The sequence below is a fragment of the Xiphophorus maculatus genome, chromosome 20 (genome assembly GCF_002775205.1).
Source record: "Xiphophorus maculatus strain JP 163 A chromosome 20, X_maculatus-5.0-male, whole genome shotgun sequence".
Lineage (NCBI taxonomy): Eukaryota > Metazoa > Chordata > Actinopteri > Cyprinodontiformes > Poeciliidae > Xiphophorus > Xiphophorus maculatus.
Window position 1 is genome coordinate 15,236,766 of NC_036462.1, and position 72,089 is coordinate 15,308,854.

Genomic DNA, 72,089 nt, shown 5'->3' on the forward strand with positions numbered 1-72,089 from the left:
AGCTCAATCAAGTCTGACCAGTTTCTGCAGAACAGAAACATTCACGCAGCATGATGCAGCCACCACTTACACTTGTTAAAATACCATATTGTTTTATAAAATGGCTATAGTTTATTGCAGGTGATCAGAGCATGTTTGATGCTCCTCTGATTAATGCTTTCCTTGGAGAAGATGGATTAAAATGTCTCAAGATGTTGAAGGTTTGGTAAAATGTTTATTAAATTCATCCTGCTGAAATCTTCTCCACCTTCATCTACGACCTCTCTGCTGTTTCCTCTGACGTTTCACACAACAGCTGGATTTACACCGGCAGATGTAATTTAATCTAAAGGAAATTGCTCTGGATTTTATTTTGAAACTTTGTGATTTATTTATTTCAAATTAAAGGCTCTGAATAAGTGAGCGTTTTATTTCAATGAGTAAAAAACAGCTTAAAGTAGAAGCTTTATTTCTGTTAACTTTGATGTTTTTATGCTTGCGGCGAATTAAACATTTAATTTCTATAAGAATATTACATCAGCCCACTTTTAATACAGTAAAATTAAGTTTAATACCTGCTGAAATATTATTTTAAATCTGAAAATGTTTTGATATTGACTGTATATGGTCTCCAATGTTGGCATATTTATAAATTTTTCACTATCTTATAATTTCTTTGTATGAAAAAATCCCCCTGATAATCTACAGCTTAAACCAGAAGTTTACATACACTGAGTAAAAAAAATACAGCTTTTTGTCTTAAGTTATTAATTAAATACGCCAATTCTTGAGGAAACACTAAAATTAACAGAAAAAGAAACCACCAAGTAATGGAGAAAGTTATTGTCCAAGACTATTTGCAGACTTTTTGTTTTTAATATGGAAATAAATGTCATATTTCTGCCAATTAATTTGTTATATCCTGACAAACGACGTCAATTAAATATTTTCACTTCTCTGTAATTTCTTATTCTTATGCTGACGGTAGTCCCCTGCAACACAAATCAAGATTTTCCAGGTTAGTAATAATAATAAAGTGTTTAATTTGCGTTACATTTGCCGACTCAACTTCATTTCCAGGAGCTCCACCCTCGCCTGGGTTTGGTTTTTTCTGTGTGCAGCTGCCATGAAGCGGAGGGAGGAACAGCTGGCTGAGGGAAGAGCCAGCCCGGGGAGTCAGTCACATTCCTGGCTGGGATTCAATGACTGAACCAGACACAAACAAACAGAGAGAGGGAGAGACTCGCACACACTGACTGGCTGAGTGGGGAGACAGGCTGAGAGTACGCCAGACTGAGCAGACGAGCCTTATTTCGGAGTGCGTAAAACCGCAGGATCTCCGTCGCAGAGAATACCCGCTGATTGAAAGACTTCTCTCGCCTCGGCTTCACCACTTTTTATTCGTGAGTTTGGTTTACAGGAACTGGCCTGTGATCCCGGCAGCTTTCAGTTTTCTGAATGGACGCGCTTGGGAAGCTTCTCCGCCGACATGGAAATGCGCCTTAGCGAGCTTGTTGCCGGATGCTGAGGAAGAACGATCCAGAGAGTTTCCCCCCAGCTTTCATTTTTGAGTTTCCAGCCACAGACAACATGGAGGGCTCCGGCTTCCAGCCCCATCCCGGACTTCAGCAAACTCTGAAGCAGTTCCACATCAGCTCCATGCGCTCCCTCGGCGGACCGGCGGCGTTCTCCGCCCGGTGGCACCAGGACTCGCTCTTCGCCAAGGATGGCAAATCCGCGGAGATCGTGCTCTCCCTGCCGGCCCAGACGCCCCCGGTGATGTCCGGCCCGCTCTTCATCCCGTCCGACCGCTCCACCGAGAGGTGCGAGACGGTGCTGGAGCGGGAGCCCATCTCCTGCTTCGTGGTCGGCGGGGAGAAGCGGCTGTGCCTGCCGCAGATCCTCAACAGCGTCCTGAGAGACTTCTCCCTGCAGCAGATCAACTCGGTGTGCGACGACCTGCACATCTACTGCTCCCGGTGCACGGCGGACCAGCTGGAGATCCTCAAAGTGGTGGGGATCCTGCCCTTCTCCGCGCCGTCCTGCGGGCTCATCACCCAGACGGACGCCGAGCGCCTGTGCAACGCGCTCATCTACGGCGGGACGTACCCGCCTCACTGCAACAAGGAGCTGGGCTCCCTGGAGCTGGAGCGAACCGAGCGCAGCTTCAAGGTCTACCACGAGTGTTTCGGTCGGTGCAAGGGCCTGTTCGTCCCGGAGCTGTACACGGGTCCGGCCGCCGCCTGCATCCAGTGCATGGACTGCAGACTCATGTTCCCTCCTCACAAGTTTGTGGTGCACAGCCACAAGCGGCTGGAGAACCGGACGGTGCACTGGGGCTTCGACTCGGCCAACTGGCGGGCTTACGTGCTCTTGGACCCGGACTATAGCGACAAGGAGGAGAAAAGTCACCTGGAGCAGCTGCTGAAAGAGCTGAAAGGGAGATATGATCTGACGAGGAAGCTGTCCAGTAAATCCTGCAGAGTAAGTCATTTTCTTAATTACTGGATTGTTTGAAACATTTGATTTTTGGACATTTCAAGAGCCTCATCTTTCTCCTGCATTATGTACATCGATTAGCTTGAATTCTGACTTTCCCCCCAGACTATCTTTGAGTTTACTTCTGCACCATTACGCTCTTTCTTTACTTGACCCTTTTTCAAACATTATGACCACAGAAGTTATTATTATTGAGTTTTATGTTGATTTTAAAAAGTGCCACTTGATTGTGAGGTGAAAACATTTCAGGTTTGCCAGAATTGAACTTTTTGTCCATCCAAACCGCTGTGTGTGATAGAAAACTACGGTACTCTGGTACATCGTCATGGCCTAATTAACCACACAATGAAACATGGTGGTGGCAGCATCATGCTGTGGTAATGTTATTCTTTGTAAGGGACAGGGAAGCTGGTCAGAGTTGATGGGTTAATTGAGCGCCAAATGCAAAGGAAAAGAAAAAAAACTTGAACCTGTGGTGAAGGTTCAACTTTTACACAATGTGAGGTTTAGAGCCAGTGGCCTAGTCAAAGTCCAGGCTTAAAGGGGCAGTATTACGTAAAATCAACCTTTTTTCAAGCCTTACATCATGTTATGTTATTCCCTCATTAAAACAAACCTGGTGAGTTATTTTTGATTCTTTTATGCATGTTTGAGAAATCCTTTAGTCTCCCATGGCAACCGTTCAGCCCCTCCAGACTAGCGGCAGCAGCAATTAGGGAACAGCTGGTGAAACTGTGAGTCTGCTGCGCTTCATATAGGAGCTGCATCTCAGTGAAATGCTGGTAAAAATGTTACTATATGCTTAATAGAGGAACGAATAGGAGCTTCTTAAAGAGACAGAGACCCAATTTCAAGGTTAAATTACAAAGTCAAATTTATTTGCCATATTTAATATAAACAGCATTTTCACAATAACTGAACGTAACAGAGTTACTTGATTGTGCTATAAAATGGAAAATACCTGATAACGCCTCTTTAAATCTAATTGGGAATCTGTGGAAAGAGTTGATGTTTGCAGATTTTCTCCATCGGTCCGGCTGATCTGGACCCACTGAACACCATTTATACTTATTTGTTACTTGGAGTTGATATTTTACATTAAACCCAATTAAAATACAGAAAGATTTGGGGAACTTGACGTGACAAAATGTGAAAATCGAGCATCCATTCTGCCACCTCCTCCCCTCCCACTCTTCAGGGTTATCGAAGGTCATCTGCGTCCTGATGAATGACCTCTCAATGACATGTTTTATGAGTTTGAGGGAGGCGGGGCAGCGTCAGAAGGTTTGGAGAACAGAGTTTAATGAGGTTTATAGAATATGGAAATGTGTGTGTGTGTGTGTGTGTGTGGGAGAAAGCAAAAAAAAAAAAACAGAAAAGAAAAGAGGGGGTTTGCGTGGGTCAGGGAAGCTCGGGGCTAAGAGACGAGGTGGCTGATTCTTCGTCACAGAGCAGCTGCTATGTGGGACTCTGATAATGAGTGGACTTCTCTGAATGCATCACCGTGGCGCTGCTCCAGTGTGAGCCGGGCCCAAAAGATGCCTCATGCTAGGAAAAATGAAGACTTCTTGGTTTTAAGTGTCCTTAAAGGAGCACTCTAAGCTAATTTATAGATTTCTAGCAGGAAATAATTGTCTGCGGTTTTCTTTTTCCAAGCGTCCTGTAGACGCAGTTTATGTGTTTTCTAACATCAGACAGCAGAGTTGATGTATCACCTGTGCAGTTATGGGTTTCTTCAAAATATTCAGAGTATCCAACGACTGTACTCAAGTAAGAATAGCACTACGTCAACTTATTTTTACTCAAGTAAAAAAAGTATCTGGTAAAAGTTTACTCAACGTCATTCAATATTTTAAAAAATACATCATCAATATGAAACTTATGAAACTTTAACAAAAACTGCAGGTGATTGTTTGGTGACTTTTTGGCTAAAGGAAGCTTGTTCTTAATTCAGTGAAGTTACTCATACTAAGTAGATTATCCAGAAATTTTAAGCAAAAGTAGCGGTAATTCATAATAAAGTTACTCAAGTAAGTACAGCGTAGTAAAAATACTACCAATTTTGTTTTCCAATTAGCGTAAATCTAACTAGTTACTACTACGGTGCAAGTTATCAATTAATCTTATCAATCAACTAACGATTAATTGATAAGTGGACATTACCTTAAAAAACTGAGTCTTTCGATAATGTACTTTTTTCATGTAATGAAATTAAAAAATACCATCATTAAATTTTAACATCATTTTGTGTCAGCTGTATTAAATACTGACTGAATAAACAGAAAATTGTGGTTTTCACATTTTATTAACAGACATATTTGAAAAATATAACAAAACAGGAACCTCTTAAGTTGCTTAATAAACAAATAAAAGGTGATAAGAATATCAAAACACTTAATTCCCCATGAATAGAGATATTTATACAGAAGTATTGTCTGTGGTTGCTCTTTGAAATTTGTTAGCTCTCAAAATGTTTTTCCATCATGGCACCATTTTCCTGTTGTGCCCTCCGCTTTCCTAACACATCATCCTCGTCTTTGTAGCAAATCAGAAACGTTTCAATGAGAAACTGACGCAGCTCGGCTGACTGAGCGCCATTTAAGTGAATCTTAAGACGCTTTTCGACAGTTTATATTTCTAAACAGAATTATATAAAGCTAATTTTGAATCCCACACCGGTGTGGACCGTTTCTCTTTCCCGTTCGGGTAACTATGGACGCCATCTTTGCTTCTGCATAAACGGGCTCCGCTTAAGGAGCGGTGCCCACTGCTGGTTGGCGGCCAAACTACAACAATAAAAGGAGCGTCTAAGCAGACGGTATTAGTTAAAGCTGCAGTATGTAACTTTTATTAAAAAAGAATGGGTTTTTTGTGGGGTTTTTTTTTAACATTTGTTAAAACTGTCACAATGACACACAGATAATCTATGAAAAGACAGATTACCTCCACCTCCTCCCTGAGCTATTATTACTGTCGGAAGAAACGAACAGCTCCCAATCAAAAACAGTCAATGAGAGCCAGGACAAAGGTGTTAGTGCTGTCAATCATCCCCATGTACTCGCTGATAAATGTGCTAATAGCATAGAAACAACTTACTTTACAGGAAAACTTTACCTGCTGTCATAGGTGGCTATGCTAACTAGCCTAAGCATTCACAAGAGGCTATGCTAGCTGCTACATGAGATTGCAATTGGCAGCGCTAAGACCAGCCTCCTGGCTCTGATTGGTTGGTTCTAGTTAGCTTTGGGAGTTCTGAGAAACGGAGAGGAGCTACATTTTTTCACAGTTTATTTGTGTCATTCTATGCTGTGATGAAATGGTGACAATTTCAACAAATACGTGAAAAAAATAAATGTTTACAAAAGCTACATACTGGAACTAACTTTAAGCTAATTAGTCGTAAGTCGATTAATAATTGCATCCATAACTCCTAGCTAACTCGTAGATTTCTAACAGTTTTATTTTCTACAGATGTGGTTGATGTCTTTCTAACTTCAGACAGCGGAGTTGATGTATCACCTGTGCCGTTATGGTTTCTCTCTAAACGTTCAGTCCAGACGCTCTCTCAGAGTGTGTGTGATGAACTGAGCATCATGGAGGCAGCGAAGCCAAGAGGAGGAGGAGGACGGAGTGGAGTGGGGGGTTGGTAATGTGGGTTCGCTGTGGTTCACTGTCACCCGTGTCCCAGTTAGCAGACAGGCCTGATCCTCGGGGAGCCGCTCGCCAGCGCTCTGCCCATACATCAGCCTGACAGGACGAGCTGCTGAAAGGCCCAACTGGACTCGCCGTGGCTGCGCTTGGCTCGACTTACCCAGCCCGAATGAAGACACAATGTTATCGGGCTGCCACAGCCTCTCTGATGTCAGGGGTGTTTTATTAATAAGAGACAGGATACCTTGTCTGGTTGGATCATCTGTCTAGACTCCCTCCCTGTGCGCTGAAAGAGGAGCGGAGCTGCTGAGCGCGTCGGCGCGGCTTTAAAGGATTTCTTGACTGATCTGAGTGTTAATTAAAAGTTTCTCCGGTTTGCATCTGATGAAGCATTTGGTCAGTTAGCTGCAGATGGGGGCAGATTGCAGGGGGCCGCCGCCGCAGACCGTCCCATTCAGAAGCTGCAAGGTGTGTGAGCCGGGCTTTGACATGTGTTGTCAAAGGGCTGTGACCTCTGACCCTTTCTCCCCCTGCGAAGATAATGACCCAGCCAACCCCCCATTCTTTTTACACCGTCCAATCACACGGCCTGGTGTCCACTCCAGCTGCCAGATGGCTTCCTGATAAAAAATGGAGAAATGTACACAACAAACACCGCTCCCAACGGCAGCTTTGCTGTTTTTAAATTTCACCATTAGGGATAAAAATCTGAGATTTGTGGCTTTTTTCTTCAAATTTAATTTAAAGTATTCAGAGTATTTTTTCCTGTGATTAATTCTTATTCATTAATATAATCTGACATTCGCCTTAAAAACAAGATTTCACCCATTTAAAATAAGAATAAAATTATTTGTAGCTAGAGATAATCATTTATTGTGAATTTTTTTAGAATTATAAAAATTTTGATCGTCATCATGATAAATTTCACTTATTGATGGTAAATTAAAAAACAAAACTAAGAATATGATCAGAAATGTTATTTTTGCAATTTTCTTCCCTGTTTGTTCCACAAAACCATCAATAAATACCAGTAAATTTGACAGTTTTATTAAATGCAGCTACTGTGTTCAGTTTAGTGACATACGTTGCAGCCAGAAAATAGTAATAAATACCTAGAAAATAGTAATAAATATATATATTTTTTCTCATAATCTATGTTGTCATCACAGTAGTACCACAAAATACTGCAATAAAATTCTAAATCCAAATCGTGCCAATATTAGTTTGTAAATTAGCTATCTGCTAAGGCAGCTAGCCTGCAGTCTGCTGCTTTACAACAATTCAACTCTCAGCTTCCAAGCTGTATTTTTATACAACTACACCTTCAATAATAGTGCTCCTGATACGGTGGTGCTCCTTCATTTCAGCAACATGACTCACATTTTTCCAAACAAGCAAATTGTTGGAAGCGTAAGAAGTGTGTAGGAACCCATGTTTCTGCTAAGTGTCCAGCAACGGGTGGGGGAGGGGATTCATAGCGCTTTTGGATTCGTAATTTTAAACAGTCGTATATGTATGCCAATATTTTGTTGAACTAGTCATTCAAAAAACTTGCTAGCTACAAAATAATTAGTTTCACTGCTAAAAGAGTTTTTTTATGAAATCCTGTAGGAATAGGATTATCATTTATCATTTTTTATCATTTCTGCAGAGCTTAGACTTAGTCCAACAGCAATGTTTGCAGAGCAGCCAAAGAAAAGCGACATTAATATTGTATATTTAAGTATTTGATTATTTTTGCAAGTCTTATTAGAATATTACCTCAGGTTTTTGCTGATATTGTGAAGCTGTAATAATCATATTTTTGCTGTTTTTGAGTGAGATTCTTCATGATTTTTGCTGTAGGAAAATCCAATTTTCCTCCGTTATGCTGACCTTTGCATGTAGCGATTTTAAATATTGACTTTTCTGATTAGCATGGAAAGCTGTAGGAAAGAGGATTGGAATTGAAATAAAAACTTTTCGTTCAGGCCAAAGTGGAATACCTCTGAGCATTAACTGTAAAAACAAAATCCCTAAGAAGTACGGCCAATGCGATCAATCATCTGACCGAGTGGAGAGCTAAAGGGGGCTCTGTGTGGACCGTCTGTAATGGGAATGGATATTAAAACCACCCAACTGAGGCCAATTTATGCCGTTTCCCATCCCATTGTTCTCCTCATTCGATGCAAAAAGCCTCAAACCTGGACTGATGTGAAGCAAAGGCTGGCGGAGGAGAAGGATTTTATTAAAGATGAATTATTCTCCTTTTTTAATTCTCTTTAGCTCCCATTATCCTCAGACTGCGTGTGTGGGCGCCGCCATGTACGTCCAGGTTCCTGTGTGTTTTAATGGAAACAGCCAAATGTTATGGCTGGATCAGCTGTATGAGCCAGATTAAAATCAGCTCACCGCCGGCTCATTTCCATTCCCATCTGTCTGCTGACCTCTCTCTAAGTCCTGAGAGCCGCTGCGGTTCAACACTTCGGACCTCGATGGGTCTGTCTGACCCAGCCAGCTAAAACCTGACCCAACCACATAAACCCGACTAAACGCTACCAGACGAACTTGATTCACATTAATGTATTCTTTAATCTCACCACCGCCGGTCCGGATCTCTTCTGAAGAATATTGTTCTTAAAAAAACTAACCCATCTTTGTTATTACAGTTAACTAAAACTGAGATGGAGAAAACATTTTAAATCAAAAACGGTAATTAACGGGGGAAAACTAAAGCTGACTGGAGCTATATTGTGCATTTCTAAAACTAACTAAAACATATTGAAATTACAAATATAGTATCCTATGAATCTGTTCATTAGCTTTTTGAAATGACGTGAAATGAATTTTTTTTCTCCTTCACACAAGCAGTTTACGTCAGATATCGGAGAAATTACGGCACTCCTTATGTCTGGTCCGGATAAAAGTTGGGAGAAAATGCCAGACTCCATTAGTTGTTCAACAATAGTGGAAAAGAGTTTTTTTGAAAATGGTATATTCTGTTGAGTATTCATTACAATGTATATATAATCACAATGCAATACTAAAACCAGTACTATAACTAATAAAAACTAAACTAAAACTAAATAATATTTAACAAATAAAAACTAGCAAGTCCAAATCACGCCAAAATTATTTTGTTAATTAGCTATCTGCTAACTAGCAGTAATACAGTAGCTAACAATACAATAGCTATTCTGCTTTACAACAATATAACTCACAGCTTTGAAGCTTAATAATAGTGATTGATGCGCCTTCACTTTTAGCAACATGACTCAAAATTTTCCACACAAACAAATTGCTAATTTTCAACTAATTAAAACTAGCAAACTAGTTTTTAACTAATACAAACTAAAAAGTCCATATTAGTTTGCTAACTAGCTAGCTGCTGAGGTAGCTAGCCTGCAGTCTGCTGCTTTACAACAATATAACTCACAGCTTTGAAGCTTAATAACAACAAGCTAGTTTTAACATGAAAAACTAACACACTAGTTTATAACTAATAAAAACTAACACACTAGTTTATAACTAATAAAAACTAAGAAGTCCATATTTCACAAATGTTAGTTTGTTAATAAGCTAGCTGCTGAGGTAGCTAGCCTGCAATACAACTCTCAGCTTCCAAGATCTATTTTTATTTAACATCCTTGTTGAATCATTAATAATAGTGATCAATGCTCTTTCACTTTTAGCAACATGACTCAATTTTTTCCCAACAAGCAAACTGCTGGTTTCCAACTAATAACAAATAAAAACTAGCAAGCACACTAAAAACAAACTGAAACTAATTAAATTAGACAAACAAGCGGTCATAACAAAAATAAAACTAAGCTAAACTAAACCCCGAAGCTATGGTAACCCCTGTGGCTTCCTATCTTGTGACTGCTGACCGGAGCGCTGCAGCCGAACAGAGGCAGCTCGTCGAGGCAGAGGGGTGTCAGGAGCTCCCAGGGGTTGTGGCCTTCATTCTGGCAGCGGTGACCCCGTGTTAAAAGGGTGTCAGCTGGGGCTCTCTCATGGGTAATGTGTGCTAAAGACCTGCTGCCTCCTTTGTTTGAGGGGCAGGCTTTCAGAGGCTGTGAAGTGCGGCGAGCGGCTCTTTGAGCGCGCCGCGTTTCTTGGACGCTGCGTGGAAAGGTCTCTAACCTCCTGCCCCTCTCAGGGTGGGAAATCCACACGAGTGAGACTGCTGTGTCACCGCTTTCCTTGTTACGTTCTGAAAAGACAGATAGGAGCCCATGGTGGTGTCTGCATGTCTGATGGAAAATGAAGGCCTGAGAAAAATAAAAACTGAATATCATCATTACTGGAACCTTTAGAGAAATGTAAAGCTTCCAGGCAGCGCTGCAAGCAGTGATTGTCTTAGTAATCGATTATTCTGACGATTAATCGGTTAAAAAAATGGAACATTCTGCACATGGTTTTATTTAACTACTTCAGCCTTTGATTTTTACACAATATTGAATACAATAAAGGTGCAAATAAACAATTAATTGTCTTTTTTAAGTAAGAAAATAAACATTTTATTGCCTAAATTGCAATAGCACAGCTTTCTTGTAGTAAACCCTTAATCATTTGTAGCAAAGGATACATCTACAACAAAATAATACAGTCTACTAATCTGTCTTGATTAATTATAATAAGGAAAATGTGCTTAAGAGGAGATTTTTTTTATACAATTTGAACCGAGTGAAGCTAAAAATGCCACTTGAGGAGTTGTGGGTATAAAATACAAAGATTTTTCTTCTTAAATGCAAAATGTACTTATTTTTTGTACAGTTTTGGTTTAATCACTGCCTCTTTATAGTCTGCATGCTCCAGTAAACGATTAATCGATTAGTTGACCAATACGTCAATAATCGATTAATCATGATTAATTCAATTAATCGTTTCAGCCCTAAACTTCCAGGTAATTACATCCTCAAATTCAAGTGAAACTCTGAGAACATTCAGTATTAGTGGAGCTAAAATATTTATTTTGACACAACTAAATCTGTGTAAGCTGAACATGGGCTGATAAGAAATCCTCACAGTGTTTTAATCTTGATTTGAATCAGTATTTAAAAATGAGAAGATGTTCCAGATGGTTTTATTTTAAAAGTGAAAAGCAAAAATGATTCCTATTTCTGCCAACATGACATAATTATTAGTACAGGCATTACTTATACATTTAAATTAGCATTTGTTAAACTTAGCAAGTGTTTCCAGGTACTTATTCTGCAGCTTTCTTCCCCCTGGTTAATTAATCATGCAATCTGTGGAGATAAAAGTTGCCTTTAGATTGTAAAAATGAAGGAATAAAGAGCTGCTGGGTTTTCATTTGTCTTATGACCTTAAATATTTCCAAACAGCTGTTTCTGCCTTTCCTTTTGATCACCAATATATTTTAAATATGGAGCACTTCATACATTTCCATGAAGGTTGCTGTCACCAAAAATTAAAAATAGGTGTCCTAGCACAAATCCCTGTGGAACCCCACATCATTTTCAAACCTCTGTTGTATTACCTGGGATTTAATTAGTTATGTAATTGCCTTTAAACTCTACTTAAATGTAAATTCTGTGGTTTTATAAAAAGAAGTGAGGATTATTTAAATTTTTATACTCAAACATGCAGATTAGGGAGTAAAAGTGACTTCTGATCGTTTGTGTGGACGGTTAGCCGCTGAGCTAACTTGTGAAAACTTCTTGTGTAACTGGAGGAGGATGGTGGGATGAGGAGGAGACGAGCTAGTTAGTCAGTCGGGCCGTTAGCTGCAGAGCAGATGCCTGTATTGGGTTAGTGTAATACCACAATCATCATCATCATCATCATCAATTCCTCCTCGATAACCTCCTGGTTTCCAACTCTGTGATTAAGAGTCAGGCCCATCTGGTGCATAGACAGGAAATCCTGGAGTCTGCATCTGCTGCTTGCTGAGCTACTAAGCTGCTGCAGTCGGGGGGGGGGCTTTAAACTCCAATAATCCCACATAACTCCTGGAATGCAGAGACCATGGTGCGCCTCAAAACTGACAAGTTCTCTGGACGCATTCTGCCTTTTTTTCCTTCTTTACAGAAACACTCAGAAGTCTCTCCTCCCTCTCCAGTCTGTTCATAGCATCTTGACAATTTATAGCCGTTCCCACTGGAATTTTCTAATTAGAGCATGAATTAGTGATACCGCACGGAGAAAACCAACAATGGTACATTCCCCCGTCCACAAACGCCTGCCTGACTGGGGGCCGACAGACTCACGAAGCGTACTGCGATATTCAACCCTCTAAAGCTCGTCTCTTTGATTGACCTGCAGCGCCGCAGAACTGTTAGACCACATTGGACATGTGCTAATGGAGATCCAGCCAGAGCAGAAGTAGGCCCTGCTGGTGCCATATGACAAATCGGCATGCTGCTCTCGCCTACAATCCGCCCACCAAACACCTTCAAAGCTATCGGGAGGAGGATTAGCTCAGGCAGCTAAAACCAAACAGACTGCTCAGTGTTCAGACGGCGTTTTGGGCCAAATCTCATCCGTGCCTCCTGTTTTGATGGCTAGCAGATCCCAATCGGGGGTTGGGTGCCGTCAGTTCACCCGGGCCTGGTGCCGAGCCAGAAGAAGGGAGAAGAATCAGTGTTTTAGGGATTTACGCGACTACGTCGCTCTTCGGGATATGCATAATTTATTTTGGGATTAAGGAAGGTTCAGATTAATTTTGGATTCTTCTGCGAGTTCAGTCGACGGTGAAGCGGGGGAGTCTGACTGTGAACGGCGGCGCGTTGAGCTCCAGATCTGTTGCGTGTGCTTGTGCGTGTGGGCAGGCCTGGACCGCAACATTTTGAGGCCTCCGTCAGACTCTGAGAGGACTCGTCCTCCGTCGGAGTCTGTTCATCTGCGCTCGTGATTGGAGGGCGCCTGTGGTTGCTAAGCAGAGCTGCTCTTCCTGTGCTAAATAAGAACTTTGTGCTCTCTGGCTGGTTGGCTTAAAGAACAGCGCCACAACACACACACGCCCACACACCCACACACACACACAGAGAAGTCACAGTGCATGGCCCTCTTACAGTTCAGAGACCTCCCCCTCCCCCACTCCCTGCCCAAACTCCCTCATCGTGACCTCTGCGCTGCGACTCGACAGCTCCTCTCCTCTCTGCATCCCGTTCTCCCACTTCACCCCGCATCGCCCGGACCTTGACTGACGCCTCCTCTCCTGCCTCACCTCCTCGGTTTGACACCTCCTCCTCGACCCCGTAGGACACGCGTTAGCGCAGAGGCGCAGACCCAGGACTCTGCTCCTCTCCTCCGCTGAGATCTCCTGCTGCACTCCCCCTCACTCTGCATTATACTTAGATCTCCACCTCCACTCTGGTGAGCGCGCAGCGTGAGTCTGTGCTCACACTGGCCTACATACAGGCACACGTCTCTTTTGGAGGGACGGAAACTCATCATCCATCCCCTTCATTACAAATAGATAGATGGAGATGGAGATATTTTGTCAGGATGACCTCATAACCGTCCTTCCTCTCGTTTCAAGTGCTGGCTAAATTCACAAACGAGTGGGCTCGGCGGGTTTTTGGACTCGCTCCTCGTGTGTACCTGATGTACCTTCTGAACAGCGCTTGGATCTCCAGGACGTTTTATTCCTCCACCCTGGGTCAAAGCTCGCAGCACAATAATTATTCTGCCCCCCTCCACCATGTGCGCTCTTAGACTTAAGCTAAACATGCTTTCTTGCAGAGATGGAGCAATGCCGCATTGTCAGCAGGCGCCCGTATCAAATGAATTCAGCACAGCTGTCCTAGCAGACTCTATTGCAGGCGAGTGGAGGAACATTATTTATTCAGCATTACAGTCACCATGGGTTCTGTCCCTCTCCGCCGCAGCATCATCTGGTCAGGTGGGGAGCTTTTTCTGCCCCTGACCTTGCATTAAAAAGCAGAGTACACCTGCCCCACCCTGCTCTTCTTCCTTTCTCTCCATTCAAAAGGACAGGCGGAAAGATGGACGCCCAGCCCGCCTCTCCTGTCGCAGGTGCCTGGTACTTCCACGACTGCCCAAAGTGTCACTGCTTGTGGCTCTGACAGTCCTCTGGCTTTTTTTCCAAGCACAGATACTCACACCTGCTGCTGCAGCTTGAAATAGAGCAGGCCCACCCTTTATCCTATAATGAGGGGACTATTATAAGCCGTGTGTCTAAAGCAGCTAGGAGGGCTGATGTGAAGACAGGAGCCTGACGCGCTCACATCATCTTAAAAAAAACCTCAAGCTGCTTTTCAGATAATCATGAAAACTAATCACCTCTCCTTTTGGTGCCAGCGGATCTAATCTGCTGCTCAGCACTGAGTGTGTTTAAGTCACCTGTTTGTTTCCGTCTCACTGCAGACAAGTCCAAAGTTTTCAGCTGCAGCTTAAAGAAAGAACATAAACCTGTTAGAAGAAGAAGATGCAGAAACAAGGAGGCCCATCCCCACTTCTGGCTTCTTTCTTTCATTTTCTTTTATTCAATCCAGACAAGTGAAACGGTTTTAGCTGTAACTTAGGAACAGAATATAAATCTAATAATAGAGGCGTTTCCAGGTCAGAACTGGTTTCTGCTTCTTTTTTAGCTCTGACCTTTTAAAATGTTACTAACATATTAAATATTCACCAATCACATATTCACAGGGTGGCAACTAGTTACATTTACTTTAGTAACTTTTTTGAAAAAATATATGTACAGTATACTTTTAGGAGTATTTTTACTACACTGTTCCTAAGTAATTTTATTATGAAGTATTTCTACTCTTACTTGAATAAAACTTCTGGACTATTTACCCACTAAATGAAAAACAAACATGTTTTAGCCAAACATTTACCAGACACAGACACATAACGGTAGGTTTTATTAAAGTTTTGTAGTGAAAGAAACTGATCTGGAAACATTTTATTTTGCCTGATTTTGTTATTTTTTGTTACTTATATGAATTATTGTCATTTTGGTCCTTAAATTACCAAAATTTCCACTTCACTTCATAATTTGGTCTATCTGATTCTGTAATTTTTAAATATTAAATGATTGATAATTTGATCAGTTGTACAGTACCAAACATTTTTTTACTCTAAATTGAGGGATTTCTCTAAAAGTATGTTGAAGTGGTGCTACTCTGACCTGAAGGATTGCACCACTGGGGCCCATTAGTGATATTTAAACACATTTTGACGTCTTGATGCCTTTATTTTATTTGTTTGCACTAACAGTAATAACATAAAAAAGAGAGAAAGATCCACCAAGCTAGTTGTTTCCGGCCAAAACCAATTTACAGTTATCACTGAGATCTAAGCAATCAGGTTTGATTTTATTTTTCTTCCATGTTAAACTAGTTTAATATTTCTGACTTTAATGTACTGAAATAATATAAATCTGTTAGTAGTGAATGATGCAACAATCAGAACTTTCCAAGCAAACATAAATAATTTTTTTCCCTTTCTGCCGATTCATATTTTGTCGCATTGAGTTTATTTTTTCTTCATTCAATCACCAGCCAGTAGGATCCCAAGTGGCGTTACTCTTATGTATTTCAGCTTCGAAAGCTGCATTTTAAAAAATACTTCAGAGATATACTACAAACAAATCCACTAATAGTTTGGAGTCACTTTCCACAGAAAAATCTGCAAATATGGAACCACAAATATGCAAAAATCCACTGCTTTGACCTTCTAGCACAGATTTCTAATATTCCTTTTTTGATTTTGGCTGAGTAAAACGACTGTAATGCATAGGATTTATGTGATTCTTATGAAATTAGATTAAAAAAAGTTTATTGGTGTCAAAGTTTTCTTATATTGAAGCAACAACGCAGGAAAATCTTTTATTTTTGTGTTTTTCATCACCACCAACCAGAACAGATGAAACCTACCAGATCAGGATTCCTGGTCAGTGGATTGGTGCATCTCCTCTTTCTAGAAATGTTTTGGAGGTAATTTGTGTGTGACCTTGTGACAGGCTGTTGTGTTAAATCAATTGCAGGGACGGTGGTCTTATTGCGGCGTCTGCCCTGAGAGGAATGTATGAATTATTCCAGGCGTAATAACGGGGCATTGTTGCCTGCGCTCATCTCCAACAAAGGCAGCCATCTCTGCATGTCCATATTTAATTCACCCCTTTCAGCTGCTCAACTGTACGCTCCGCTGATATAATGAATCCCTCCAAAGAGATTAGTCGCCCTATCATCAGTGCAACTCCCTAATTTCTCTGCCTTTTGTCGCGGCGCAGGCTGCGCTAAATGGGATAAAGGCGCTCGCTTGGACACGGTGGGAGGAAGTGGCTTTTGTGTTTGCAGGCAGGTGCAGTGGAATGACAGTGGTTTATGCTTATTATTTTGGGTGGGTGAAGTTTTTTCTCCTTTCCTTGCGCTCCCTGAGTGCCGCTGAGATACGCCAGAAACCTCTGGAGCTCGACTCGAACCCTCAATCACAGGCTCCTCGGGGGTTTGCAGTAAATTCTTCAGGCGAATGGTTTTCTCTCCCCCCTTCCTCCCTGCCTCAGTTCTCCTCCTTCTTCTTCTGCTCACATCTGGTGAACAGCACTAGCACCCTTGTCATCTTTTTACTGCGTTGAGGTCATTTCCACCCTGTCGGTAAAGTGGAAACACATGACGTGCGGGGTTCGCTCTTAATGGGGTGGGGCTGGCACTCACTCGCACTTAACGGCCAAGAACTGCCAAAACGGCCTCCTCGTGGAACGCCTCAACTTTTAAAAGGAAAGACATTTGGGGTTAATAATGTTAGAATACTTGTTTTTATCACTAAGGAGCAGCCAGCGTGCTCAGGATGTATGGGTGTTTTTAATAACGCTCGGTTTGGACAAAGTAAGCCTCAGCTTGCAAATTGAGATTTAAAAGTTATTTCAGTCACTTTGGCAGAGAGAAGCTTTAAAACAATGTTCGACACGGAGGGCACAGCTTGGAACCACCGTGAGAGGAGAAATATTACGACTCTTTCATATCTAAATGCTGAAAACAAGGCAACATCTTTCACTTTAAACAAAAAACTCCTGCAGCATTGTTTGGTGTAAATAGTAATAGAAACATTGTTATGTGGTAGCAATGAAGTCATGCAGTAAGGAGGTCTTGGTTACATATTTGACAAAAACATAGATTTAACATCCGCAAAGAAGAAAATATGTTTGGGTGCACCGATTGCAGTTTTCAGGCCGATTGCCGATTTCTGCCGATTCCAATTTTGTCCAATCAGACAATTTTTTTTGTCTGAAATGTTGCTAAATATAGCAAGAAAGTTGCTGAGTTGGCAACAGGGGGTGATTATCGTTAACTGTAAACGTGCAGACTTGACCTGGTGGGCCGGTCTGTCAGTCAAACGTCTCTAACGGGAGAGCAGAAGAGGACAGGGGTTGATTTTTAGACCTCAGTAAATAAGATCATTGGATAAAATCGGCTTAATTTATAAGAATCAGCTGATCACAGATCTCTTGAAAGTAAGGAGATCTGCACCAATAAATCGTCTGGCCACTAAATCGGTGCACCCCTAAAAATAAGTATTAAAATCTAATATTAATTTGTCAAGCCAACAAGAGGGTGAAGGACTATGCTAACCCTCAAAACGTTACAAATGATGAAATACAAAACTTGGTATATAATGAAGCTGGTCCAAGCTTAATGCATTATAATATAAACTCCAGAAGGTTCTTTAAGCAGGTCGGTTCTTAATTTTATTGCCCATGTGAGTAAATCCCAAACATTTTACTTTTTCATTCAGAAGTCCTGACCAGCAGTGCTCAGCTACAGGTAGGGGAGGGGCACTGCTGAGTTATTCCATTTCCATTCAAGACAATGACATGTAACCTCTCAAGAAATACATTTTACCTCCAGGATTCGTAAAGGTTATGATCTGCAAATACCTAAAATCTGCCAGTTTTAATATTTAACACACCAAATGTTCCTCAATAATCATAAATATGGAGCGGAAATCATCTTCCTTGTTTCCAGCCAATCAGCACCAAGGAAAATAAATGAAGCTCCTGGATTGGCTGCTTAACGAACGGCAGCGCATAGAAGGCCTGACACAACAAATCTGGCAACAACAAATGTTGCTAAACAATAAATTATTGTTAAAAAATAACATTGTCATTTTAAGACAACTTTCAACCAATATATTGACAAGTTCGCTCTCAAAGAGTGACAAACTTTAATTTTGTAGGAAAAAAACACTCCACACTGGAACATTTTAAATATCCACAATAAAGCTACATAAATGGACTATGTAAACAAAAATGCCCTTTATAAAATATTAATAATCTGAATGGAAATTATTGAACTCATTTTAATTTATCAATTGATTAATTGATTATTGAGACATGTTTAGAGTTCTCCTTTGTATTTCAGCTCCCAAGCTGCTTTTTTGTTGAATATTTAAGATCTGTTCTATGAAAAAAAAACACAAATACTCATGTTTTCCAGGAGTAATGTTGAGTTACGTTCCACAGAAAAATCAGTTGAGCTGCCGTAGGAGGGCGGACATTTTGGATCAAGGCGGCCATTTCCTAGAACTTTCCTCACGTTCTACTTTTAGTAAACTCCTGGTCTCTGCTTATCAATTTAAGCATGAATCAGTGTGTCCTCAAGGCATTAGTGATTAAAAGTTATTAAAAAATTAATGCTGTAACAAAGGAAGTGGGCGTGGCCTCACATTTGACTTCCTGACACGAGAAGACGGGAAGTTTTTATGCGTAATCACAGTCCACCCACTGAGAACACGAGCTTATAGCACTATCTCTGCTGACATTTTGAAACTAAAATAGTTACAGTTTGGCTGGGTTTGTCTCTTATTATCACGTTGATTGTGTAAATTTTTGGTCTCCAAAACATTTCACAGCACATCTCTCCAGTTCTCAGCGGCGAGCTGAAAACCACGCTCTGCCTTCTGACACATCTTGGCATGTCTTGACAGTGCATCATTAGTATTAGCAGATTCATCTCGTCACTGTTTTCTCTTTGAAGCCCTGTTTTAGTGGAGGCGCTGCTCTGCTTGGAGCTCACAGTTAAAATCTTTCGCCTCTCCCAGATAATGTGCTGCTCAGGAGCCTCAGCGGAGTTAACAGTTTTAATGGAGTTTTACTGCCGCGCTACATGGATCTCCATGTGTCTCCAAGCAAATTCCAGGCACACTGTGGTTTCCATTTTGTGGTAGACAGGGCTGCAGTGTAAAAAGGGGTGGGCTCCAGTTACTGCTGTCTGTGGGCAGACTACAGTCGGCCTGAGTGGCTGTGTGGAGCAGCTGCATGGATTTCCAACAAGACTCCATCACACAGACTGCAGCGGGCGGCGGCGCTCGTTATTGGGGGCGCTCAGACTCCTGCGCTGTCCCCGTTACCTCTGCAGCAACTTAGCTCTTTGCCTTTGTTCTCTCTCTTGGCTTGAAACTAGAGAACATAGAAAAGTGCTGAGGCTGCAGTTTGTGCTGCTGCCCACAGATTCTGCCGCACAGGAGGGAACAACACTGACAAACGCTAACAGACTTAAGCTCTCTTGTCTTTGTGCTTCCCCAAAGTAAATGCACTAAGAGAGCTCCTTCAATCAGATTGTTGTGGCCCATTTCCAATGACCGGTTTTGATCCGCTGATACCAATTTCAACCTGTTCTAATTTCACTTTAAAAATTATATCAGAATATATATGTGGGAACTACATGCAAGCTAGTGCTTTAGTCTTATAAGAGCAGACATTATATTGCATTAGTGTGAGAGGTGACATTTTAAGCTTGTTAGCCATCAAGCATAATTAGCGTGGTTAGCAGTAGGAACTGTAAACATGGGGGTTTCACTGGTTTTATAACACAATTTGTGCTGTTAGCTAGCAGCAGTAGCGCTAAGCATAGCTTGATAAAATTATGGAGTTGACATCTTAAGCTGTTGTTAGCATCTAATATAGCAGATTAGCAAAGTGAGCTTTAAGTAATAGTAATAGTTAGTAGTTAGTACTACTACAAGGTTTTATTATTTTTTAAAAAGGCATGCAGAGTTCAGGTTTCAGAATGCTACATTAGCAGTTAGCATAATTACCACAGTTACTATAAATATTGCGATTTTATTATTTTAAAACAAATACAAATAGAGTTCAGTTTTTCGAAAGCTATATTAACAGTTAGCGTCATTAGCAGTTAGCATTAGTTATTATAAACACTGGGTTTTACTATTCTAAAACAGAAAAAACATAGTGATTGAAGAGTTAACGTCTTAAACTGTTGTTAGCATTTTATGTTCAGGATCAGAAGAAAGTTGTGGTTAGCATAACTTAAACTGCGTGTATTGACTGAATGTAGATCCTTATTTTAAACATGAGATTGTCAAAAGGCCATCATTCCACAGTTAAGCTTAAAAAGCTCAGTATGATAAAACAGAGCCTTCCTGTTCTCTGCCTTTAGTCTTGTTCTCTCTCTCAGCCTGAATTAACCATTTTCATGTGTGTAGTAGTTTAAAAAATGTTTCCTCTGAAATTGCTTCATCAGACTTCATTATTTTAAATTTCAGTGATTCTTGATAATCTTCTGTGTGGTGCAAAAAGATTAAAACGTCACTCTGACAGTATATAACTCTGGTCACCAGACAGTTTTGTCTTTTTATTGGCTTTTTTCAGCCATAATTCTGGCTTTAGATTCAGACAGCTTCCTCTGCTGATGCTTACATCCTTTTCCTGCTTATTAACCTTTTAAGGTCGACGCCCGCCCTGTGGCGGGCATGACGTCATGTTTCTGTGTGTGTTTTTTGCTCCAATGTGATAATAAATTTTGTCAAAATGAAACAAACACTGTAAAATCACAAAGTTTAGGATGTTCTGAAAATAATGATACCAAACAAGGTAAGGTAAATAGTTTTTATGGTGAAAATATAAGGGTAAATTCAAAATTAGACCAAAACGGCCATTTAGACCCAAGACTCCAAAGGGTTAAGATGTAATATGTGGCGTCTAGGTGTTTTGTGTTTGACCAGATGCCCTCCTGTCCCCTCTTATACTTGCTCTTCAGAAACATTAAACTGGAGCCACAGTGAGCGGCTGGAAGGACAGTAAACTTTTATCACACTAATAACCTGCAGACACAGCCAACCTAATGGCTTAGGCAGCCATGGCAGGGGTTGCCCAGGGGTCAGGTTGAATTGCAGGACATAAATGGTCGATCCCAACTAGTGGGACAAATAAAAAACGACGGGGCGAAAAAACGAGGGGCATCTGAGGTGAGCAGAGGGTGAAGACAGTTGTTATTGGAAGAGAGGATAATCACTTCAATTGATTTGCAGTAAAAGAAAGCTATTGATTCAACGGCTCTTTTATAGCGAGGCGAGCCGCGGCCTTTTAACCTTCTTTCCCACCAAACTCGGCTCGCTCTCAAACGCTGGACTCAGTCCGAGTCGTCAAAGGGCACAACTCCTACGCAAGTGACAAGTCAGTGAAAAGATTCGAGTTCGCCCGGCGCTCAGTGAAAACGTAGGCGTAGCAGCGCATGTGTGTTTGTTGGTGTACAGGTGAGAGGAGGGCAGAGTACAAAAAACTGTACTCCAGTAAAAGTCATCCAAGAAATTACTCAAGAGTATTTGGTAAAAAGTCTACGCAAGTACTGAGGTAACTGACCAAATTAATAATTTAATATTTACAAATCGCATAACCAAACAGACCAAAATAGGAAGTTAAGTGGAAATGTTGGGATTTTAAAGACCAAAATGACAATAATTCATTTAAATAACAAAATAAGGCAAAATAATTTTTTTTTAAAATTAGTTTCTTTCAATAAAAAAGCATGAAATTTGAACAAAAACTGTATGAATGATTGGTGAATATTTAATATGTTCATATCAACAATTGTTATTGGAGTAAGAGTAGAAATACTTCATAATAAAATTACTCAAGTAAATGTAAAAAGTACAACGTAGTAAAAGTAAATTTTTTCAAACAGGTTACTAAAGTAAATGTAACTAGTTACTAAACCAGTTAATGAAGATCCATTTTTTTATTTTCTAGCGTCCGGCAGAGGGTTTGTTTTAGGTGAAGTCAGTGCTGGAACAAAAACGTTGCGAACCGCAGGCCAGACTGTGGTTCTGCGGCTCCGCTTCGTTCTCCTGAACGCAGACGGCTCTGTTTATTTTGCTTCTCTGTTTCTCAGGGAGAATTAAAGACATTGCCAAAGGTCCTGCACTCACACCCAAAGCTCGCAATTAGCCCCCCAAAAAAACTCTTCACACAGGAAAATAAAATTGTTCCTGGGTGTAGTTATTACATCTGGACTTCACCACCTTACCGTGAGAGCATGCCCGCTGACGTACGCGGCTCCCGTCTTGTAAAAGAGCTCTTTGGAAGATGAGACGTCGCTGGATTGTTTCAGCGGCAGGATGTTTGTGTGTTTTGTTCCAAACCTCTTTTTTTTTCATAAATAGTTTTTATTTTACTGAGGTCAACTGGTTTTACTAGACTTGGGAGGCAAGTCCAGAGGCAAAGGAGGCCTCCCCACCATCTGGCATCCATAAAAAAAAGGGGAGCAGGAGGTTTTTTTTTTTACTGGGGTTTTATGAGATGGCAGGGTGAGACACTGAGGGGAGGAGTGACAGAGTGGACGGTGGACTCTGGTTGCCCCCTGAGCTGCAGAGCTTCCTCTGCCGTCTCAATGACAGGTCAGAAGTTCATTGCCTTTTTTTTCTCCTTTGTGCGTTTGCCTTGTAAGGTGACGGAGGTGACAGCGAGTTTAGAGTTAGAAACTGAGATGCAACGGCTCTGAAGTACCAGACTGCCTTTAAATATTATTATTATTATTATTATTATTTGGATTTTATTATGGTTCTGTTTGAAATCATAAGATGGTTCACATTAAACTGGAATAGGGCTGGAAATGTTTCTTGTCATAAGAGTTTTGATTTATTGTTGTCACGGTGAACCCGACTGAAATGTTATTTTTACTGTTTCCTACATGTTTTTGTCCATGAGAGCATCAATAAGTATCAGTAATTTTGGAAATATGATTAAATGAAGTTTCTGCATGCAGTTTGGTGATATAAATCACATTTCTTCATGCGACTGGAATCCTACAGAAGCCGATTTCAAGCAGCATATTTGTGTTTGTGGAGCTTTGGATGCCATGCAGTCGCAGTCGTACAGTTACCTAAAAAACAAGTAATAAATAGTTTGTTATGGTGTTGGATTGTATTACAAGATATTGTGATAAAATTCTAACTCCCAAACTGGAAGAAAAATGTTGCATTGTTTCAATTATTTTGCCAATAAAAATCTGAATAGTGTGGCATGCATATTCATTTAGCTACCCTGAGTCAGTAGATTCTAGGGACAGAGATTTTCTTGCCACACATTTTCTGTTGGATGTGGGTCCAGACTTTGACTAGGCCATTCTAATACATGCACATGTTTTTGTCTGAGCCGTTCCTTTGTAGCGTTGGCGGTATGTTTAGGGTCATTGTCCTGCTGGAAGGTCAACCCCAGTCTCAAGTCTTTTATAGCCTCAAATAGATTTCACTATTTAGCTCCATCCACCAGTTTTGGCCAGCACGCCCTCAGCATGATACCACCACCACCCTGTGCAGAGAATGCATTCACGTTTGTCTCCTACCTGGAATGTGCTCAACTTTGATCCCGATTTCTTATGGTTTTACTTTAATAACTTCATTTAAATTCATTATTTTGTGAGTGCACGACTTGCAGTTGTGCTGCTGACATATTCTCCCACCTGAGCTGTAAATCTCTGCAGCTCCTCCAGCCAAACTATGAGCCTGTTTTCAGACTAACGCTATCCTTGCTGTTGCTCAGCCTGCTGTTTAGGTGGAGGACTTAATATTCCTGACTTACAACCAGCTGGATTATTAAGATTATTTTACATAAACATGAACTTTACTAATCAAGCATTAGAGTTGATTATTACCCAATTAGTAACTAATATTACTATGGTAACATTTGTTACCATAGTAATATTAGTTACTTTGGCAGCACGAATTTGTTGCTGAATTGGTTACTTGTTACTAACCAATTAGTTACTTTGGTTAGTAACTAACCAAAGTAGTTACTACTTTGGTTAATTACTACTTTGGTTAGTAGCTAACCAAAGTTAGTAACTAATTTGTTACTAACCAATTAATAATTGGTTAGTAACCAATAAACAACACTAGTTACCAAAATAACCAAAGTAGCATGTACTATCATGTTAGTACTAGTTAGTTTGCTAGTTGATTAACTAGTTAACAAACTAATTGGTTAATCAACTAACCAACTAGTGTTGGTTAGTAACCACTAAACAATGCCAGTTACCAAAATAACCAAAGTAACATGATAGTTTGATAACATTAGTTATAAAAGTATCATTAATGACCATTTGGTTAGCTACAAAAGTAAGTAATGTTACCAACATTGGTTACTGACGTTGGTTACCAATGTTACCAACATTTGTTTTAACAAACAAAAACCACTGTTGTTAAAACCAATGTTTTGGTATCAGAGAGCAACAAACAAGCAATAAAACTTAACAAACTCATTAAAGACTCCACCTTAAATGTTTGCCATCTTAGTGATGCATTTGTCATCGTTTGGTCCCTGGTTTCCGTTTCTGACTCTAAAGCAACTTGATTATGTTTAGCAGAGTTTAGATTTATGGCCCGAATCTGATCCCAACCCAGAATTTAGGCCAGGCTGGCCTTCTGTGGCGCATTTAACAAGCCTACAATACAAACAGCATAGAGAAAGGCAAGTGAAAATGTGCAATATAAACTTGTGTTAAAAAACTAATTTTAGTCTAAATAGAGGAGTTGCAGCTGACGCTTTTGAGGAAAGAAAGTAAGTAAGGCGCAGACGTTTATGAGACTGTAAGGAGCGCTGCGCACTGCGGTCCCACCCTGGTCCGCTCCCATCAGCCGCGCATCCCGGATAACTTGCACTTGACTCACTCTATGGTTACAACAAGCAAAATAATGGAGCCAGAAAATTTGAACAAAACCTAAAAATGTGAGAAATTACAGCTTAGTCAAATTATGGTCTAAAAACTAAAGCAGTAAAATTGTAATTAAAATAATATGTCGTTTTTGTAATCTGTCGGGTCGGATTGTACTCGGACACGACTCCTCCGGACTCGGGCCGGATCTAAAGTCTAATATTTAGAAGCAACAGAGTAACAGATTACGAATCATGCGTCTATTTTAAGAATGTATCCTCTTCCTTTCACTTCACCATCATGCTTTACTTTGTGGTGTAACACATAAAGTCCCAATAAAATACGTTAAAGTTTGTGGTTTTAATGGGGCAAAAAGGGCAAAGTTCATGTAGTATGACCCCATATCTCTGCCGCATAGAAAGACCCAAGTCTGGAGTATTTTTAAAATGTCTCTGAGGATTGCAAAGTGGTGAATGTCAGAAGATCCGACCTGAGCCTTGCAGATGGTGCAGAATTATGTGGCTGCGTAAACACTGGTGATTCAATGACTCGGTGTTGTTTGGGTATGCGTCACCCTCTCAAATTGCCCTGCGCGCCACAGAGTAACGAACACACTAAGTTGTTTTGTTCAGCTACACATTCTGGCCCTCTCTGCTTTCTGTCCAGAAACAGCCTTGCAGTCAGGTGGCGGTGCGTTTTGTTGGCACGAGCGTTTCAAGTGGGAATAACAGCATTGTTGAGCTCTGACAGCAATAGATTTGATTTGAAGCCATCGCCGAGGACACTCCTGAGAGTCTTAGTCATGTTCCCTTCTGAGTTTTCTTTTTTTTAAAACAGTTTTAAAGTGCCTGAACTTATTCTGAAGCAACAAACTCAGCCTGATGGCTTTTCCAGATTGAGGTCATCATTGCAGCCATTTCAATAGTTGGTATGCTGCAGCTGGTGTGCGCAGCGCTCCACTTTTACTGGTGAAACCTTTCGAAGAATTGTCTCTGTAATGTGGCCTTTCCTATTATTAACATTAACTCAGTTTGTTTATTATAAATTAGTTGCATTTAGTTTGAGGAATCTCCTTCAGTTGCTTAAAATTAGGAACATCCACATTAATAAAGGTAATTAATTTAATTTAGAGCTGACATGCAGAAGCTTGTTGTTTAAGCTTGTTAACCAAAAGCAAACAAGCAATTAAACAAGCCTAAAACATTAAGGCTGGGCAACATGGATTAAAAATAAAATATCAGGGCTTTTTATACCAGGTCAGAGTTTTGATTTTAATCTTTTTTTTTTCCAAATGACAGAAAATATTTTCAAAAAGTGGATTTTATTTCAATCATACCTTCTACGAGTTGTACGATGGAGTATTAGAGCTGCTACGTTCAAAGACAAATTAGTTTGACTCCAACAAGAAGTAGCATAAATAAACTGGCAAAAAAAATGTAAAAAATTCAGTCGCTCTGTTCAACACTCACTTCCGACGTCCATCATGGCACCTCGAATGCTTTAGTGACGTAGTTGAAAAGGGTCAATACCAGAAATAATTTCTTCTGTAGATTTTTGTGGTAGGTCAGAGTTGGTAGAATTTAAGTCAAACCCCCTGAAGCAGTGTGGGAGATAAAATATATCAGTCTAAATTAGTCATATCGACCTCTTTCTCTCTCCAATCTGGAGTCTGGCTTTTCAGTCCTCTCTGTCGCTTCCCTCCGAATGATAGAAAGAAAAAGTGCTGACAGAAAGAAAATAAGCTTGTAGGCTTCTGTGTCACTTCACTCTTTTAAAATTTTAATTGTTTCCTTACCGCAGTTTAGTGCTCACCGTGAATGAGTCGGTCTCTGTTTTATAACGTAGGACTTGCTCCAGACATTAAAAAAGGAGGAAACCTTTTTTTTTTTCTTCGCAGCGTTTTAAAGCTCATGTTCAAAATACTTTTTATTCACTTAATTCGAATGGGATTTCCCCCACAAATAAAAGCTGAGACACGAGTCCTCGGCAGTAAATTATATTTTCATGGATAAACAGTTTGAGAATGTTGCCTGAAAAATAAAAAGACAAAATTAGCTTTATACAAGTGATTAATAAGCTTAGTGAATGGGCAATCTTCTGTGTGATTATTGTTGATAGTAGTTATTGTTGCTGTTGTTTCTTAGCAACCGCATTTTAATTAAGGGCAACAATGGAGACGGTTTTTATTTTCGGAAACTCCCAACTTCTCATTAGCAAATTTATTGAAGGCTCTTCAGATTATCATTATAATTGTTGACAAAAAAAAACACTTTAAATAACAAGCAAACTGATTGGACTTGCAAAAGTTTTTCCTTTTTTCCCCTCTTAACCATCACAGGCACCTTCAGAGTCCGCCGCAGTCAGACAATCCAGCTTCATTTCAGCTGAGAGCCTCTCAACATACTTTCTCACATTTAATCGCTCCGTATTTTGCACCGTCTTGTCGTCTCGGTCGTTAAGGGAAGGAGCTTTGCTGACTGACTGAGAGGCTGCAAATGAAGTAGGTCTTGCTTTAGCCGTTTGATCCTCTGCAGTGATTCAGGGGATAAAAATGTGGCCTGTGTCTCTTTAAGAGCACTGGCCTGTCTGCAGAATGCATCAGTCCTGTGGAGCAGACACAAGCCAGCAAGCGGACGGGGAGGGAGGAGCGTGGGGCTTATGCGGAGGGAGGAACGAGGACAGGAGGGAACAGCCGCAGTCTGGGCTTCCAGCCTCCTGGCTAGACTGCTGAAAGTTATTATTGAGTTCCTGTGTAGGGCCTCCCCTCCCCGTGGCATACTCCTCTGTATTCACTACAAGGTAGACAAGGGAGTACGACACAAGCGAAGGCAGAAGTTGGCAGGCTCCCGTGGCCTGTTGCATTGACCTTATATATGACAAATAAAGAGTAATTTTGTTTTATTCAGTGCCTTTGCATGGGTGAAGCCTCTGAAAGCCACACGGCTAGCAGCCGCGCAGCTGCTCAACAGCAGCTGAAACTGCGGCCTCGCTCGCTCTTGTCTTGAGTTACAATTTAGCAGACGTCCTGTTTTCTTTGGACTCGCCTTAACTAGTTGAGACAAGAAGGTTGACGGTTCACCAAAGCCACGAACTAAATCCTCTGCTGGCGGGCTAAGTGAGGAGTATGATTCAAGGACAGGTGGTTAGGAAAACTACTCCTTAAAATAAGTTCGCCTGAGTGTGTTACGTGTGAGGAATGCATTTTAATAAGATGAAAATACGACTTATTCGCTGAGGTTCGTGGATTATACAGTGGTGTGCAAACATATTTAACTTCTCCAAGTTTTGCCAATGCCTTTCATTGGCATTTTGTGAGATAGATCAACATAAATAGTACAAAATTACTCAGAAAACGCAAAACAAAATCCGCTGCAACCAATTACCTTCAGTGCTCACCTGATTACTAAACACTTTGCACGTAATTTGACCTAAACATAAATCAAGGCTAGGTTATGGAACTACGTTTGGACAATAGACACTTGATGAAAATCCATAGATAATTCTGGTGGAATATTCAATAATTTCACTAAACTCCGATCCAGAACCGCACAGCATTCTGGGAGATGTAGGCAGAGGGAAAGCTTTAGCTGCTCAACCTCTCACAGCTGTCTAAGCTAGGATGGTGGAATCAACTGACTCACTCGTTCTTTGGTTACCTAGCAACAACCTGCTAAGTAACTTGTGGTTACCTAGCAACGACTTACTGAGTAACTGGCGCAGCAGCAGTTTAACGTTTCACCACCATGCCTCATAACTGCTTAAAAATAAAAAGACTGAGGTGGAGTTAAAGGAGAAAATGAGAACAACAGCTGGAGATGAAATTGTGAATAAATCAGGAAATGTCACCCCACTACAGTTTGGCAGAATATTGGGTATTTAAAACAAAAATCGAATCGATAATTATCAATATCGACTGATATTAAACCCCTATATCGTGATACGTTTGTCAGCCATGTTGTGCTGCTCTGTTTTCGAGCTTTGAACATCTTGCAGAGTCCATAGTAACTCTGGAGGAGCTGCAGATATCCACAGCTCAGCTGGGACAATCTGTTGACACAACATGGACATGGACTGAATATTTCAAGAAAAAAACATTTTTGAAAGAAATACATAATGAGTCCCATTTAAAGTTTGCCTCAAGCCATGCAGAGGACACCGCAGACAAGTGGACAGTTCTAATCAGACCAATATATTGGTCCTACAGGCAGAGCCGGGTCTGGAAATGTATGGAAAAGAAAACTGAGTGATTCATTATCGGTCCAATTTAGAAGTACTACTTCTACTTTGTTTTGTTCTACAGCTTAATTAAAATCCTAATAAAATACGCTGAGGTTTGCTGTAACAAAAAGCTGAAGATGCCTGAATGCTCATTGTGTTGCATTAGCAGCGCTGCGGCTGCTCATGCCTTGTAGCTGGAGATTACACACGTCCTGCTCTGCTGGCCTGCAGCACTAATCCCTGGCCGACGGGCCGACGGGCCGGCCGGCCTGCGTTTAGCGGCTACACAAGAGACGCACAGCGCCTACGTCCTCCCAGCTCACCTCAACATGAACAACACAGACCTTTATGTAACGCCTGGTCCGGTGTGGCCGTTCTACACCTGCTGTTGCTTTAAAGCTGCAGTTTGTAACTTTTATAAATAACAGTTTTTTACATTTGTTAAAACTGTCACAAATGTCGTGACAGTTTAATATGAGTCAGACAATCTGCGAAAAGATCAATTTCCTTCAATCGTAGAAATGCACCAACCAAAAACAACCAATTAGAGCCAGGAGGAAGATCTTAGCGCTGTCAATCACCCTCATTTACTCGCTGCTAAATGTGATAATGACATAGAAACTTTTAAACGCCGTGATCGGTAGCTATGACAGCTAGCTTGATGCTCTGCTAGCTGCAGCATAGCAGAAAACAAGGGGTTTGAGCAACTCCATACGAGACTGTGATTGACATCACTAAGACCCGCCTCCTGGCTCTGATTGGTTGTTTATTGCTTATTGCCTGTTGCAATAAGCAATAAATTAGTTAATTGTATGACAAATGAAAACAAGCTCAATCATTTTCATTTTCATGATTTATTGTTTCTATCTTTTCTCTCCTTCTACCATAAACTGGATCAAAGTTTTTATTGGTCTCATTTCGCCCTTTTTTGAAGGACTTCATATTTCATTTTATTTGTTGTTTCTTTTGTTTTATTTATTTTGGATATTTAAAATGTCTTCCAGCCCCAGTGTTAAATGTTCATTAGAAATTAAAGTTTATTGATCTATCAGAATGTGTCCTTTCATTATTATGCCATTATATTGATTGAAAATTGTCTCAAAACAACAATATTATCATTTATCACAATAATTTCTGGAACAATTTATCGTCCGCTAAAATTTGTTATCTTGACTGGGAGTGGGAAGTTAGATTTTTTTTATCAGAGATGGTCTGTTTCACACCACTTTTATAAAAGTTACGAGCCGCCTTAGGGTTCATCTCATCAACAGATTCAAGCTCAGCGGCTCGTCTTCAACAGGCTCTGCACATTTTCTCCTGCTGCACATCTGAGCCTCGAACGCTTCCAGTTCTCATGATTGTTCCCCGCTTTTGCAGAGAACGCTGGGCGAAGAAGAGGGGGAATCCTGGCACTGAAATGAGTATTTTTAAGTTCTGTTTGTTGAGTCAGAGCATAGCTGGGCTCCTCTGTTATGTGGTTGCCATGGAGAAAAACACAGCCTCTTGTGCAATAAAATGGTCCAGGAAAAGACATTTCCAAGAATTTTTCAGAGTGGATAAAACAGACGGCAAATTGCAGAATTCATGAGGTGCTGCGGTCCACCCCCCACCCTCCGCAGCCCTCCATTGCAGAGCGCTCATATTCATTTTATGGAAGCTGTGAGGCTCGAGCCCTTTCGCCTAATTACTTCTGCAAGCAGATATGTTTTCCTATGAATGGAGACGGGAAACAAAACTGGAGTTCAGGCATGAGATTCATGATCATAGAAGCGGATGTTGTGGGTGTTTTATCCCCCGTTTCCCTCGCAGAGAATTCCTTGAACATGTGGAAACGAGAGATGCTATTTGATCTGACGTTACTGTACGCACAGACTCACCATGTGAGGATAAACTCATTTTTGCTTCAAAATGACGACATTCTCACAGCTTACGCTTGGCTAATTGTGGTCATTTGGGCATCTGGGTTTCTAAAAGCCAGATGCTTTTTTGTATTTCCTCATTTCTTTCATAAAACTGAGAGTTTTTTCTTCTTCTCTCCATTACTCTACTATCTAAAGAGGCCCATTAGAATGTTTTATTAGTGCAGATATGGGTGTGGGCTTTCCTCTGGCGGTTTTCTTTCTGGCAGAGATGGTTGAGCGATCCATTTCAGCCACTTCTTTCCCTACAAACTCCCTGTTTCCCTTAAAACTCATCACTTCTTATAGTTGGAACTGGAGACCAGAGCAGATTGTTTACAACTTATAATGTTTTCCGGTGCATTTCTGTTGTCTTTCTATCTTGACATTGTGTTAACGCAATAAGAAATTTTGCTGAATGATGAATTGTCTCAGTAATTATTGCAATAAACATTAATATTGATGTTTCGAGTCATTTTCAAGTGTTAAATTGATGATGGCGTAATAACTCAATCTGCTCTCTCAAAGACTAATTAACTTTAATTTTGTAAAGAACTGTCAACTGGAACTGGAAGATATTATAAATATCCAAAATTAAACACGACGACCAAAAACAATAAATGAAATGGAAATAAAAACCACACACAACCGAAACCATTAACAAAATTAATTTTGCTCTTCAAAAAATGATAATGTTCCGAATGTTAAATGTTAAACTCATATTTATTTATTATGCTATTCATTGATCAGATCCATGTTGCAACAAAAGGCAGCAACCTGCTAAAATTTATTTACCGTAATCTGATGCCTTACTAGAATCGGGCTAATAATGAAGGATTTTGTAATTTTTGGTTTTTCCATGTCGTTATTAGTAAGTCACCTGGTTAAATAAATAGATTTTAATGGATTTACAAAAACATAAACAATACATATGAAAGAATCTGGAACCAACTTATTTTTCTCACGTATTGAATTGAAAAACTGCTTATTCTTAACAATGCACCTGGTTGAATAAATAGATAAAAATGATCTGTAAATAGTAACAATGTGGAAATTGTTGTTTTTTTCTTGCATGTTTAGATTTTAACAGATCTACATTTAAGTAAAATGTGTAAGAACCTGGAACCGACTTATATTTTTTATGTTTTGAATTTGAAAAAACATTCATTTTGATTTTCTAAAAACTAAAGTAAACCTCACTTCCTCTTGTAACTTACCTGATTAAGTAAATAAATGAAAAAGATCTATAAATAGTAACAACGTGGAAATTGTTGTGTTTTGTTGGACGTTTAGATTTAAATAACGATACTTATAGACGAAAGAACCAAATAATTTTTCTTGCGTTTTGAATTAGAAAAAACATTTATTTAAGTTTTTTATGTGCGTTTAGTTGTAGAGTTGGAGATTTGTTCTCCAATATTCAGGCTGCATTTGAAGTTCAAAGTTATTTGGAGACAAAAAAACAGTCTTGAGCTGCATTAAGTTGTCCAACGCTGATGGCAGAAACAGAGAATAGATGCTTGAACCTGGTGGCCAGAAGGGCTTCTTCTCAACAGTAAAAAGAAACAGAATGGCGTCTATAAATTTCAGCAGGATTTATGGCTTCAGTTCAGCCAATTAGGTCCTTAGCAGTTTCTCAGGACGTGTAGTGTGTTGGTGAAATGACCTCACATGGGAACCCTGCTTGAGCAGTGACCCTAACTTCACCTCGCCCTCTCACAGCTTTTACGGCCTCCTCCCTTTAACCTCCCCCCGCCTCTCCTTCCCATCCCCGCACACCTCTTAACCTCTGTTATTCATCCTGTTTTCATCTTTCCAAATAAACCTGCCACCTGCCCTCCTCTCCGCTGGCTGCTCGCTCGCTCACTCGAGGAGGGGGTGTGCTCGTCTGGCTCGGGTTACGGCGAAGGCGCGGCGCGGCGAGCCGAGGCTCAGCTGAGCAGGAAGCTGCTTTTGCATTTTAAAGGCTCTTTGGTCGCACCGCTTCTTGTCATGAAGGTAAACGCCACTCAGATTATTAAAATACTTCACAAGACGCGACAATGAGGAAGTGTTGCAACCTTGCCTTCTTGCTTTTATTTGCAATTATCTGTTAGTGACAGAAAAATGTGCCCAGTCTAAAGCGACTAAATTACACATAAATGGTTGGTTTTAGCACTAGGTGCTAGATTTTAAGAGCATAAATCTGGTCTCATGCCCAGCAAGTGAACATTTGGTCAGGACTCCTGTAACACACTGGCATCCTTTGTTACTTTTTAATCCTGAACAAATGTTTCTGGTGATTAAACCTATAAAGAAATTATAAACAGTCGGCTCAGATGGCAGCAGAACTACAAGCTCTTCGGGGCTTTTAACGTATTTTGTACAAAAATCAACTGGCAACCAAGAAGCAGCAGTAAAATGGCAGGAACTTGCCAAAATTAGAGCCAATGGTTCAATGGCAGACCGGATCTGCTGGTAAAAACATTAACTAAGCAGTTTAGCTTGTAACCTGGTTTTCGCTGACTAAGCGGAAAATGCTGAGTGAGGAGAGAAAAATGTGGAGAAATAAAGTGGCACATCTCAGATCATGGTTTTAAAATCAAGCCGGTAGTTAACAGCACCATTACAACATCTTAATACCATTAAATTAGATGGAATTGGACAAGCTGGTGCATTAAAATCCAGCAGGTTTACTCAAAGTGGCTGAGTTGAGGCTAATCAGGTATTTTTGTTGTTAATTTATCTTGATGTAATGATTGATCGTTGGCCTCTCAGTCTCTGCAGTTGTGAACCGCCATTTACAAAAAAAAAATCAAATTGCCTAATAAATCTCAGAGAAACTAAATGTGGTCAAACAGGTTTTAAGACGCATCTTGGCTTCTTTTGTTCACGTTGCAGTTTGCAGGCTTAGCAGGTTGTAAGGAAAGCTACTAGTTACAACTGAGGCCACTCAAATAAAAAGAATAAAAACCAAATTAACTTTTTCAGTGAGCGTAATTAAACCTCCTTAGCAGTTTTTTGTGTGGAGTAAGAAAATACCCATCCATTGTCTTCTGCCGTTTATTTAGGAAAATAAATATCTCTCTTTTCTGTTTGCTACTGATTGACCACAGTTAGCATTAGTAACCGTAAACATTAAGCTTTTGCCTTTTTAAAACCCAGATATCATGGAGTCTCTTTAGCATCTTAGCTGTTAGCATCATTAGCACAATTAACATTTGTTGCTCTTAAGGTTTTACTTTATTAAAACTTGGCTATTATGAAGTTGATAGTTGCCTTCAGCATCTTGTATTAGCAGTTAGCCAAATTAGCATCATTAGCAACAGTAACTGTAAACATTAAGTTTTTTTAAACACATTTAGCATTGTTAGCACAGTCGGCAGTAGTAATATACACAATTATATTCTACTTTCTAAAAACTGTATTTAGCGTCATACATTAACTATTAGCACAGTTTGCAATCGTAAGTATAAACAATAAGTTTCTGTTGTTTTCCAAACAGACATTACAGAGTTGATAGAATTGTTTTTTAGCTTCTTGGTTATTTTTGTCTTTCATAAAATACAAAATTTGAAACTTTTTGGTTTCAAGTTTTCTACAAAACAAGTGAAGCAGACAATTATTGGACAGTATTGGTGATGTTTCCTTCCTAAACTGACAAATAACAAATAAATGTTCTTTACAAGCATAAGTACTCAAACCAACCCAGAATACATATTTGATCATTTTTAACGTTTTATTTCTGCTCTAAACGTCTCCAGTTTATCATTTGGAAGAATGTTCTTCTTCATTCCCTGCAGTACTTTTCTTTGAGACCGCTTGCCAGTCTTTTGCTCTTCCTCCCCTCCTCCTCCTCTTCCTCCTGTGATGTCCTTCCTCACTGTCTCTGTGAACGGAGGAGGGAGGCCGGGATGCAGAGGAGTGATTCAGTACCAGGTACTGAGAGTGATCCTGGCCCGTGTTTTGGAGCTGCTGCTGTTTGGGTTGTAAAGAGGTTATCCAGTGACATTTTAATCGTCAATCTGTCTCCTTTGCCCTGGCACTGGTATTAATCTGTGGGATTAAAACCCAGCTGGTTGGACTCTGCACTCGCTGACTCTTTGCGAGGTGGAGCTTAATAACAGTGGGAATATTGTGTGTGATTCACTGCATGTAGACGCAGGACGTGCTTATCAGTGACAAAGAGAGGTTTGAAGTCTGGAAAATTCAGTTTACTGCTGAGATTATGGTTTGTTAGCACATCTAACAACAAGAGTTGTTCTTTTATTGGATAACGTTTGCCGTTTCTTAATCAAAACTAATTTATTTATGTCAGACACAAAGAGTTACTGTTTGCAGTTTCATCGCTGTGATAATTTTTATGAGCTGAGATTCTAAACAAAAACACTCAAATGTTATTCTGTGTCTCCATAGGTCTGAGAAAATAACAAATCTTATCTTCTGGAAATTATTTTTGAAAGAGCAAGACATTAATAACAACAGGGAGGTTGTTATTGAGATTTTGATGCGGGGAAAAAGAGGATTTTAACCTTTACTCCTTTGTGCAATGCTGCATTACTAGGAGCCGCATTGAAAAGAATTCTATTCATAGACGCATTTTTGTGAATGCTCCATCATAAATACCAGTTTTCTTATGACTTGCAAAAGACCGATCCTTCTTTTGAAATCAGATTGCAGAAAAAATTGTGAAATGGGTTTTCTGCAAAAGAAGAAACAGACCCTTTCAACACATCCAAGAGTAAACGCATTCCTAGAAAATGTTTCATGCTTTAACATTTTATTGTTTAACAGCTAACCTCTCACATCAAATATAATGCTAATGATATGCAAAAGTATTGCTTTACACTGCAGCTTTTTGCTGTAAAAGTCGTCTACATAATTCAACGCACTCTTTAGAAATACTGCACTTATTAAATACTGCAGATTTTAATTATTAAAACGATTTACAGAATGTACGATTTCATGTGAGCGAAAGCTGAAATGTATTACCAGTAGATGTAAGCAGAGATAAGGAAGAGACTTAATGCCAAGGGATTAAGCTGGCAAAGATGGCGCTGGCACTGCTGCACTGCAGAGATCAAGTTATGTGGGGGCATGAACACAACACAAAAACATACATGAAAGCACCAAACCAGATTAGCTGCAACACTTATTCATGCTGTTTGCCAGACTCTAAATAATAGATTTAAAAAAATTTAAATATATGAAACACTTCTGCACTTTGTGTTTTGGAGATATCCTGCAGCAAGGCTAACATTTAGCATCTGATTTATGTGTGAATTATCCAAAACTGCCGGTCAGAGCTCGTTCTTTAATCAATATATGCTACAGTGTGAAAGAGAAGGTGTGGGAATAACAGAGAAGCCTAAAGCAGTTATGCTAATGTTGGATTTATCCAAGAAAAGCAAAGTAGTTATTGCTCTTAGGTTGAATTTTCCCACAACTTCTAACATTCTTATTTCTTTCATTTGTGTGTTTTTCAAGAATTTTCTTTTTGTTGTTGTTAAAATTCATTTTTATCTACTTAGGCTATGCTAAATTAAAAAGCCCATTAATGCAGATGCTTTCCCTTTCTCATTAACCTTCATCCCCTCTGGCCTTCAGGTCAGCTCTGCAGCTGCTCTTTGCCTGAATTGACAATGTACTAAAAATTAAAAGAAGCATAAATATTGTGTGTATGTGTGTGCACTGCAAAAACACAAAACCTCACCAACTATTCTTGGTTTACTTTCTAGTACAAATATCTTAGTACATTTGGAATGAGATAAAATGAATTTACAAAAACCTTTTAAGCAAAATATAGAAGGTTATTTTAAGTAATTAATTACTTAATATTGGTGACAACATACTTGTACTGCTGGCAGATTATTTCACTTATAAGACGGGGAAAATGTCTTGCAACTAGTACTTTTTTAAAATCAATTTAAAGAAATTATTTACTTAAAACAAGCTCTGATATTTTGCTAAAAAGCTACTTGTAAGTACGGTTGGACTAAATTCAAGTGCACTAAGATATTTGTACCAGAAACTGGACCAAAAATACATCATATTTAATGTCATTTTATGTTAAATATTTCTATAAGATTTTGTGATTTTGCAGTGTCTTTCAATATTTTATTATTTTAATATTGTTTAAATATATATGAGTGAGTCTCTGGTTTGTGTACTTCTAAATACTGAAATCGCTATCTTTCATCTCCTCGAAATCACGCTAAAAATGTTTACATTAATAAAATATAACCTGCAGAGATTTTAGTTTCGTGTCCTTTCGTCTGGGGTTTACGGAGAGGTCAGCAGAGGGAGGGATGCCAAAGTCGGCCTACTGTACTGAAAGAAAGGCAGGCATGCATGTCTTTGTTGTTATAGTTGCCATGTTTGGGCCTGAAGTGGAATCCATTTCTTCTCATGCAGTAGTACAGTATCTATATTTTTCCTTTTTGTTTGCTCTCACCAGCGGGATGATCCTTTCATGGGCACACAGGCAGTTCACTTCATTCAAGAACAGGTTTTTTTGTTCATGACGGAGACACCAGAAATTAAACTTGTCAGGGAAAGATTATGGGGAGTTCACGCTGTCTTATTTTCTTAAGCCAGATTTGGACGTGACGCACAATAGCAGTGAATGGAGTTAACTGCACAAAAAAATACAAGTGGCTCTACAACATGTTCTCGCTGTGAAATCTGAATTTCTAAATATTACTCTTTGTGCAACACTGTGGCTTTTCTTAGGATTTTTGAAGTGATCAGTCTTGTCTAATGGCGGTTGGCAAGCAAGGTTTTGTTGCATTATAGCCACCAACTTCAATGGAGCCTCATATATATCTAACATAAAATGCTAGATATATATGAGGCTGGACAATGTGGCTGGAAAAAATATATATCAAAATATATAAATAATTATTGATAATTTTTTGTTTTAAATATCTGAAATGCTGCCAAACTGTTTTCCTGTTTTATCCACAGTTTCCTTTTGAGTTGTTGTTTTCATTTTCTTCTTTCACTCAATGCAGTTCTTTTTATTTTTAAGCATGTATGAGGCACAGGGAGAAACCTTAAACTGATATATATATATATCTATATATATAGATATATATATACATATATATATATATATCTATATATATAGATATAGATATAATCCCGACTCAGCTTGGTACCCCAGTGAAGTAGGTACTAAAAATAGAGGCTACTGCTATGTAACTTGTGGAAAACCCTAATAACCATGCAGAGCAACGCCGGGCAGGTTCTACTGATCTGAATACATACCTTCATGTAGACATCTTTTCAACTTTTTACGGTTCAACCACAGTGTGACATGGGTTGACGAAAGACAATGTCAATTTTTCTGCGTATTGACTGAAATTTTACTTGAGGCAAGGTAGTCATGCTCTAAAATGCGTCTGTTCATTGAGCTTTTGTCCACCAAGGAGCAGTCAAGGACATGACTTTGTTTATATTTACTTGAAGGATTGTAAATATAGGTGGTTCTTCTATTAACACAGTTGTCACATTGACCACTGGTCTCTATTTTGGTACATTTCAAGGGTTTTGGTTACAATTTTTCCGTGATATATAGTTAGGTTTTCTGATTGAATAACAAATATTATGTGAAGAAATGTCGGGCTGGACAATAAATCAGTAACAAACTGTACCACAATATATCATAATCAATCTCAGTAGATAGTAGAACAGTGATGGAATATTCACTGAACTTTGATCCAGAACCACACAGCATTCTGGGGGATGTAGGCAGAGGAAAGGCTTTAGTTGCTCAACTTCTCACAGCCAGCTAGTCAAACTTGGTGGAGTCAACTAGCTCACCCACTCTTTGGTTACCTAGCAACTCACTCTCTCCTTCGTTACCTAGCAACAGCCTGGTAAGTAACTGGCGCAGTAGCAGCTTAAGGTTTCACCGCTGCGCCTCATAACGCCTTAAAAATAAAAAACAACTGCGAGTAGAAAACAGTAAAGGTCATGCCACCAGTTTGGCAGTATTTCAGATATTTAAAACAAAAATCAAATCAATAAATATCAATATCGACTGATATGAAACATATTGTGACACGTTTTTTTCAGCTGTATAGCCCAAGCCAAAAGAAACGCGACAATACAAAGAATGATGTTAAGTTAGGAATAACTTTTGGGAAGTTTTGTTACCTTACCGAGTGCTTTAATTAAAGTTTATTTGCCTTGAAGTTGGAAAGCTGTGTGTTCCTGGCAAGATTTTCCACCTTTAGGGAGAGCAGCTTGTCCTCCATCCACCTCAGACCTCATCAATTCTCAATCCCAAAGACAATTAGGACAATCCAATAAGCTTTACTCTAATGCCGACCTTATGCCAAGCCTTTTGGCTGCCTCTCTGTGACTGTGCTTCCATGACTCAGATAACTAGCCCACATAAATAAGATGACCTCAAACTGGACGCAGCAGAGGCGGAGTAAATTGATAAACTAAGCTAAGATTTAGAGAGGGGAAATGGGAGACGCGTCTGCATGGAAGAGGGATGAGGTTTCAGGGATATTCTAAGCACGCAGCGATAGTTTTCGCCCAGCTGTTACTGTACGGGGCAAGCACGGGGCTTTATATAAATCAAGGGACTGTCACACGATTTGTTCGACTGAATGGAGAGCTCAAGGCATCACCGCGACTACATCTACATGGAACCGCGGGGATCAGGTTACTGAAACTAGTATTCTCCCACTTCCAACTAAGGCTGTCACCCGAATGGCCCTGCCAGTTGCTGTGCCCTTGAGTGAGACAGCGCCCCACTAAGCACATGTCGATCTGGGGATTACATTCAGGGGTTTAGGAGGGGAAAGGAGGACGTAATCTGAAACTGTTGTGTCTTGTTGCTGTGCACTTTTCTTAATGCTGTGCTATCATGCAGCGTGCAATGGTATTGTATGACCACTGCCCGAGGAAGTTCATCTGTGGAAACTATTTTTGTCTCGCCAGATGAGTGCTGCAGCATGTTTTGTATCTTCCTAATTTCATTAGTGCTTTTTAGAGCCACAGCAGATGTGAGTGGCTTACATTTTAGCCCTCCATAACTGTGTGTGTGTGTGTGTGTGTATGCGTGTGTGTGTGTGTGCTTCCTAAAAGCATGAAATATTTACAGACTTGGCAAGATTACATAAAGTGAAGCGCCCTAGCTCGCATTTATGCTCTCAACAGCATAACATTCTCATGTGTATAATGAATATAAACCATGCATCTACAAGGCATTTAGCTGCAGCTCCAGGAAAGAAAAGGAAACTCTCAAACCATCTGTTTATGAGTTTGTCAGAAGCTTATTGTCAAACTTGTTTAGTTTAATGGATTGTGCCATGTTACAGATCCAAGATAAACAGCTTCCATCAATACAGAAGACGAGACGCCACATTGGCTTCATTGCCGAGAAACATTATGTCACTGCATCCGCCATTTTGTGAGTGGCAAGTTTGCCTTAGGTGTTTGCTAGGAAAGAGGATTTTTAAGGTTGTTTTTGTGTCTTTTTATTACTAATATTGAAGTTAATTTACAATATCTGCTCATTAAAAACCAAGATATAGCCACTCTAAAACAATTAGACTGCATTTAATCTGATCCTTAAAAATACACCAAGCCACTTTGTTAAATATAAACATTTTAACCATACATATTGAATTGTATTCTGTTTAGCTTTTAATTTTTGAAAGCTAGGGAGACATTATTTTAAAAACTAAAACAATGACATCCAGTGGGATTGAACTCATATTTGCTCCATTATAAAGACTCCAGAACCAGCAGCACTACTCAATCTGTGACGCACAAACACCTGGATAAATCCAGGACTTTGTTTTATTATTGTTCAAATAGGTTTTTTTTAAAATGTATGTTTAACAAATAAAGATCTATAGATCTTTTTATGATCTACCTTACAGACTTATTGAATGAGATGGCAGTCGTTAATAAAAAATAATCCTTGTTTCCATTAGCCACTCAAATTTATCTTGGTATCTGTCTTATTTTCTCAACTTTTAACCCTAAGATACACAAAGATACATATATACTTTCACACACAATGATATTATTATGGAAGTATCTAAAAAAAATTATATAGTCATCAGTTTGCATAATTTATTTGTGTGGAATATAATTCAAAAGCTTAAAACCGCTCAGTCAAGATGTAAACTTTAAAAAACTGTCTATGTCTTACAGATGTAAATTAATTGTTAATTTAGGCTTATGTGTAGCTTTATGATTAAAATCAGGCCTGTTTTAGTTGGGTTTGGTGACTAATTTAATGACACAAACATGTAAGATAAATATTTTCACTAACTTTTGTTACATTAAAACACAAGGCAGCCATATTGGATTGGAGATCACATGTTGTACTAGAATACCTGCCATTATAAATCAAAACTTCCAGGGAGAAATTCAATATTTACCACCCTCTCTAACTTATTCACATTAACAGATTTAATAATTTTATTATTACCATGTTTTTTGGCAAGGCTGTCACTTGAGTTGTGGCTGTTTGTCAGATTGCCCATCTTTCTTTTAACTTAGAAAATGTAGGTTTGAAATTGTTCCAGTCTGAGGGTGTAGCAGCACTGAGAGCCAGAATTATTGTTAGTTTTTACTGGGAGTCTGAAGGGACACACTCTTATAAAGTTTGTTACAACCTGTCAGACCTAAAACATTTTTACAGCCATCATGCTTTGACTCGATTCTTTCACTAATTATCTTCTTTATAAGTTGTCTCCTCTGCGTTGGACACATTACTTTTATTCTGTCTTTTATGCATTATGTAAAATCATTTTTTTCCTTTTTTTTGTAATATAACCAATCAAGGGCAAATAATTGGGCGTCCTTGTTGGAAGACTTTAATTTATTAATTTATTATTAGAATTTGCTTTTAATAATCTCTTTTCTGCAGCTCTACCAAAGTAAAAAATGGTTTGCACAGCACAGGTACTTAACACTACTCTATCAAAAATGAAAAAAGCCTCAAGTTGTTATTCAGCAGGTTGGATAAACAGCAGGATCTCCATTCAGATGTTGATGTGTTTGCAGTGAGCCGTGTGTGTGATTATAAGTCACGCTGGCATGAAAATTGCCACAGCCTTGTGCTTGTACAGTATTGGCTTGCTGTTATATAGCACTAATTAAAAAATAATGCATGTCTGCTCTTGCCCATCTGCTATTAAACCCTGTTTAGCCCACAGGTTTGCTTTGAACTGCTCCCTCATTACTGCTTCTCAAAGAAATATCATACAATAGCGAGTTGAAAAGGGCAATGCTTGAATGGAGTCTGAAAGGGGAGGCTGTACTTGGCCTTCAAATACACATTCCTTCGGCTCAGTGCTTCCTCTGTGGTCCCCCGCTTCTGGCCCACTCCCCCTCCCACTCAAGACTCAGTTCCCACAGGGGACTCAGCCAAAGCAAACTCCTCAGAGGAAGTCTCCCTCTCCTTCCAGTGTGAGGGGAAAGAAAGGGATGCATGTCCAATCCGGGCCCTGTGGGACTTGCGAGGCGGTAGGATGTGCGGGGAGGCTGTTATGGCTCCGCGGCAGTGCTGTGTCTATGATGTGGTGGTGAGTAAAGCCTGTGCGGCTGCTCTCCTGTGAGGTCAGTGTCATATTTAGCCAGCAGGTCCCTTGTGGTGTCTGGGAGTGTCTGTTTTCTGGCTCTATTATGTCTAGTGCTCACAGCCTTCCTGGAGCTGGAAACCTCAGGGTAGAAATAGTACCAGACAAGCAGACATCCTTTGTCAGGAAAACAGCAGTCACGTCAGTAATTACAGAGTCTGATTACAGCGGCCCGGCAGCTCTTAGAATACCACTGGCCTGGACCCAAAGACAGGTGAGGGGTCGAGTCACCGTTGAGTGGGACGCAGTCTGGAGGAGGTCTGGGTTAAAGGATTTAACCTACAGTAGCAAAAACAAACACGGAGCTTTGTGTGTGAAAGGTGTGTGAAGTGGTGACTGGTTAGACAGGTGGAGACATGAGGGGAGTGTCCCGACAAATATGCACACCTCATGAAGCGCTAAGTCTGCACTTGTAAATACAAAGCAAATAAAAACGGGAATTTATCATTGCGTATGTTTAACTGGAGTTATTTATTAAACAGCCGTTAAAACTATTTCCAGTTATTTTATGTTTACCTTGTGATTTGCTCTGATAAAATAGAGTTTAGTAGTTTCACAATTGACATACATTTTATGTGGGTATATTTTAATCATATTTCAGATTAAGAAATCATTTTAAGTCTCTTTATTTGTCTGCCTGGGTTCACACTGCCCATCTAAAATACATCTAAATCAATTATTTAATGTATAATAATTTACTAAGACCTTTTGCACATCTGGAAAAAAAAATATAATATTTTGTGATTAAGGCATGAAATGTTACTAAAATAGAAATACAAAGCTGCTGAGCTCAGCTTGCTTGCCAGTTTGACTTTAGCAATTGCTAAAGCCTAACTGTAGCTGTTGCTAAGCTATCTAAAATGGATATAAACTTAAATTTTTTAATCTATTCTAACAGTGGTATCCATCAAAGGTTAAAGGTTTCCTTGGCAACCACAGTTAAGATATGCTGTTTTTCAGTAACAACTACCTCAAGGTTAAAATGTTAGTCACCAAGCAAATTGGTACTTGGTTTTAGCATTCTTACTAAGTTAGCTAAATATGGTTTTAAACTGCAACTTTTTAAATTTGTCATAGCAGTAGGGCATATTAAAGATTAAAGATTTTCCAGAAAAGTACAGATAAGTAACAACTACTACATACGCTTAACCAGCGAGTTTGTTTTTTGTATTACTGTGTAGCTAAATTAGTTAAAGCTGTACACAAGCCAAAAGTCTCGCTCCGAAACAAAAACTTTCTGAGCCACAAAATCTTACATCTCTCTTAATTTTTATCAAGCTGATACATTAATTCACAAAATAACAATTTAGAAACAGCACACTTAACCCTGAACACACAATTCCTACTGTGAAACATAGTGGGTGTAGCATTATGCTAACCATTTGCCAGATTTTAACAAAGACTCTAAAGAATTGAATCTATGTTTAAGTTTTAAGGGGTTCTATCTCACATGCTTTAGCTGGATATATGCTTATAACTGCTTATAAAACAATATATTTGTTTTCTTTTGCTTCAGAAACCAAATATACATTAATATGAGTTAAAAAGAATAATGGAAACCATCAAAGCACTTCCACAGAAGTTAGTAATCGTCCTTATTTCCATTAATGGTTGATACAGCCAATCGCTACCAAATAAAATAAATGGTGCTTCTGGATTGGCTGCTTTGATTGGAAATGCTAGGCAAATAGCATGTCAATAAGCATTAATATTTCAACTTCTAAACCTGCATTTTCTTTTGAATATTAAAGATGAGCTCTATGGAAAAATCTTTAAGTAAAATAAAAATACAGCTAGTTTTGGTCAGCTGTCTTATGAGACATCACATGTATCAGCTTGATAAGCGCAGAGAAACTTTTAGGAGGGAAATTTTATATCGTGATTAAGTGATGATGGAAAATAACTGTGATGTATTGCCTAAGTCTGGCTATTAAAAACTCACATTGGATAAAGTTTTAAATCATTTAATGACTAATATTGAACATCCTCCTGAATTCCTTTTTACAGTGCATATGAGACATTTTTGTCTTTATTTTAGGTGTGCTGTGCCAGACCCAACGTACCACCTCCACCTCCATCAGACACACACGCTCCTATGAATACACACACCCTCCCACATGCACATACGTGTCTACGCTCCTTTAACCACCCACCTGACCACATGTCCCACTCACAGCTGCATCTACACACACACACACACACACACACACACGCACGCACACACACACAGAGCGTGGCCTTGTGTAGAAAACCATTCTAGACGTGATTCATTACCAGCCAGGCTTCTCGCGAAATTTCTATTTTTAGGTGATTACAGCAAAGCAGCGGTAAAGATTTTCACAAACATACATAAACCTGCATGAGTGTGCTTCATTGAGGATTTCTGAGGGGAAGTAATCATTTCTCTTGAATCGCACGCAGGGAGATGGGAGTGTTGGCCCTTCCTGCAGGCAGGATGTCATAGTAGTGAGTAAGAGAGCGGGAAGCAGGTCTGTGCTGGCCTCTGCGCCTGACTAGGTAAACATATCCTCTGTCTGACAAGTGCAGACCCGAGGGCTGTGAGCAGGTTAGCCGTCCTGCAGCTTGCAGGAACACCACAGTTTTTACAGGATTCAGCACTTTGCATCCAGACGGATACTTTAACTCCTCCTTGGTTTTGAGAGTGCCCTCGAACTGCACATGACTCTGCAGTTCTGCGTCAACCGTGCGATCCCATATGCAGTCAGATCCGACTGCAATTACTTTAATTTGTCTTCCTCCCTGTCTGCCTTTGGACTGCGGTGTCTCTGTGGTTCGGGGAGTCGATCTGCTCCACCTGACGGCGCCTCTTCTCCTTGGCAGGCAGCAGTGTAGCCCTACGCTGGCTGCCAGCCAGGCCAGCTTGAGTGTCTGCTCAGCTCAAAGGCCCGCTCACACACAAGCGCACAAAAACACACACAGATGCAGGCATGCCAAGCCCAGAGATTGAATGCTTACACAGACGCAACTTCCATCCTTTTGCCTCACTGTGGCTCTATAATTTGCTCCCTTTCCATGACCGTCTCTTATTTACTGTGGGAAGGAATTCTGAAACATCTCTTCATGTTCTGACAAATCTGTGTGCCTCTCATGAATAACACCTTTTACAGTCACAGGGCAGTAGTTTTTAGAAGTTGCAGGCTCTTGAAATATCCACTGTACTCTGTGATGTAATGTGTGCACTTCATCTCCACGAGGATGTCGATGATTAAACCTCCACTCTGCCTCTCTCTGCAGTCCCCCAGCCCGATCCCGACCAAGAGGGCCAAATTTGACAAATTACAGTCTCCGCCATCTGACAAAGACAGGAAGCCTGACTGGTTGCAGTCCATATCCAAGTCTGCACACAAGGTTTGTAAGCTTTACAGCATCGTAAAAGAAAGTATTTATAACCCATGAACGTTTTTAAAAAATTCTGTCAGCTTACATAAACTTTGTTTCATGATTAATGTGACAGTGCAACATAAAAGTAGGAAAACGATGCATGATTTTCAATAGTATTGCAAATAAAACCGAATCATGTGGCATCCATTTGTGTTACTCTGATACCTCTAAATATAATCCAGTTTCAGAGATTGCATTAAAAAGTCAAGTAATTAGTGAGTAGAGTCCACCTGTCCGACTGGACAAAAAACTGTCCCTAAAGTTATTATGATAAACTTTAATACTGTCATTTTGAGACCATTTTCATGTAAATAAAATAATATAATATTGTAAGGTTGCCCTCTCAAGGACTAATAAACTTTAATTTTGTAAAGCATAATCCACAATGAAACTGGAAGATGTTTTACCAAAATAAAACACAACAAAAACAAGAAAAAAAAGGAAATAAAACCAAAATAAAACTAAAACTGTATTAAAAAAATCTTTAAACTAAATTCTCCTAAATCATCAGAAAACCATCAAGCTCATTGTAATTTATCATGTGATTAATTGATTAATTGCTTACTGCAACAGGCTTACATGTTTAAACTCAGTAAAAATCCAGTGAGTTTGTGAAAGTCTCTGAGGTTTGATAGAGAAAAATAAAAGCTTCATGAAGACAGAGGAAGCCAGGAAGGAAGTTTAAAACAGGATGAGGTCACAAAACAGAAGTCCAAGTTTTGAAATGTAATATTCGGTCCGTCAGTTAAAAAGTACATTTAAATCGTATTGATGGGAGCTTTGGATGAGCTGCAGAGACCCACAACTTTGTTTGGTGGTAAAATAACTGCAACTCATCTTGAACGCACCTCCTCCATGATGAAGCACGGTGTTGGCAGCATCATGCTTCAGAAGGGAGAGAGAGGCTGGTGCTAAAAACAAGGAAATGCTGAAAGATAACCTGGTAGAGTTTGCAGAAGAGTTACAGAGTTCTTCCTTCCAGCAGGCCGGGTTCGTTCAGGTGCTTGAAATCCAGGAAAATCCTGGATTTTTTTTTAGCTGTTTTCAAGGTTTGGAAAGTGCTTGATTTCTCTATAAAGTCCTTGAAAGTGTTTGATATTCAAACTGCACCGTTTTGTATTGATTTACAATCTAACATTTGATTAAAAGTCTAAAATTGGAAAACTTTATTTACAGCTGAAAACAAACATTTTCACTTTTTTTCTCGCTGTTGAAGTTAAATTAGACTAAACTTTTATTGTTTAACGTTACTTAAAATTACCTAAATTATTTGTATTTGCTTAAAGCCAGAAAACTTAGTAAGAACATTTATTTTTAGAGAATTTTTGTAACTTTCTTTGTATATTGTGTTTAATCATTTAATTTGAGCAGGAAAGTCATTTATCTTGTTGTTGTAATGTAATGAATATTTATCATTCCTAATTTCTCAGCAACTTATTGATTGTGTAACTGAGGTAAAGGTTGATGGTTTTTGTTGAATTAGTTCAATGTGTTCGAGAGACACTTAAAAACATAAAATTTTATTATATTTTAGTTTACTTCATCCCTGCTGTAGATGTAGAATACTGACACATTTTAATAACAGTAATAAATCAGGTCACTTATAGTGAATAGAAACTGTCTTTTCTTCAGTTCATTTGTGTTGCTTTATCTCCAAAAGAGGTGCTGGAAAAAGTTTAAAATGCTTGAAAAGTGGTTGAATTTTACTGTGGGAAAGCGAACGATGAAGCAAAAGGTGTTTTTTATTTTTCTCAGTTAAACACAGTTATACTATTTGTCTTCTATGTCTCTGTTTTGCAATCATCAGTGTTGATCTATAAAATCTCCATTGAAGTTGTGGCTGCAGCATGACAAAAGGCGAAACAGTTCAAGGGTTATGAATCCCGTTTCACGGTGATGTAAAGCTTAAAGATCACAAGACTCACTCTCCTTTCAGTCATTTCATTATCATATATGTATGACCTCCAATTATGTGGCTGTGTTTAAAATAGAGGGGCCTTTGACTGCGTTCTCCATGGCTGGTTTAATGTTCTTAGTTCACAGAGTTTAACCAAAGTTGTTTTTTACTCTCAATAGGATCTGAAACAGGTCCAGCTGAAACAGAGGCCCTCTGCTTTCCGCCCCTGGTCTCCAAAAGCCGTGGAAAAGGAGAAACCGGTACCTCACAAGGAAGCTGAGAGGTGAGTCCTCTAAACAGATCTGTTTTAGTGTGTGCGTATAAAATACAGCATATTTGATTTATGCATACTTTCTCCACAGACCCAACAATAGGAATCGTGAGACTCTGGTTTCTCCTCTGCTCCATCCCAACAAAAGCCACGTTTCAGGATCCAAAAACATTTCCATAAAAGAGCCACATAACAGCAAACCGACCCATTCGATGTGTTCTGGTCAGGCCGAGGACATGGACACCGACGGAGAGATCGACGTGGACGACTGCGATGATGGTAGGCTAAACATTAAATAAGTTCAGCGTTACACAATCAGTCCACGAAGAGACTTTTTTTAGTTGCAAGTGTATTTCATTGTAAGCAAAGTAGATGAATCACAGAGCAGCTAGAGGAGGGCGATTCCAGAACAACTGCGCCATCTGGTGTTGGAAAAAAGAACTAAAAGTTTAAAAAACAGGAAACTTATTGGGGGGTTTTGTTGTTGTTCTAATATTTTCTGCCATATTCCTCTGAAATCTCTTCAGGTCCAGCTCCAGCTTCCTCCCTCACCTCACCTCCAGTGGCGTACGGCGGCGTTTCTCAGAGCCTGTCTCCCCAGGGGCCTCCGCAGACCCAGGATCTGGCTCCCTGGCAGTCGGGGCCTGTTTGCTCAGAGATAGAGGCCATGAGGCAGATGCTGTATGCTGGGATGGAAACCAGAGAGGCCAGGGAAAAGGTCCTGCAGGAGATCGTCCGGATGAGAGTGAAGCAGGAGGAGAAGCTGGCGGCTGCCCTGCAAGCCAAACGCAGCCTGCAACAGGTAACTCCTCACCTTATGGTTACTTTGTGAGACATAAAGTAAAGTATTCCACACTAAAAACTCCTCAATAAATGAAGCTTTTGCTGCAGCAGCATAAAGGTGATCTATTATGCTTCCTTGAGATGGTTAATGTAGCTCTATGGGCTACAAAACATTACACTTTATGCACAGAAGTCTAATATCTTTGAAAAGCATTAGTAGAACCTCCTGCACAACCACAAAGAATGTAACAAATGGTTTCTGAATAGTAAGTCAATAACAAAACACTTGCCTTTTCCAGCAGCCATTGTACAGCGCATATAGCAGTAAAACCAGCTGACCAAATATGCTGGAGCGATGCCTATGTTGCTAGGTGACAGACAGTGTTAGGCTGGAGTTGCTAGGTAACGGTGCAGTGTGACTCAAAAATTGGAGGATTTTTAAAACTATGTCAAAAGAAGAACCGGTTGCTTTTTTTTAAGCAGTTGGTTTGTTTTTAGGAGCAGTAGAAACCCAAGTAGAAGTATAAAAACGTGTAAAAAGTGAATTTTGTATAATGCGTCCCTTTTAAAAAACACTCTAGGAAATAACTCTTTTAAATAAAAGCTGTGATTACACATAAATATATCTAGAAGAACTGTGATTTTTGTGTCTGATTAACTATTCCCCTTTTGATCTGGTTGCGGGTTCAATATTAAATATAAAGCTGACCTACTTTCATTAAACTGGAAATGGGTCGGATTTATATTTAAAATCTCCTTGTCCTGTTGAGAATTAGACTTCTGTGCAACGTCATATAAAAACCCCAGGAAAGGGAAACAGGAGATCACTAGTTTAATGTTCCTTTCGATCTAAATCAGGGTTCCAAAATTTTTGTCAAGTGGGCCAAAATAGGCAGCTTGACTATCTCAAAAATTATAATTTTTTTAAAGTACAATCACCAACTTTATATTTTAACCTACTCAACAGTTAACAAAGCATAGACTACTTTAATTAAACAAATTGATTAATCATATTTTGTGTAGGAATGGGATCGTGGATCCAAATCTTCAAATGGTTTTTGCATGTTTTTCTTGTTAAATAAAAGGAATCTAGAAGAACATTTAAAAAATATTCTCAGCAATAAAAACAGGATCTAGTTCAGTCTTCATTTGAAAACACTTGCTGTATTTAGCTGTGTTTTAATACATCAATTAAAAGCAGATTTTTGAGTCTTGCCCTAATTTGTACAATGCTTTCTTGAATTGTGGCCCCTGGGCCTCACTTTGAACACCCTTGTCCTAAAATGTGCATTTTATGTCAATTTAATGGGTAAATTTCTTATCCTACTCTCTGTTCCGCTTTTAAAAGTAAAGTCTGTTGTATTTATTTGGGGCACAAGGCATTTAGGAAACAATTATTTCTTTACATTTTGTCCAATACAGCATAGATCTCTGATCAGGTTTTTCAATTTGAGATTATGCAACTTTGATAACGCATTAGTCTATTTAAAAATACACACATAGGTGCCAATTAGGCTGCTGCACAGCCGGTTAACAGCCGGTGTTAACAAGCCTAAAACTGTGTGATTTTTTTGTTTAGGAGCTGGAGTTTGTGAGGGTGGCTAAGAAAGGCCGCCTGCGCGACGCCATCGAAGCCAAGCGCAACCTGCGGAAGGAGATTGAGCGCCTCCGTGTGGACTGGGAGAGGAAGATGAGGGACGCAGAGGAATCCTGTGGGCGGCTGAAAAGAGAGCTGGACAGAGAGAGACAAGTTCGAGTTTGCGACCAGGGCTGTGAGGCTGAACGTCTTCGAGTCAAGTACTCCACTCAGGTATGCAACGCCGCTGAATCACTCGAAAGAGGAGTAATTATAGTAATAATGTAACCCTCAGATTCAAAGTTGCTTATCAAAATACAGAAAAAAAGCTTCTGACATCAATTATGTAAAAAAGCTCAACCCTTTCTGCTTGACTTTAATACAGTGTAGGGCTGATCTGTTCATTATTTTTTAATTAACCGATTAATAAATGGATAGCAAATGGTGCTAATAGGAGATTTTTTAACTAGGTGAAGCTAAAACTATGCTATTTAAGGAGTTCTGGTTAGAACATATTTACAAATATGGTTTATTGTAAATATTTTTTGTGCAGTTTTTTGCTTAATTACTGCTCTGAGAGTGTCGTTCTTTCTGTAAATATTCTTTTTTTGAGTTTTAATACTCCAGTTAACAATTACTAAATTAGTCGACAATTATTACAATAATCAATTTATCACAATTTGTCTGATTAATAATTTCAGCCCTGATACTCAGCATCATCTTCAGGGCTTTTCATGGTTATTGTTGTTGTTTGGAAACTACTGAGCAACTACGGCAACACCATTTGGTCAAATTTATTTTAATTTGTTGAACAAAGCTGGAGCAGAGTTTGAAAATCACAATGAAATGAATGAGTACCAGTACGCCAAGCGGAAAAGTGTAGGCCTGGCATGTTTGATGTGCACGTGTTTGGGATGTTTTTGTTTCGCCCATAACTATTTCAAATCCAGATATGTTAAATTATTGGTTTATTAATTCTAGGAACATTTTACAAGTATGAAAAAAAGAACATTTTCTAAGCTGCTGCAGATGACAAGGCTTATATTAGACTACGCCTGGACAATAAATCAATAAGAATATATTACAATAGACATGTGATCAATATCAATAGATAATACAACATAATCGATAGCCATCACTTTCTACAATAACTCTTTGAAGAATTATAATTAATATGAGCGACAACAACATTTAATTTCCCTTTGGGGTCAGTAAAATATTTGTGAATTTGAATTTAAGTGAATATTCAATATACAGAATATTCACTGAACTGCTCTCCAGAACTGCAAGGCATTCTGGGAGACATAGGCAAAGGAAAGACTTTAACCGCTCATTTTCTAACAACCAGCTAATGAAGGCTGGTGGCATTAACTCTCTCACTCTTTGGTTACCTAGCAACTCACGCGTTCCTTGGTTACCTAGCAACGACCTGTTGCTAGGTAGCTGTTGAAGGTTTCACTACTGTGCCTCATGACTGCTTAAAAATAAAAAACAACGTTGTGACGTGAAAACTGGATTAAACAGGAGAGGTCACGCCACCAGTTTGGAAGTTTTTCAGATATTTAAAACAAAAACTTTAATCAATAATTATCTATATCAACTGATATGAAATGTTTATATCATGTTAAGTTTATCAGACGTATTGGACAAAAAAATTCAGTTTGTCAATGAATGTAAATTTTTATCTGGCCTGTCACTCATGAACGGACCAAATTTTGCTGCATTTTTTTCAATCTTTTTTTTTTCACAGTTTTTGAAAAAAAAGAAAGTAATGTGTTTACTAATAGATTTAACAAAGTTTATGCATGTGTGGTTTTGTTGCGCAGATCGAGGAGCTGCACATGCAGCTACAGCAGGCGGAGGCCGACCGAGAGCAGCTGAGGCAGGAACTTCAGCAGGAGAGAGAAGCTCGGCAGAGCCTGGAGAGCGTGGTGAAAGACCTGCAGAACCAGCTGGCCCTGCAGGCCAGCACCAGTCCTCCCGGAGAGAGCAAGGACGCACACAAAGACATAAAATGCCAAACCACACAGTCCAGCAGAGGATCCTAAACATGCACATGTAAAAAAAAAAAGAGAAAGAAAGAAAGAAGACTGGACGGAGAGACTCAATTGAAAGGAGCTCCTGTTGGGGAATTTAAAAAAAATAAATAAAAAGTCACTTTTGTAGAGGAAATAAATCTGTCATATATGATATGTTATAGTATACATCAATATTATTATGAGAATATGACAAAAAAAAAATCACTACATGAACTGGAAAGAAGCATGAGCATGTAACAGAGTGAAACTATGAGAGACTTGTTCAGCGACAAACACACCGTTTCAGCGAGCCGTCCTCCTGGCGCTGCCCCAGAGTTTTGGTTTCGGTATAAGCTATTCTGAGAAACACAGCAACACAACACTACTTGAATATGAAGGGAAGGAGCCGGCTGCCACTGGTGGAACGAGAGCGGACGACAAGCGTCTTCGTGCCACTCAGAGGTGTCACTGCAGACCACTGGAAGCTTACCACTACTTACCTTTAGGCATCTGCTCGACTTTCAGAAACACGTGGAGCATTTTAAGGAAAACTTCTCGCTCAGTTCCACCAGCAAGAGAAACAACAACCGTATACGAACATATATAGCAGCTTATCTACCTTTTGTATTTGATATAAACCTGAAGTATTGGCGGTTCTTCAGTGGGCGGCCTTCATGCTCACCATTGTTTAGCTCCTAGGTATTTTATGTAAGTACTAGTTTTTGTTGCTCGTTGTGGTTTTGTTTTGTTTTTCACTCCCAAGCCATGCAGAGGATTTTTTTGGTTTTGTTTTGCCCACTTTAGTTTACAAAAGTTTAAAAAAAACAACACTCCTTTAAAGAAAAGAAAGTCCTAAACAGCTGTTAATGTTATAAAATGGTACTTTGGACTTTTTAAGTAATTTCTAATCTAATTCGCTGCCTATTGAGAGAAAGCGACTTTTTTTTTGTTTCTTTTCTTTTTGGTCTCCGGTTTTAGGGTTCTTAAATCAGCAGTGGCTGTTTGTATGAAAAACATTTTTACATATATACTAAATATGGATATCTATTTTTTTACTTTGAGAAAAGTAATTGCACTTTTTAAAGACAGAACCTAGCATTGTACTCCCTGTTACATTTTTAGAATCAGAAAGTAACACGAGCTCTGAAATTAAATTCACTTTTCCCTCAGTATACCGTCTGATGTAAATACAGTATTGTAAATAAGATGTTTGTTGGTATGGTATGTATGCTTGCCCCAGACTTAAGTTGATTATGCATATTATTTTTCGTTCTTACTTGAAACCAAAAAAACAGAGACTATTTGAATTTGCAGAACTGTAATTTGATTGTTGCCCCAGTAACAGGGCATTTACCAAGCTGGGTAGATTTATTGATTTAAACTGTTAGTAGTTGTGAGTTTCTCTCACCAAAAGAACTTTAAAACCTTTCACTTCATGTTATAGATGAATTATTTGATGAATTATAAAGTATATAGTTCACCTCTGACCAAAAACTCACAAATATATGATATATTTCTCAGCACTTCCAGCTCCATCACAGATTAACTCAGACCTTCTGATGGTTTTTGAACCATTTTGGTGCTCTCACGTGTAATAGACAGGAAACACTTTCATGTCTTATCATTACGATACCCTCTCTCAGTATTTGTTGGGTACAGTATAATAGCGGTATCTGTGTTATTTGCTGATGCTCCTGTACTTTCTGGGGCCTGGAAGTGGGTTTTCACTGGCCTCTTGTTTCAGTGTTTTCCTTTTCCTTTCAGAAAACTTGTATAATACCCATTAAAATTTAAACCAGTTCTACTCAGTTCAGTTTGTTGTGCTTGTTTGTTTCTGTTTTCTTTAAAATCCAAACTGATTTTGGTATGATTAAACTTTTAGTCTATTGTTCTTTATATTATAAATCAAATTTAGTAAGATTCAATAGAGTACATCTGTAAAACATTTGACTCTTGTCACAAATTATTACTTGGATATAAATTCAAAAACCTCCCCACAGCATGATGCTGCCACCACCAGGTTGCACTGTGAAAATGGTGTATTCACATGCACTTTGTTTTCCACTACTGCTGGGTTGTGGATGACGTGGTACCGACGTCACGCAACGGGGACCCGGATGGGAGGCAGAATATGTCTGGTGAGAGCTGGAGGAGGTGGGACCTCTCCTGCTGAGTATGGTGTATGTAGGAATTTATGTAATGGTGCCCCAGTATATTATACAGTAGGTTGCGCCAGTCATTGTTGACTCATGGTTGCTAAAAACTTTACAAGACTGACTGATTTTCGTGACATAGTGGGTGTAAAATATTGATATTGAATAAAATGTTACATGACTGGCTTCATTTTCACTCTTACATTTAACTTTATGACACACAAAATTACAAGTGGATCGTCCATATTGTCTCCAAGTGTATTCTGGGTAAAGCTTATCACCAGCCGTCCACCAACGTCATCATCAGTCACTTGGCAACAGATGGCAAACTAGATAGAGTATTTTTACGGACTAAGTTAACATGAGTGGAGCTTGTGACGGTGCGGTGAGAGGTTGGAGAAGGAGTTAGCAATGGTGGTTAGCCACTCTAACCCAAAACAGCAGGACGCACTGTTGAAGTTTTCCACACTGTCACTTTATTTTCACTTCGTCCATGTAAAGCCAGGTCTCCACGGTACTAACATTTCAGTCTCATACATGAGAAAAGAAACGATAATTCACCGCTCTGCACCTCATCATCACCGATGATCTCCTCTACACCACATGGAAGACGAGTTCTTACTCTGTACAATAGTACAACAAAAGAAAAAGGGAATAGGCGCCCCCTTGTGGTGATACCTACTCATGTCTAGGAACCAAGCAGTATAATGACTGTTACAAGCTCACGGAGCGGCAAAGTGGAAAGGATGGGGGGGAAAGAGCAATGAAAAGCCAAAAACTTAACGCATATTTTGTCCTCGTCTTGAAGATGAGTCGGACTTTTTTGTTGGCAGCGATTCAGACCCGCCAAAACTGCCAGCCCAGCGACGGAACCGGACTAGATACAGGTAGCAACTCTGACATTATTCACAAAGTGTGAGTTAACTGTAGACTGATTGTAAACTGTATCAGTCCAGCCGCCGAGATTACATCCCCTTTTCTCTGTCGGTGGTACAGCGGTGATGTCAGGGACTGAAGGCTGAGTTATAGTCGCTTTTGACAGTTCGGGTTGAGCGTCTTTGAGCCAAGACAGCGCTAATGGCGTTTATAGTTAAGGTTTACATTGGAGCCGCCTGGAAGAGAATCTTCCAGATCGTCCAGTTTGTGTGAACGGCGGCGCGCGCGATCCGCGCCCAGTTACAAACATCCAGAGGTGCGCGAGGTCATCAGTCACTGCGCTGCGCATGCGCCGTGTGCCTCTGCGTACCCGCTTCAACGCGCTGCTGCTGCTGCGTGCTGGTTCAACCAGTCAACAATAAACTCAGCTTCAGCAGTTGCTAGCTGCTCCAGGCTCTGAGTTGAAATTGATAGAGTGTAAAAATGATCCGAACCCATCCGTGGTTCTGGACTGATTTGAATTTGTGTTGTTTCGTCATTAGTGACCACGTAGCCTGATGTTTCTGTTGTTCTCTTGGTTTGTTGGACTTCATGTCAGATGGATTTCAGAATGACATAGTCGCTCTCTGTGGTGATGAAATTTGTAAGCTCCGCTGTTGCGGGCCTGTCTATGTTGTAAAGTTAAATTATTATGAGCTTTATGATTTGGGTACAAAGGGCCCGGTCATTAGCTCCGTCCCCCGGCCCGACGCTGACTTGTTCCGCTAGGGGTTTCAACAGTTATAAAAGAGAGAAAGATAAACGTATTTTCGTGTTTTGAAGGTAGTTGGTAATAAAGGAGTAAATAAATAAAAAACCTCTTCAGAAAGTTATAGGTTAAAATTTAAACTAGCTATGAATTATGTCTGAATAATGTGTGAGCAACAGATAACCTCAATTTCTCTATGGGATTAATAAAGTTTAACCTAACCTAATATTTTGTCCGGTGTGCAGGAAGATAATTAGGTATGAAGTAATGCTGTTGTTTCACAAAGCATGTTATGCAGCTCTGGAAACAATTAAGAGACCACTTCACTGAACCCCTTAGAATACCTCACAGTTATTATTGCACCAAATATTGATTTCTAAACTTTTCCTGAGTGAAAACATTATTATTGTTGTTTATAAATGAATACAACATATACCTATAAAAAGTAAAATCAGAGAAACTGATCATTTAAAGTGCTCTCTTTTTTCCAGAGCTGTTTATTCATGAGTCGCTTTTCACCATCAAGCTAATAGAAGTTTCTAAAGTTTCAAAACCACAAAAAAAGTTTCTGTATAACATTCCAATAGTTTTAAATCACTTCAAGAAGATGGAGGAGAAAGCGCTGTGAGTGACCAGAGTTTTCTCCTACCTCCTGCTGCTCACTGCCAGCCAGCTGGCTGAAAGAAAACTGCAATGCTTTTTTTTCCCCCACTTCAAATCTAAATTTGAATATTTGTAAAAAAAAAAAACAAAAAAAAAAACAGACAGTTGTGGTGTGAAAAGTTCCACTTGTATTTTTTTCCCCTTTGAGTCAATAATGTTTTGAAAATAGAGTTAGCAAGCTACAAGAGGCGATTCTGTAAAGCAGATGACTGAACATATTAGCTCATCTTCTCAATATAAAAACCAGAACTGCAAAATAAATGATAATTATCTGCTTAATAAGGAGTAAAACTAGTACAAAACTACTACTACTAACACTCTGGCAATGTTAGTTTCCGCACCTCCTGTTTCTAGCCGTGGATTGTTTTATATGTTTATTCTATATTTTGCTTGAGTTTATGCATTAAATGTGAATAAAAAAATTAAAACTCCATTTTTGCGTCTTTACTTTAAGTGAAAGCAATTAGATCATGTTACTTTATTGTTTATAGTTTGAGAGACATTTAAATAATAGAGCTGTTGCCTATCATCCTGTTGCCTAGAGGGAAATCCTAACTCACAGTTCAGGAGAAAACATTTCCACCTTGTTTACACCACCTAACCAAACCCTAAGTCTCAAGTCTTTGTTTTGCATTTTATTATCTTCAGATTTTTAAACGTGAAGATTTTTAAGCTGTGCATTGAGCATGTGAAGTCCTCCAGCCACAGTCTCCCTCCCCAGGAGCTTACTGGCTTCACAGAAAATCCCTCTATCAAGACCAGGCTGAAGCCTCACTGCAGGATTACAGCTTGAGAAAGATTTAGAGACTCAAACAAGTTGCACACTTCCTCACTGAGAGCACTCTGCAGGCGGCAAAAGTAAATAAAAGGAGGAACCTATGGACGAAGCACCGGATCCTGACTGAATGAACTCTGCTCATGTGGGGAGACTGTTGGGAACTGGAGGACATGCTGCCACGGTGCGACTAAAACTTTCTGTTGGAGACAGGAGGAAGGTATGTCCATGTTTTGTGAATGGGACAGGTGAGCCGGAACCAAATGTATAGGTCAGAGATGAACCACAGGCCTTCAGCGATGGCGCCGCCGTCTCTGGGCCAGAGCCCTCCGCTGTCCTCCCGGACGGCCCCAAAGAAGACCACCTTCCAGGCTCTGGGGTCATCCGGGATGTTCTCCCCCTCATGGGCCAAACGGGAAGCCAAGCGGACCTCCAGCCCCGTCAACTCGCCCACCCACTCCATCATGAGCTCGCCCAAACTTTGGCAGAAAGCGTCCGTCTCCAGACTGGCTGAGGAGTTTTTCTGGATCGGCGGCAGTGTGGTTGCACAACCCAAATGGAGGCTGGGTCAAATAGGTAAGCCTCCGCTAACCTTTTGGGAACAATTCATCCTCCAGACATATTCTGAATATGTGCTTTTAGGTGACCTTTAAGGGTCGTCAGTTGCACAAACAACAGAGAGGGAAGCGGAGAAGCAGATAATGAGCATATGGACTGCAGACAATCCTTTAGGATTAGCCTGAATGATGTGCCAGGTTGCGTCACATGTATCTTCAGATTACAAACAAAGGTTACCTGCTCACGGCGCACAACAACAATGACCTGAACTCACCACGAAAAAATGCTGCTGCAAAAATGTTGCATGCATGTGACTGATAACAAAAAGCATCAGAAAACTCAAAGTCTTTTTAAAATTATTTGTTTATTTAATTGTGTTGTTTTGTTGTGTTTTGAATTGAGTTTTTAATTAGCTTTGCCACTTTATCTTTATGTTTTCTTGTTTATCACTGATATTCAACACTTTGTTTCAGGTAAAGCGCTTTATAATTAAAGTTACTGATGATGATAATGATAAAAAATTAAGCATGGAATGTGTTTTATTATACAAAAGAAATCATTTTTGATTCATTGACTTGTTTTCTAAATTTGTTTGCAGCACAATTAATATGTCAGTCTTTTGCATTCGTTTAGTCATCATAGCCAAAAGCATTGATTGCCAAATTTACCAATTTAAAAAGTATATTACACTTCTAAAATTATACATATCTATGATACATATGTATGTTTTATAAATTTATATGATACTTTTACTTGAATCAGCAGATTTTTTAAGGAAAATATTTAGAGAAATAATGATCAAAAATAACATATTTGGTGTTAAAGGGTTAAATCTAGTCAGATGATTTTCACTTTAAGTTGTGATATTAATCTTGCTTAATCTGTTTAATGTTGCTTATGTTGTTATTTTATCAATAATATAAGCAGCTACCTAAAAGCATTTGACACAGACCATGCTTGGTTTATTTACTAAATGTGTTTAATAGATATAAACACAAAAATATATATAATATATATATATATATTGTTATATAAATAATATAACAAATTACACCAAGTATCAACTAAACAAAGGTGGGTTTTTACACATTTTTGCAGTCATATTTGATCACAACACCTGAATCTAGCTATCTGCAATATTCTTTAATATTGTCATTATTCTGTCAGTGCCTGTGCATCACATTTATTTGCCATGCTTTGCTCTCTGAGGGTTTCTGAAAATGACCCTTTTTACCATCATTCCCGCTGTAGTGGAGCGATGTATGTGCACCATGCAGACCGGCACCCAGATGACCAAACTGAAGGGGAAGAAGAAAGGCCTGGTCCGGTTCTTCTTCCTGGATGAGCACAAGTCCTGCATCCGGTGGCGGCCTTCCAAAAAGCATGACAAGGCCAAAAGTGAGAGTTCAAAGTTATTTTTATTGAACAAAATAACCAAACAAAGCTGAACTAGAAATGCTGTTGACTGTGAAACCAAGGCTTCAAAAATTGAAAATATAATGTAAATGTTTGGAGTGGAAAGTCAGGTTGTTCCAAAAAGATGACTTTAGTCGATTTTTTTCCCTGAAGTTAACAAAAATGTGAATAATTGTTGACTTTTTAAACATGCTTGATGACAATTCATCTGAAATCCACTGATCATCGTTGATAATCTTTTGCAATTTGATTGTAGTCCAGCTGTGGTAAAGTCATCAGACTGAAGATGATTTGTAGGGGAGCCTTTATATTTCTTTATAAATTCCTACACACCAAAGTAGAAACCAACCTCTAAAGCCAAAGTAATTGTCTGTAAATAAATCCAAAAATCCAAAATAAATCAATAGAAACAAATAAAAATCAGCTTCACTTAAGAACTTGAAAAGCATTGTGCTCTCCAGTATTTGAAAAGATATTTGGAACGACCAACATGTTTGGATAAAAACATTCTGTGCTCATATAACCTAGCTAACACCATTTCTACTGTGAAGCACAGCGGCGGCGGCATTATGAAGCTGTGATCAAATCTGCTAAATATGATGAAACTTTTCAAATAAACCTGTTCCATAGTAATGATCTAGTGAAAACACAAAATTAGCCTGAAGTGCACAGTCAGGATGACGAAGGAGTGGCTTCAGGAACAGTTACCAGATTTAAATCCAAAAGAACAGACTGTATCTGGAAAGGCCTAAAAATGCCTGTCTGCTAATACCGCCCCATGCAGCTCAGCTGAGCAGGAGAGGATCTGCAATGTCAGAAAATACCCAAAATAGATTCACCAAGCCTGCAGAGATGCAACCAGAAACACCTGAAAATGCTGCTGTGGCAAAGGTGGTTCAACAAAATACCAAACCAAAGCTGTGAAGATTTAGGTACGTGATACATTTGAAGGCATATGTGAGCTAAGTGGCTGCTTAGGTCCCCCACACCACCAGGGGGCCCCCAAGAGCGCCAAGCTAGCATGATAAAATATACTGTTATATGTACTTAAAATAACATTGAGTAATACAAACAATGCTATTACGCATGGAAAAATGATTTCTATCTTATTTTTATAGTTGTTACACAAATAAAAACTTAATCTTTTCCTGCTGTTGACCGTTGGGGAATTATAAGATATCAAACCCGTTAACTTGTTTAATTTAAATTTAGTGTTTATTAGCTGATGTCACTTTGAAATAGTAAAAAAAAAAAAAAAGGCAGGCTTAAATACAACTCCGCATTTCAAAATTCTGATATTATTTTTTTAGTTTGCTACTAACGCCTGTAAGATGCAAGCTAATAAATAGAGTAGTTTATGATGAAGCATCTGCTGACATGTTATGGTGCGTTCACATCGTGTTTCGCGCATCAGGCACGTCGGTTCACATTCAAAGTCTATGTGGCGGGCACGTCGCTGCGTGTTCTGCGTGTCTAGCACGGCGCGATTTGAAGCGTTTCGAGCATTTGACGCGTCAAGGGCATCCAACGCGTCCAACAAATAGGCCTGTAACGGAAAACAAAGGCTGATGCGCCCACAATTTTGTATATTTTGTATATATGTACACAAAATGTCTTAAAACATATTTTCATTTTTCTTTATGACAACTGTCCCCAAACTGATTTTAGAATAAGACTGAGTTATAAACAAAAATGTGAAAAAAGTCAAGGGGTGTGAGCACTTTCAGATTTCTCTGTTCATTTGTTTTCTGATGACTTTGTGGAATCGGTCTGAAAACCTGAATGTTTTTTTTTATGTTCCAGTATCCATTGATGCCATCCATGAGGTCTGTGAGGGGAAAAAATCTGAGATCTTCCGGCGTTACGCAGAAAACCGCTTCGACCCAAACTGTTGCTTCAGCATTTACTACGGGGATCGAGTCAAGTCCCTGGACCTGGTCTCCAACAATGCAGAGGAGGTGCGCACCTGGATCCAGGGGCTCAAGTACCTGATGGCCGGGATCAGCGATGAAGACAGTCTGGCCCGCAGACAGCGCACCCGCGATCAATATCCTTTATCCACTCCTTCATGCTAAGTGATTAACAGCTGAGGTCCTGTTGTATTTTCTGATTGAGCCTTAACTGCGGTTGCACATGGTTGCAGCAGACCTTCTCTGAGGCTGACAAAAATGGAGATGGTACCTTGAGCATTGGGGAAGTTCACCAGCTGCTCCATAAGCTTAATGTCAATCTACCCAAGCAGAAAGTCAAGGACATGTTTCAAGTGAGAACATTTACACCACTTGCTTAATACCTAGAAACACAGCTAGAGATGTTTATTCATGCTCATATTTAAAAAGAATATTTGAAAATGTGATTGTTCTGCAGCAGCCAGATGTTAAAAATTATGAGCAAGCAAGAAGGCTAACTGTGGTGGCTTGCAAAAGTAGTCATACATTTTCACTTTGTGCCTTGTTCAAACATCCATTTGTACTTTTCTTTTTTGCTGGATTTTATGTCACAGATCAACACAAAATTTGAACGTAACTGTGAAGCAGAATAAAAAGGATAGATTGTTTTTGACATTTCACACAGGTTTAACTTGCTAATATTTGCTAGCAAAAAACGATCTGAATGATCGTTCTTGCTAACAAAAAAACGATCTGTTGTTAGCAAAAGATTGTAAACCCAACTTCAGATCCTCATTCATCTTGTTATTTACTATAAAGTTTGGAAGATTTGAGTTTATAGGCTGTATAATAAATTAACTGACATCAAATTAATGATTTAGCAGAAATTATCCATTAACTAAAAGTGAATAGGACTAAACACCAGCAGTGCTAACATGCTAATCTTTAGCCTCTTTTTTCCCCCTGTACTTTTAAATGAATATTTTATGTCAAGTGCAATTTTTTAAGGCTTTCACAGTAATAAACTCTATAGAATAAGCTGTCTACCCTGAAAAAAGAAGTCATACTTTTTAATATTTTATCATGTTACAGCCACAAATTTCCATGAATTTTGTTTGGCTACACAAACCAGTACAAAGTATTAGTAGAATAAAAAGGTTGGTTTTTCAAATATTTTTCAGAAATAAAAATGTGATAACTGTGTTTGTTATTGGCTCCCCTGTGCCAGTACTGACTAAAAATATTTTTTTGATGTAGTTACTGCAAGCTTAAAATTTGTCTCAAGTATCTTTAAACATCAGGAGATTAAACTTTTCACCTTTTCTTTTTTGGAAAGTAGCTCAAGTTTGGCTAGATTGAATAAATAGCATAAATGAAAGCATATTTTCAAATCTCAATTGGATTCTGATTTGGACTTTGACTAGGCTAGTCTGATAAATAAATGTAATTTGATTTAAACCATTGCATCGTGGCTCTTTATATATGTTTTTATTCACCTCTAACAAGTTTCCCTCCAGGACTGACTTTGTTCAGTTCTCTGATCAGCAGTCCATCAGCATGATGCTGCCACCATGCGAAAGTTGTCTTCAGGGTGATCAGCCGATTCCAGTTCAGTCAGATGTTGGCAAAATACTTGTGGAAAATGATGAGGATAACCGAGGCCAGAGTTCGGAGAACAACAGCAGAAATCAGAAACCTATCAAGAGATTTTCTCTGTGATCTGGCCATCAGATCAATTGAAGCAGCAGAAAGATTAAATGAAGCGACGCAGGGCGGAAAAAAAACATCTATTCAGCTACTTGGCAGAAGAAGACCAGGGACTGCTGCAGGAAAGCCATATGGCCGCCACAGATGGCCTGAACTGCTCTGTGTTATTGCATTAGTTCAGCAGCTAACTGGATTCCTCCTGGCGACAATTACTGTGTATGAGATATATCCTATTCTGCTTTTCCCCTTAAGCCGATGCTGGGAGATTTATTCCCTTTGTAATAAAACTCTCCTGTTGCAGGAAGCAGACACAGATGAGATCCAGGGCTCTCTGGGCTTCGATGAATTTTGCTCTTTCTACAAGATGATTTCCACACGTAGAGACCTCTACCTGATCATGATCTCCTACAGCAACCAGAAAGAAGTTCTGGATCTGCACGACCTCGCACGTTTTCTGGAAAACGAACAAAAGGTAAAAATAAAAAAAAAAGATTAGAAAAATCCAACTAAGATGTTCTGGGGGGAAAAAAAGTTTTATTAATTTTCCCAGCTTTTACATCTGGTGTTGTTTAATTAATCTTCAATTGATGTGACTTCTTAATTTTTGTGATTTATAGGAAACTTGTATATACAATTTAGGAGACACAATCTTCATTGGTTTTAGGAAAAACAACTGAAATGTTACATTTTTAAATTAGATTATTAAATATCAAATTTCAGTTATTTCACATGCATTCAGTCTTAACTTTCACAAGTGATATTAATGCAACTCTGAAATTTTTATAAGGCATTTAATTTATTTAAAATTATTGTTTATATTTCAAAATCTGTTGTAGGGTCAATACACTGATAAATACTTTTGTGTCATTGTGTGAGCTACTTCAGTCTTTCCAAATGTATATTTTTTAGCTTACTATTTACTATACATTGTGTTCTGTTTATATTATATTTATATAAAATATTTATATTACACAACATTAATTTTGTCCAACCGAAACCCATTGTTAAGTCAACTAACACTCATTTTAAAAAGAATTTAAATTTCCTAATAGAAATATAAAATTGAAAAATTAAAATAGAATTTGTATGAAATATTAAGTTTTAATGTGAATGAATCTCACAATTTCATCAATTGTGCTAGTAACATACGAATATAAAAGCTTACATTTGCATGTTGTCAAATTTTGATTTTAAAATCAATTTTTTTTTTTATTTGATAAAAAAAACTTTATTTTATTTCAAATAAAGCGTATCTTTATTTGAAATATTAATGTTCATTTATTATCTGTTATATGTAAATATTATTTACATTGTTTGCAATTAATAATCACATTAATTACAAAAAATGTACATTGCGATTATTAATTTGCAAAATATTTATTAAAAAACCTATTATTAAAACTTTAATAATTAATTTAAAATTATTTAAAACTTTATTATTAATTTTTGGGGTCTTTTTTCAATCTAATAGCTTGGAGAGTGTTGCTTAAAGTATGAATTAAACAAATACTTTGTTTATAAATTATTTAATCAAAAACGTTATGGGTGACAACGATTGATGCACATAATATTTGTGAAAACAATAATTTGATTGCATAGATTGTTCGTTTCTTCTTTCCTGAACAAATGTACTCAAGTCAAAGGTGTGAGATTACATTAAGTTATTTCAATACTTTCATACATTTTTACATTTACTGCTGCTGAACTTTAGAATAAAACATTATTCTAAGTGATCAGAAGATGCGAACCCATCATGTTTTGTTCTTTCTAGATGCGCGGTCTGAGCAGAGAGCATTTATTCGACATTGTGGCTAAGTTTGAGCCATGTCCTGAGAACCTCCAGAATATGGTGTTGGGTATTGACGGTGGGTAGATGTTGCTTATCAAGTAAATTCTCAGAAAATTAAGTGAATTTTGCCACTTACGCAGAACATGCCACCAGTGTGCAAATGCACGTTATGACACTCCATCCTTCCTCCTTCAGGTTTCACCAACTACATGCGAAGTCCTGCAGGCGACATCTTTAACCCCGAGCACAATCAGGTGAACCAGGACATGACGCAGCCTCTCACTAATTACTTTATTGCCACGTCGCACAACACCTACCTGACTGGAGACCAGCTGCTCTCCCAGTCCAGGGTGGAAATGTACGCCTATGTTCTGCAAGCAGGCTGCCGCTGTGTGGAGGGTGAGAGGCTGCAAAAACCACTGCAAGTGTTTGTTTTCATTTTTGCGTGATTTACAGAAACATCAGCACATCTTTGTTATTTTTCCCCTCTTCCAGTGGACTGCTGGGATGGACCGGATGGTGAACCCATCATTCATCACGGCTACACTTTGACGTCCAAAATTCTCTTCAAAGACGTTGTTGAAACAATTAACAAATATGCCTTCTCTAAGTCACCGTAAGCTCTGTTGTAACTTTGTAACTTTTATGAAAGTTTTTTTTTTTTTTGCACATTTGGTGAAGCTGTCACTATGTTCTGACAGTTTGATACGAGACAGATAATCTGAAAAAATGTAGCTCCTCTACCTTCTCCCAGTTCTCCTAGTGCCAACTAGAAACATCCAATCATAGGCAGGAGGCGGGCCTTAGCGCTGTCAATCACCCTGGCCTCCCCTACTTGCTCTCTACTCCACTGCAGCTACTAGAGCTTGTTTTGAATGCTAAGGCTAGTTAGCATAGCCACCAATGACAGCAGATAAGCGGTTTTCCTGTAATGACAATTTGTTTTTCTGCCATTAGCACTTTTAGCAATCAGTCAATCACGTTTATTTGTATATATCACATTTCAGCAACAATGAATTTCAAAGTGCTTTACTTCATAAAAACACAAAGTCGTAGAACACACTAACAATTGAAGCATTACATTCTGTCAAGTGCTGTTGTTATAAATGCACACAGACCACCAGTGACGTGCGGTGAGGTTCATAGCTGGTGAGGCACTGACGTCATCAGAATCAGATTTGCAAATAGATGCATAGATTGACAGCAGTTTACAGGTTATGTTTCACTTCTGCATCCTTACACATACAAACTGTAGCTCACAAAATCTATCGCTGCACTTGACTTGCTTCCCGAATCGTTTAGCCTAGCTCGCTGTCACTTACTCGGCAGTTGAGGAGTGAACAAGACGAACGTCTGGGATCTTGAGCGCCCCCTGCCATGAGGCAAGAGAACTGCCTGCCTCACCTCGAACCTGTTCTCTGCCGTTTATAATCGCTCATTACACGAAACACGTTACACAAACACAGTTGGTGACAAAAAGCACTGTACATTATATACATAAGCTAAATTATTGGAAATAAGTTCACATATTAAATTTGTTTAAACCATTTTATTGACGCCGTACAGCAACATGCTCTCTCCGCTTAGCAGCCAGCGCAGAGCCAGGGGTTGCGCAATCCAAGGTGAGGCAGAGCTCACTGCTGCCTCACCGGCATCGCTTCCAAGCATTTGAATGGGAAAATAAGAAAATTCAGCGATTTTGAACAAATAAAAATCGAAATTGGTGAAGCTACATGAAAAATAAATATTTTTTAGTACAAACCACCGGATGAATATAACAATTTAAATTACTTTATGATTATATATTTGATTATGATTATATACTTTCCATGATGGCTGGTGAGGCACTGCCTCACCTGCCTCCCCTGACCGCACGTCACTGCAGACCACTGAAGTGGACACTACTGCATAATACGATACACTGCCAACTACTGGCCATCCACTGCAAGTGCAAGAACATTTTTGTTAAATCCAATATGGCAGACAAACTAATACTGCTGATGTATTTTCCAAATAACAACTTTGTATTTGGAGAAAATTAGAACTGATCAACTAGAAATAAATCCTAGAAAAAATGTGTTTTTACAACAAAAAAAAAATCCCACTTTTTTTATGCCTTAAGAAAATCAAAAACACTTTGTAAAAAACTCTGGACATAAAGGATCATAATTCATTCATGAAAGGGCTAAAGGCACTCAGTGTTTCAGCTGTTATGCAATTTTCTGGTAATTTGTTCCAGATTTGTGGTGCAAAGAAGCTTGATGCTGATTCTCCATGTTTGGTTTTGGTTCTGGGGATGCAGAGCAGAACCAGAACAACCAAAACTGGTTATTTTTGTACAGGGAGGTGGTGGAGGAAAGCGATCTTTTCACCGATTACCTGTCTTCTACTGCACAAAATTGTGACCGTTTTTAACAAATATGTGAAAAACATGTTCTTTATATATATACAGGTATATATAAAGATATATATGTTTCATATATCTTTATAAAATATATATACTGCAGTTTTAATATATTAGTTCTGTTTGTTTTGAATCCTCAGTTTGTCATGATTCTCCTCCAGGTATCCTGTTATCCTCTCCATAGAGAACCACTGCACTGTGCCACAGCAGAAGAAAATGGCCGAATACCTGAAAGAGGTGCTGCAGGACAAACTGGATCTGACTAACGTCAGCGCGCAGGAATGCAAGAAGTTGCCTTCACCTGAGATTCTGAAAGGAAAAATTTTAATCAAGGTACAAATTTGTTTATTTCACAGGTCAAATAAAGTGATAAAAAAAAGAGAATAAATTCTTGTTTTTCAGGGAAAGAAACTGCCAGCAAACCTTGACCCTGATGCAGAGGAGGGAGACGTATCTGATGAAGACACTGGGAACGAGGAGGAGGAAGATGATGATGATGATGATGATGATAATAGTGACAACGACTTACAGGCAAATTACGAGATAAATAAATGGATGAATGGACGGACGGATAGATGTGTTAACAAATAGCATTGCACTTTTTCAGCCTGGGAACGGTGCAGAATCAACTAATCAGCCCAAGAAGAAGAGACGGTTTGGCAGATCAATCATAAGAAGCTTCAAAAGAAAGGTGCCAGTTCATTTCTTCAGATTGTCTTTCCTATTAAAAAAAATCATATTTGAAAAAGCTTCATTTATCTTTCATGTTTTCAGAGGAAAAAGAAAATACGTGTAAAAAACAAGGCTATGTCTGACGGTGAATCAGACCACAGCAGCAGCCGAGACAGAACCCAGATTGTTTACCATCCTAAGTAAGGTCCCTGAACTGGACGCATCAGCCTTATAAGATGTTTAATATCTAAAATTACATTTGTGTTTCTACAATATTTCTTCAGAAAAAGGAAAACCATGAGACTCTCCAGAGCTTTGTCTGACCTGGTCAAGTACACTAAATCTGTCAGAGTGCATGAAATAGAAACACAAGGTAAAAATCAAAGAGGCTTTACGTAGCGGCGCTTAGCGAAAATCAGCACATCTATGTTTTACATAATGGCGTACTGGGGCCATTGTAGATAGAAAAAATGAGTACATTTCTCCCAAAAAACTCTGAAATTTTCTAGAAAAAATCCTGAAAATTTCTGAGTTTCAAAAGTCGAACATTTTCTAGAAAAAAAATCTGGAATTTGAGAATAATCTCAGAAATGTTCTAGACAAAACTTGGAAACATCTGAGTTTGAAAAGTCAAAAATGTTAAAGAAAGTCAAGAATTTTGAAATTAATCTCCGAAAATATCTAGAAAAGTTTGGAGATTTCTGAGTTTCAAAATTCTAAAATTTCCTTTAAAATTTCCCCCTTAAATCTCATCATTCCTAATTTTGCACCAGCAAAATTTTCGACTTTTCAAAAATGTCCATGTTTTTTTTTCCCTAGCAAATGTTATTATGCTAAAATTGTTTTGAGTGTTTTTGGCACAAAATCGCTTTCTTCTATCGACAATGACCCTAATACGCAGGCTGTTGTCATGGATTTGTGTTTCGCAGGGTTTTTGAGCAGCTGGCAGGTGTCATCTCTTAACGAGACTGTAATGAACCAGATTTTACAGCTAAAACCCGGCGAGCTGGTGCGTTTCAACCAGCGCCAGCTTATCAGAGTCTATCCGTCGAACTTCAGAGTGGACTCGAGCAACTTTAACCCGCAGCCATATTGGAATACGGGATGCCATATGGGTAATCGATATAGACAGTTACGTAGTGAAAACGTATGTAATCAGTCATGACGGAGGCTCAAATGTCTTTGCTGAAAACGTTTGATTCGATTTACTGAACAAGAAACGGCAACGGACATTTCGTATCCTAGCAACAGAAATAAACGTAAGACAAAACCATATCCGGTTAAGCACTCTTCAAAATAAAACACTCTTTCCAAAATAAATCATGATTGGCGCTTTGCTTTTTTTTGTTTTTATGTTCAATCATTTTAAATTCAGTGAATACTTCAATAATAATAATAACAATTATAATACATTTAATGACAGTTTATAATTATTAAGTTATAAATTATTATTCCTTTATAATTTAATGAATTTAATTTAATAATAATTTCATTTCCCTTTTGGGTTAATAACGTATGTTTGAATTGAATTGAATAATAATCATGTAAATACCTTTAGAAGTGTTTTTATCATTCTGTGTTGTCTGATTTTGTAATGATGTTAATTATATACATTATTTTCATTTTCATCTTTAAAATACCAAAATTTCCACTTAAATCTGTATTTATATCATATATCTGATGATGTAATTTTTAATATTAAATGACTGATAATTTGATCAGTTACTCAGTACTTAAGTAGGCTTTCTACCAAATACTTTTTTACTTGAGTACATTTTTGGATGGCCACTTTTTACTTTTACGTGAGTAAAAAGCTGTTGAATTTGTGCTACTCTAACTTGAGTACAGTTTTTGAGTACTCTATCCTCTACTCTGCACATAACTGTAAATTAGCCACAATACATATCCTTAAAAGCTGTGTAATATTACCAGAAGGTCTCCATGTTTATTTTGCATGTTTTTATTTTATTCTAGTTGCAATGAATTACCAAACAGAAGGCAGAATGCTTGAATTGAACCGAGCCAAGTTTTCAAGCAATGGAAATTGTGGATATATTCTGAAGCCTAAGTGCATGTGTAAAGGTATGGGTGCAGTGTGTGTAAACAGAACAATAAATGTAATTATGCAAAAGAGTGGCTAAATGCTTCTGGTTTTTCTCAGCTGCCTTTAACCCGATGACAGAGGATCCATTGCCTGGACACAGAAAAACTCAGCTGGTGCTAAAGATAATCAGTGGGCAGCAACTTCCCAAACCCAAAGACTCAATGTTTGGAGACAGAGGAGAAGTAAGAGCCAGAACAACCATTCCGAGTTTATTTAAATTATTAACAAAAAATTACCTCTGATTTGATCTTTTCTCAGATAATCGATCCCTTTGTTGAAGTTGAGATCATCGGTCTGCCTGTCGATTGCTCCAAGCAGCAAACCAGAGTGGTTGATGACAACGGTGAGCGCAGAAACTCCCTGTCTAAGTCGCTTTATGTCCATTTCTCACATTTATTTAAAGTTTTTGTCATGTAGGCTTCAATCCGATGTGGGAGGAGACCCTTGTTTTCAGCATCCTGATGCCTCAGATCGCCCTGGTGAGGTTCCAGGTCTGGGATCATGATCCTATTGGACGGGATTTCATTGGCCAGAGGACGGTGGCTTTCACCAGCATGATGCCAGGTAGGCTGTCGGCTCAAATCTCCAGAGTTGGACTGGAGTTTAAATCTGGGGATTAAGATGTAACCTTGAAGGAAGCCCAGTGTCAGACTGGTTGATGTTTAGCATCATAATCCAGCTGAAAAACCCAGTGACAAACCTGTTTTAGTTACTTTTGTATTTATTGTATTTTTCAAATATTTCTTTATACCATCCTCTACGACATATTTGTATTGAAGTAGCATCATTGGTCCTCCACTGTAATCTGTGGGCATGAGGTACTTTTCCATGTATTCATATTTCAGTTTTAGATCAGACCCAGCTGAAATGTTTGGGTTTGTTTTTGTTTTTTTGCTGAAAGTCTCAGTCTGGAGAAATGCACCAGCCATCAACAGTAAATGATAACTTTAAACATCAGTAACTGTAATAATCTCCATTAATGTACTGATGATTTGTTGCCTAAATATGTGAAAATATTTATTTAGTTCATTTTTTCTCCTTTTTGTTCTTTTACTGCACATTTTGATAGTTTTCTTATTTTTGTTGCTATGGTAAAATTTTAACATGAGAATTATTTTATCTTTTATTTTGATTAACAAAAAGCAGATACCAAACATCCAGAAAGTATTCACAGCACTTCTCTTTTTCCAATTGTTTATTTTTCCACACAATACTCCATAATGACAGAGAAAATGTTTTTTAACTTATTTTTTAAAGCTAAAAAATAAGCTTTAAAATATTTACATAAATATTCTTATGCATAGCTTAGTATTTTAATCAGAAATCCTAGCCTCGGCTCATGTTGGTACAGTTGTTTTAAGGTGTTTTCTACTATTTTCTACCGTAGACATATGAACAAATGCAGGTTTTCTACTATATTAGCTTTGAATTTCAACAAAGATTGACTCTAAAAGCTCCCGTAATTTGTTTTTAGACATTTTTCTTGTCATTAGGTTTAAATCTATAAATCTCTTTTTTCAAAGTCTTGTTTATCTTTATTTTAAATCCTGAAAATAGAAATAAAATAGGTTATAATTTTCTAGAGGAGATATTTATCTAAAATTATAAGTTTTATTTTCTCCAAAAAGTCATGCGGCTCCAAACAAAATTAATTTGGCTGACCTGAGAGCAGAAATGGCTCATTAG

General features: G+C 38.9%; 2 protein-coding genes across 2 annotated transcripts in view; both read left to right on the forward strand.

Annotated features, from left to right (window-relative positions):
• Positions 1–1,068: 1,068 nt before the first annotated feature.
• On the forward strand, positions 1,069–54,457 carry LOC102224049 (ski oncogene-like). Its single transcript, XM_014475929.2, has 7 exons — positions 1,069–2,463; positions 45,958–46,071; positions 48,181–48,284; positions 48,364–48,551; positions 48,800–49,074; positions 50,635–50,865; positions 52,458–54,457. Exons 1-7 carry the CDS (start codon positions 1,501–1,503, stop codon positions 52,677–52,679), a joined length of 2,097 nt encoding a protein of 698 aa, XP_014331415.2. The 5' UTR covers positions 1,069–1,500; the 3' UTR covers positions 52,680–54,457.
• A 3,445-nt stretch (positions 54,458–57,902) lies between these two features.
• The window catches only part of LOC102225168 (1-phosphatidylinositol 4,5-bisphosphate phosphodiesterase eta-2-like), a 16,715-nt gene continuing 2,528 nt past the window's right edge, over positions 57,903–72,089 (forward strand). Inside the window, exons 1-18 of the mRNA XM_014475909.2 lie at positions 57,903–58,440; positions 59,674–59,820; positions 61,642–61,885; positions 61,972–62,101; positions 63,736–63,906; positions 65,206–65,299; positions 65,419–65,622; positions 65,719–65,839; positions 67,789–67,960; positions 68,030–68,158; positions 68,235–68,318; positions 68,402–68,499; positions 68,584–68,672; positions 69,229–69,414; positions 70,274–70,381; positions 70,461–70,585; positions 70,662–70,746; positions 70,821–70,967. Of these exons, the coding sequence (XP_014331395.1) occupies positions 58,104–58,440; positions 59,674–59,820; positions 61,642–61,885; positions 61,972–62,101; positions 63,736–63,906; positions 65,206–65,299; positions 65,419–65,622; positions 65,719–65,839; positions 67,789–67,960; positions 68,030–68,158; positions 68,235–68,318; positions 68,402–68,499; positions 68,584–68,672; positions 69,229–69,414; positions 70,274–70,381; positions 70,461–70,585; positions 70,662–70,746; positions 70,821–70,967 (2,671 nt within the window). The 5' untranslated portion in view covers positions 57,903–58,103. The remainder of the gene's footprint in view (positions 58,441–59,673; positions 59,821–61,641; positions 61,886–61,971; positions 62,102–63,735; positions 63,907–65,205; positions 65,300–65,418; positions 65,623–65,718; positions 65,840–67,788; positions 67,961–68,029; positions 68,159–68,234; positions 68,319–68,401; positions 68,500–68,583; positions 68,673–69,228; positions 69,415–70,273; positions 70,382–70,460; positions 70,586–70,661; positions 70,747–70,820; positions 70,968–72,089) is intronic.

Bases quoted from the DNA above. Each gene is read 5' to 3' on its own strand.
- LOC102224049 (XM_014475929.2), top strand. From the start codon at position 1,501: ATGCTGAGGAAGAACGATCCAGAGAGTTTCCCCCCAGCTTTCATTTTT. The intron at 46,072-48,180 runs GTTTGTAAGCTT...TACTCTCAATAG, and splicing joins TATCCAAGTCTGCACACAAG to GATCTGAAACAGGTCCAGCT. The intron at 49,075-50,634 runs GTAACTCCTCAC...TTTTTTGTTTAG, and splicing joins CCAAACGCAGCCTGCAACAG to GAGCTGGAGTTTGTGAGGGT.